Source organism: Pseudophryne corroboree, chromosome 1 (assembly GCF_028390025.1).
Source record: "Pseudophryne corroboree isolate aPseCor3 chromosome 1, aPseCor3.hap2, whole genome shotgun sequence".
In the NCBI taxonomy this organism is placed as follows: Eukaryota; Metazoa; Chordata; class Amphibia; order Anura; family Myobatrachidae; genus Pseudophryne; species Pseudophryne corroboree.
In genome coordinates, this window is record NC_086444.1 from 264,481,237 (window position 1) to 264,553,325 (window position 72,089).

Here is a 72,089-nt window from a genome sequence, read left to right on the forward strand (position 1 = left end):
AAGGCAGTAGTCAGGGAGGACAGATAGGAGAAGATAACAGAAATCCAATCTGGAGATGACCAGTGAGTGTGTGAGAGTCTTAGCAGTGGTGAGAAATGGTCTGATACTGGAAATATTTTTGTGATGGAAACAGCAGGCCTTTGAGAGGTACTGAATGTGTGCTCTGAAGGAGAGGGCATACCTAGGGGCTAGAGGAGATAGTTTTGCCATCAATAGATAATGAAATTGTTAGTTGGTGAGGTTATGCAGGAGGGTGGGAAGATGATCAGCTCAGTCTATGACATATTAAGTTTAAGATAGTGCTGGGACATCCAAGAAGAGATAGCAGACAGAGAGTTGGAGATACACATGAGGAGAGAGTGGGAAAGGTAAGGCAGTTTTGAGTATCACCAGCATATAGATGATATTAGCTAATGAGCTCACCTAAAGAGGATGTATAGAGAGAGGAAAAAGGAGCGGTCCAAGATGAGAACTTTGGGGGACATCTACTGATAGAGGAAGTGCGGGGGAGGTAGAGTCATGAGAGGAGACAGAGAAGGAGAGGTCAGAGAGGTAGATGGACATCCAGGAGAGGGCAATACCAAGCTGACCAATGGAGTGAAGGATTTGCAGGAGGACAGTGTGGTACACAGTGTCAAAAGCAGCATAGAGGTCAAGGAGACTAAGCAAAGAATAGTGGCCATTGTATCTGGCAGCATGTAGGTCATTGCAGACTTTTGTGATGGCATTTTCAGTGGATTGAGTGGAGAGGATGGAAGCCAGACTGAAATCGGTCAAGCGTGAGTAAAGAGAGGCAGCATGGTGGTTGTAGACCGTGTTGTTGAGGGTCTGGTTGGATGTGATGTCCTGACGTATGGAGTCAATTTTGGATGTTAAGTCCAGTAGGTGGCAAAGTCAAGGGCAGAGAGTAAAGAGAGGAGTCTAGGCGGGGGGGTGCAAAGAAGGGAGTTGACAGTGGAAAACAGACACCAGGGGTTTGAAGACTGGGAGGAGATGATTTATAACTTTGGATTAAAGAGGAAGTATCCTACAGTGTTGTTAGACATAAGTGTTATTGTGGGTTGGAACATACATAGGAACTGTTACTTTGTACCATTATATAGAAACCAATAGCTTTGAAGTGTTGCCATTGAAACCAACACGTGATTACAAGTAGGTGCACCACATAAACTGTATAAAACGGAGGAAGATCAATTGGTGGATACTTTACATTTGTATTAATGATATTGGAGATGATCAAACTCCCAACATTGGGACTGGTTCAAAGATAAATGCAAATATTCATGTATTCAGATTTGATGAATGTGAAAGTAGCTGTCACCTCCATCAATACGGCTTGCACAGCCCTACACCTGGTGCAAAACATCAGTCTGAGATCAAATGGAAATGGATATCTGCGTACCACAACTCTGAATAGCCTGCATTTCCATGCCCATGAGACATTTATCCTACGTGTGACTGCCCAATTTCACCCACCCAGTCGCAAGTAGAAATGGCATGAATCTATGTCTCCTCTACTCAAAGTTGTGCATCCAAGCCCTGACGCATGTACGGTTACTAAGAATAGCAGGATTCATCATCCATAGAGTTGACTTAGGTGCAACGTCCTAATTACCTGGGCATGATGGAGGGGCTCGGCATGGTCCGTCACACTCCCCCACCCTTTCCCTATTTACTGAGCTGCAGCAGCATGAGCTCTCAACTTGTCAGAACAGCACATGCTGCAATGTGCTGGGCTGCAGTGAGGCAGAGAGGCTGCTAGTGTTGCTGAGCCTCTGCCTGTTGCTGTGCAGGTGGGGGGGGGGGAGGGGAGCAATCACACTGATCATGTTCCCCCCACTTGAATAGCTCCTGGCTGAAGGCAACCCCATTCTTGGCTCTACAAAGAAAAATTTTCCCCCAAGAAGGCGTGGTCACACCTCCTGCAATTAGGACACACCCCAAAGTTTTACTTGGGCCCGGCAGACCTCTCAGCAGCACTGGGAATATCACCCTGCATCCAGTAGCACTGCTGCAGAACTGCTTAGAACATCCAAAGGACACTCCGGGCAGGCACTATTCAGCTTGTGGAGCTGCCCAGAGTATCATTAGGATGCTCCAAATAGAGCTGACAACCCCGTCTCCTAGGGGTGACATCATGATACATGTATGTCACAGGTCCTGTGGGTATATTTACTAAAATTTGATTTCAGGAAGCACTCTTCAAAATTATTGAAATCGATTCCTTTTGAGTTTCTAACTTTTTTAAAATGTTCTTATTTACTAAAAATCGATTTTGCATTTGATTTTCAAATTGAATTTGATGTGAATTCATGTTTGGAAGGGACTTTGAGTTGATTTTATGAAATCCCTTACCAAATCGAACATCAAATCCCCATTAAAATCCCCAGCAAAATCAAATGGATAATCGAACAGAACTTCCTCATTGCTTCCTATTGGTCCAAATGTATCACATGCACACTAATTAAAGGGGAAGCACTCTCTTTATGCTGTTTTATACATGAAAGTAATAATAAAACCTTTTTTTATTATTATTTTTACAATACTTAAGGCTGAAATAGTTGACAATAAGTTTACCCTAATCTGCTTTCCTGTCTACCTTCCACTTTCTGTGCACACACAGGCGTATATGGAATTGCGGTCGAATTCCTGAAAATGTCGAAAAACGGGACATTTTCGCCAAAAAAAAAATTGACAATGCAATACAGTACTTTTCGCCAAAAAAACGGCCATTTCAAATTCGACTTTTTGAAATTCGACATTTGTCAAATTCGACATTTCTGCAATGGTACAAATGCGGCATTTCGACAAAAGTATATTCAATTGAAGATTGTAAATTCGACATCAGTGCTTTTAGACAGTAAATTCGTCATTTTCTATCCGCCACACTTTGCTGGTGGAATCTAATAAAAAAATTTAAAAACATGTTTTTTTTGTGTGTTTTTTATTGGTAATAGCATATCTATTTAAATTAAAAGGGATTAGGTACTTGGTTTGTCTATTTAGGAGGCACAAGTATTATTTATATATTTTTAAAAATATTATTTAAAAAAATTTTTTTTATGGAATGGTGTAAAAATCAGAAAAAAAATGCGTGGGGTCCCCCCTCCTAAGCATAACCAGCCTCGGGCTCTTTGAGCCGGTCCTGGTTGCCAAAATACGGGGGGAAAAATGACAGGGGATCCCCCGTTTTTAACAACCAACACCGGGCTCTGCGCCTGGTCCTGGTGCAAAAAATACGGGGGACAAAAAGAGTAGGGGTCCCCCGTATTTTTTGTACCAGCACCGGGCTCCACTAGCTGGACAGATAATGCCACAGCCGGGGGTCACTTTTATACAGCGCCCTGCGGCCGTGGCATTAAATTCCCAACTAGTCACCCCTGGCCGGGGTACCCTGGAGGAGTGGGGACCCCTTCAATCAAGGGGTCCCCCCCCAGCCACCCAAGGGCCAGGGGTGAAGCCCGAGGCTGCCCCCCCCCCCCCCATCCAAGGTGCTGATTGATCCTCCAGGGTTATCTCAGTCAGGTGGAGATTTGCATTGTGCAGATGGGTGCACAACATACCATAACCTTGGGCATCCATTATTGCTATTTCCACACTGCCCTACATGCTTTTGGGTACTTAAAAAGCCATCACTAAAACCCAAATCGAATGGAAATCGAAATTTAAATCAAATTGAATCAGAATGCCAAATCCCTTGATTTACCAAAATCAGTCTTTTGCCCCTGGTGCCTTGCATGCAAGTAGCCCAGCCTACTACTTTATAGGGATGGAAATAATCAATGATAGCATAGTATTCTTTATTCTCGGGTCCTAAAAGAACAAGGGATTTGATTCATTTAACAGGGCCAACGTACACTTTCCTGATTTCTGAAATAAGGCCACAGACATATATATTGCAAATACAGCATATGTTATTACACAGAAAGATCTAAACAGACATTCCTAAATCCTCTATATCATGTGGTGATGAACTGGTAATGGGAGGGATTAATGGATTACAGCCTATTGGGATTAAGGTATTTAAACACCACAGTATAATTTATTGATCTTTAATCAATCTGTTCCCAAATTATACGACATTGAGAAGCTCAAGCATTGGCTGAAACATACTTTACTATTTGTATATACTTCTTTCTATTATGTAACAATGAAAGTATCAAAGTGAAAGTTCACAAATAGAAGCACCTGCTTCAGTGTCACTAGTCTCTGAATTTCTCTGTGTCTGTGCTTTTCTTGGTGCTACTCTGCTGCCCACCCTATGGTTACCTTACCTGAGGTTAGAGTTTGATGCTGTATTATTTTATATACAGGGCTCTCCAGTGATTGTACAGTGTTCTATGAAATGTAATGCACCACTGCTTCTCAGCTCTAAAATATAACCTGTGACAAGCTAAGACTGCTGAATTCAGCATACAGTTGTCCTGACACACTGAGATTAGTAATACCTATAAATGTCACTGACATTTAGGCGCACATTTACTAAGCAGTAACTTCTTCAGATATATCTATGTCCATTCACAATGAAGATACTTGTAGAATTACATTACATAGCAAATCTAAATATTAATTACTAAACAATGCCATGCACATTTTTATATGTTTGAAATACATGTAATATTAGTATATGGGGGAATTCAATTAGGCACAATATTTTTGGGGGCATATTTTGCTATTATCCCCCCCCCCCATTATATTCAATTAGCCCCCATTATTTGTGCTAATAGGCTATTTATTTGGGAATGTTTTTCAGAGCCTACTGAGGTCCTGTAAAAACATTCTAGATAATAGTGCCATTGGCAGAGGTTCGAGGCTATTTGTATAGCCCTGGGGGGTCAATTAGTGCAGCTAATTGATTTCCCCCTATGAGAACATGCTATATTTGCAGAGTTCAATAGAAAGAGGTACATGTAATAAAGACAAATCTAACAAAATAAAAATAGTTTTAATGAAAATCTGTAGGTATATCCATTTGAAGAAAACGCAAGGGAATAATAACAACAGTGCAGCAGTTAAAAAGGAACTATGCCAGTGATGTATCTATAAGAGATGTAGAGTGTCCACAGCCCATCATGCACCCATTCCAGCTACATTGTCTTCTGCCACCAGTACCATTCTTCCGACAATTTCTTTGGAAACATGGTGCCATAGTTCCAAAGTAATCACCAGAAAAATTGTGCTGCTGTTCATTTTGAGCTGTTGTCCATATTCCTGGTCTACGAGAACATACATAGCACTACGATACCACGCACTACAAAGAACAGTGCCAGTCAACTGGTACTTGGTTTCATACTTTGATAACATGTGGTAATCGAATATCACACTGGACCTGCTCTCTGCTTCATCTAGTCACAGTCAGTGTTCACAGATTTCACATCCTAAACCAGAGGTGCACAATCTTTTCCAGCCTGATGGCTGCTTAGGTAGAATGCACTCATCAAAGAGGACACAAAGGGGGAGTGACCTATATATAAGGGGGCTTGGCTTAGCGACAGTGCTGCTATCGCATGCCACGCCCCCATTTTCCATCATTGAGGGGGCATGCCCGGTACTCTGTGAGCTGCTGGCATGCCCCCTGTCCCTCTGTCTACACTGAATAGACTGCGCACAGCGTCTATTCACCGAGTGACAGGAGCCTTCCAACTCCCCCCCCCCCCCCTTCCCATAGGACACTGCAGCCTGTGGATGGGACAGCAGGACAGTCCCAAAAAAGTGACTGTCCCATGAAAATAGGGACAGTTGGGAGGTATGGAAGTGTTTGCCTATGGAAACAGAAGTGTATGCATAAGGAAACAGAAATGTATGCCTAAGGAAACAGAAGTTTATGTCTATGGAAACAGAAGTGTATGCCAAAATCAGGAAGTGTTACCCCGGAAGTGTGGCCATCCCATGCATCAATACATTACCCTTTTTCCCTGTTTAAACACATTTCCTCCACTCTGCAGCCACACCATCACAACCCAATAGCAGCACATCCTTCTGCACTGTCACTATAGTCTCTTGATTTAGATTCCACTACTACAGGGACTGGTATAGTGTTGTCAACAAACAGATGCAATCCTGAGGCTCTCAGAGAATAATGCACTCCCTTTGACATTAGATTTAGGAAAATTTTTAGTTTGTTTTTTTTGCTTCAGACATGTATATAAATCACTAATGTCCCTAGCTAGTTGTACAGGCAAATGTAAAGAACTATAAGTCCTATTGGGAGAAAAGTGCTATATAAATAACCTTACATTATTATTATTATTATTATTATTATTATTATTATTACAGGTTGAGTATCCCATATCCAAATATTCCGAAATACGGAATATTCAGAAATACGGAATTTATTGAGTGAGACTGAGATAGTGAAACCTTTGTTTTCTGATGTCTCAATGTACACAGACTTTGTTTAATACACAAGGTTGTTAAACATATTGGCTAAAATGACCTTCAGGCTGTGTGTATAAGGTGTATATGTAACATAAATGCATTCTGTGGTTAGACTTGGGTCCCATCACCATGATATCTCATAATGTTATGCAATTATTCCAAAATACAGACAAATCCGATATCCAGAATACTTCTGGTCCCAAGCATTTTGGATAAGGGATACTCAACCTGTATTATTATTATTATTATTATTATTATTATTATTATTGTTATTAATAATAATAATAATAATAATAATAATAATAATAATAATAATAATAATAATAATAAATGTGAATTTGTGTTCTTTGCATGCAAAAGTTTGCTTTAAAGTACCAGCCTGTATGTATATATATATATATTTATTTATTAAATACCACTGATGCATCACAAAATCTCCTGAAACATATGGACTGGGAACTTGCTTTTGGGGAGCAAGCACCATCTCAAACCACTGTGTTTGGCTGGTTTACAGAATTTCGGTGTGGAACACAGTCCTTGGAAGATGAGGAGTGCTGTGGCTGACCTGTGTCCGCCATCACCGAGGACAGTGTTGCTACTGTGCGAGCACTAGTGTAGATGGATATCAGAGTGACTGTGGCCCAGTTAGAAAAAGAGATAGGCATCTCATTGGAATCCATCTGCTTGATACTTCAAGAAAAACTTGGCCTAAGCAAGGTATCTACATGCTGGGTGCCACATCAGCTGACTCGATAGCAGAGGAAGGCTCGGGTGACTTGGTGCTGCAACCTGCTGGCCTGGTTTGATGGCAGTTTGAGTAACTCTGTCTGGGAGATCATCAGTGGCAATGAATCCTGGATCTACAGTTTCAACCCTGAGACCAAACAACAGTAGGCCCAGTGGACCCCAGTTAGAGGTGTGCCACCACAGGAGTTCCGACGAGCGTGCAGCATGGCCAAGGAGATGGTGGCTGTTTTTGTGGCCAAGACTGGTCATGTAGCTACCGTACCACTTGTAAAGCAGTGCACCATTACTGGGGACTGGTTCGCAGCCAATGCCTGCAGGAAGCCATTTCCAGGCACCATCCATGAACTTGCACTCATAGTGCCCTTCTTCAGCATGACAATGCACCTGCCCACAAGTCCAGGAAAATGGTGGATTTTCTGGCCCATGAGTGCATCAAGGAGCTTGGTCATCAACCATACTGTCCAGACCTATTACCATGCGACTTCTTTGTATTCCCACAAATCAAAATGCATGGGATTCGTTATGAAGCTGCAGTGGAATCCTTGATCAAACACGTAGAAGAAATAGATACTAACAAGTGGTATCCAGAATTGCACCACAAATGTGGTTAGAGGTTGGAGGCAAATAGTTATCTGAAGTCCATCTGGGATTAACACATACACCATTGCAACACCCTGAGGTAATATTTTATGATGAAACGTATTGGTGACAAGATATGAAGATACAAAGTGGAACAAAAGAGATTTGGAGTGTCAGGCAGTGCACAATTAAGGCTGCTAATCACACAGTATACCACCAGAGGCTTTTCCCACCTCTAATACAAAATACAATAAAAAGAAGATACGTGGAATACCGCTCGACCAGCGCCTCACTCTACATCAGTAGAGCTTTAATCACGTCCAGCTCTCAGATCCATACCATCCTTCAGACGTAGTATACAGGAACATACTCTCAATATTGGTCACAGGAGGTTTTACCGGAAAGAGAGATAATGAGCAACCATAGTGTGATACTGTTTAAAAATGTAATACATCACACAAACAATTAAAACAAATCTTAAAATACATAAACCACACAATAGTGGTACAGACATTCACTAATAGGGCTGACACCCTGGGCAACAATAGTAGAAATGGCTGATTACCGGCTAGAAGTAAGAACTGGCTCACGTCAGTTCTAAAAGCATGAATGACACGGAGTAAATCACCAGGCTGCAGCAAGGGATTCCCCAGTCCCAGGACTCCTTCAGGCACCGGCTCAGTGCACACTCGTCACTCCCATTCAGGTAGTCAGTCCAAAGAGCACCTACGCGTTACGACCCTCCTCGGGTCTTTCTCAAGGTCAGCTCAGATGTGGATGTCTTACAAGTGCTGTTCCTCATCTTAAATCCCTGCTACCTCATTCCTATTGGTCCCAGCGCAGCTGATCTTTATACATAATTTATCTATTAGTCCATGGACATGTGCGCTAGGACCGCCCCTAACTACCATAGGAGTTTCCTAGCAACCCCAATCACACGGACGCTCCGATCACCATATTGGTAATCGAACAACAAACAGTGTCTTGCCATATGCGCTGGGAACACAGAGGCTATGAGGATGACGGACTGTGTACGATTACCAATATGGGAAACCCGTTCTGTCTATGTAAACGCTAATTATAATTACGGCTGCACCTCTGGGAGGATCACGTGAGCGGAGACCCCGAGAGGAGGAGTGCGGGACGTTGCCTGATGCGTCACGATGTGGCCGCTGACAGTTCGAACGATCACGTGATCGGAGCGTCTAGGGGGAAGGAGCGAGTGACGTCACGTATCATCACGTGATCGCAAATACAGCGGAAGCGGGAGAGTGTTACACTCGAGATGGGCAGTGTGATTGGGGTTGCTAGGAAACTCCTATGGTAGTTAGGGGCGGTCCTAGCGCACATGTCCATGGACTAATAGATAAATTATGTATAAGGATCAGCTGCGCTGGGACCAATAGGAATGAGGTAGCAGGGATTTAAGGAGAGGAACAGCACTTGTAAGACATCCACATCTGAGCTGACCTTGAGAAAGACCCGAGGAGGGTCGTAACGCGTAGGTGCTCTTTGGACTGACTACCTGAATGGGAGCGACGAGTGTGGACTGAGCCGGTGCCTGAAGGAGTCCTGGGACTGGGGAATCCCTTGCTGCAGCCTGGTGATTTACTCCGTGTCATTCATGCTTTTAGAACTGACGTGAGCCAGTTCTTACTTCTAGCCGGTAATCAGCCATTTCTACTATTGTTGCCCAGGGTGTCAGCCCTATTAGTGAATGTCTGTACCACTATTGTGTGGTTTATGTATTTTATGATTTGTTTTAATTGTTTGTGTGATATATTAAATTTTTAAACAGTATCACACTATGGTTGCTCATTATCTCTCTTTCCGGTAAAACCTCCTGTGACCAATATTGAGAGTATGTTCCTGTATACTACGTCTGAAGGATGGTATGGATCTGAGAGCCGGACGTGATTAAAGCTCTACTGACGTAGAGTGAGGCGCTGGTCGAGCGGCATTCCACGTATCTTCTTTTTAAGATACAAAGTGGGCCTAACAGGCTGTTAAAGAGCTCGACCCTTCAAAGGAAGATAGCAAGAATTATTAACATCCGTATCACAATGGTCAAGATATCTATGTATATTTGAGAATAAGCTAAATGTTATTTTATGTTTTAAAAAATTAAAATGAAATTGTGTATCAAAATGAAAGAAGGGTATTAGCTGTATTTGGGTGAACTCAGGTTGAAAATGTCTCATAGTAGGCCAGATAGGAGGAATAAAAACTCCACCCTTATCACCTCACAACATTTTCTATAATAGGGACAAAAAAACTATACTATAAGAAAGGAGAATTGGATCCCATACAGAGACGCGCCCCATAAACCATTGTAGATTCTGTGGGTCCTTTCTGGCAAAGGATCTTCTTGGGGACTGGTTATACCATCTGACAATATGTAATCAAGCTCAATATAGATATTTGTATACACACACACATATATGCTTTTTTGCTATATATATGAAATCCCGGTGCATGGGATCCCAACGTTTTTAAATACCAATGCCGAGAATCCTGTTGGTGAAAAACCCGACAAGGGTAAGGGGTATTCTCTCCTCTCCCCAGCCCCCTAACCTCCCTACCCGCAGCCTAACTCTATCCTCCCCACTTGGTGCTTAACCCTAACCGCACCCCGGAGGTGCCTAAACCTAATCCCCCGGGACACAGCCTAACCCTAACCCCCCGGTATGCAACCTAAACCTAACCTCCCCACCCTCCCTGGTAGGCGTATCTGTCTATCTGTTGGGGTTAATCTCGAGAACCGCTGGCCAGATTTTTATACTGTTTTCACAGTTTTATAGAGCATTTGGCGAGGAAGGTTTAGGTGTAACAGACATTAATATATGACAGAAGGGAGCTGAGCAGTGGCGATTTTAGTAAAAGCGACATTTACAGTAAGAGAAGAATGGTAGTGCTCTACACTGCACACAGTGGCCAAGAAAGGTAGTGCAGTAGCTGTGCTGCATGGATGATCAGCATCGGCTTTCCTGACCATCTTACCTCTCAAAGAAGGCTTCTATCTATTAGTATACTCTCTCTCACTCTCAAAGCTATCTATCTATCTAAATGTACATGCAGCTGCTGTCTGGCAGGGGGCATTAATAAGTCCTTTCCGCTGGGCACCATGCATTGTCCATGTAATAACCCCCTCTTGGGGTACCCCTTCTGCTAGTTAAACCAGCTGCAGACAGACACTGTGAGGATTAAAACCCTTTTCATCTGGTTGCTAAGCAACCATGGCACCCAGGAGAGAAATATGTATAGCACTAGGACCCTGGGCTTTCCATCAGGATCTCTGCAGAGCGGGAAGCTGGGAGTGCTCTGATTGGTTGTAGTGGAGTGTGAGGAGAAGCAGGAAGGAGAGCAGAGAGCAGCATGGCAGTGAAAGAGGATGCAGTGTGTGTGTGTGAGGAGCTGTGTGCGGAAGTCCGGAGGCACACCGTGCTGGGAGAGACTGGGCACTGAGAGAAGGCTGTCACCTTGCAAAGCAGCAGTGAGAAGTGACCGGCAGGAGCTGGCAACAGCAGCAGATAATACAGGTATTCTTCCTCACCCCAGACAGCCCCCACCTCTGGGCACCCAGGCCAACTGTGATCACCCTGCCAGCTCTCAACGTCACAGCCCCCCTTGGGAAAGATCGCAGCAGGACTCTATGGAGAGGGACACGTGTGATTTATTTGGGGCTGCCTGCCACTTTACCAGAGAGCCATAAGGGATAGGGTTGTGTGAAACCCCCCCTGCTTCCCTTTACCACTTCAGTTGCAAGGAAAACACAAAGTGACATTTATCCCTAGACTGTTTGAACTGCAGCACCATGTGTGTGCCAGGATTGGGTCATTTGCTCTGTGTCCCACTGTATGCTGACATCAGTTCAACTCCCTCTATTAGAAGCTCATTGCTACACCGTGCTGTTAATTACTCCACAGCGCCCTCTATTGGAAGCTTATTGCTACACTGTGCTATTACCGGCTCTATAGCACCCTCTGTTGTAAACTGGTTCTATACATTACAAGTAGCTGCTCCACGGCACCACCCATTGGATTACAAATACTGTGCACAGTGCAAACTCATTCTACAGCACCCCCTGTAGGACATTGATATAGCTGGAACATTTTGTCATCAGCATAAACTGAACATATTCAATCTAGCGCCATCTGGCAGACACTTTAGTGAATACGGAGTTGATAGAAAAGCCAGCCCACTCTTATGTTGTACTTTTGTTTGGGTAAATGCCTAATTGTATTGCAGCATTATTACCGACTAATGCAGTTGATTGTCAAAGTCCTTCTTGTGTTCTAATTGCAACATTACACATTTATACCTGATGTTACAGGTTGCTTCAACATACAGGTCGTATTGATATGTGATTGTACTTGGCTGGTAATACCCACATTTCATTTGCAGTGGCGACTAGTGAAACCAACAATAATAAATTGTTGTCACTACGATTCTGTGTTCTATCTATATGTGTGGGGCTCTCTTGGGGTGTCCATCCTCCTGCCACAGGCTTCCGTATTGGAGAGGGCTCTAGAGTTGTCGAGTTCACCCGTCCGCTGGAAGATACAGGTACGACACTACACCATCACAGGGGCTGATATTATATCCATCTTCTTGCTGTACAGAGCACATACCGAAACATTAATATCTATACAATGGATGAGTACAGTAAGTGGAGCTGAAAATATAAGATGTCTGTCTGGTCGGAGTGCTGTGCTGAGCAAGGCACGGTGGCTCTAATTACTCCGTTTGCGCATCTTAGATGCGTACATGCCCCATTCACACAAGCATGCCTAGCCGCGCTGGGAGTGCACATTCTGGCAGGATGTAGCCACGATGAGCATGACTACATCTGTATCTGTCCCTGCCCCTGTATCTGATCATATAAGCAACAGTGCTAAAGTAGTATAAGTATGCTGCTGGGCTGCCCTTTGGCAGAGCATAGGAAGGCTGACCCTGCAGCCCGGCTGTCTGATCTCTACTCATGGAACTGATCTGGCAGTCAGTTCCTTCGGGGACAGGACAATGTAACGTGTCTGCTCTGAGGTTCCACGGGGGAATCTGTCACTTAGGCCCAGATTTATCAAGCCTTGGAAGGTGATAAATTGCACGGTGATAAACTGCCAACCAATCAGCTCCTAACTGTAATTTTTCAAACACAGCCTGTAACATGACAGTTAGGAACTGATTGGCTGGAACGTTTTCACCGTGCAATTTATCACTCTCCAAGGCTTGATAAATCTGGGCCTTAGTTGGAAAAAAATCCTGGAGAGACAGGAGGGGAATAAAGATCCTGAGTGGGAGGTGTAACGCCCTGACCTAGCTGCACTTATCTGGGACATGACTACTTCCATCCAGCCTGACCTACAGTATACATCTATCTCCATCCTCTATCACCAGCCATCATTGCCAGGCACTGTGCAAATGCATATCCTGCATGGTGCTGATGAGGTTAAATCACATTCCGCTCTATTCTTGGAACGTATTAACTTCTACTCAATGGTGCATCTCATTTACTAATAAATTATGTAATGATGTCTCCAAGATGCAAAGGAAGGTCTAGGCTATTTTCCACACTGGACAATGCTGCAGTGGCGATTTTAGGGAAGCAAGTAAAAGAAAAAATGACCCTTCAGAGCGCTGGGACGATCAAAGGCATTCCCGGCTGGTGTGAGAGTATACACGGGGCTCGCCTATACTAAATGCGTATGTTGTGGCCTCAACACATCTTACCATTACGCAGAGACAGAAAGCGAATATAGGCTGTAGTACATGTAAATTCAAAATTGCTCAACTGCAAAGCTGAGGTCGTTAGTATATACATATGTTTTGTTTTTTAATTACTTCTCCAAAAACATAATTTAAATCAAAGTCACAATTAAATCCCACATGACAAATTTATCTTATGTCAATGTCCCATTCATTGAAATTCCTTATTAATTTTTACTAAACTAAATTTAAATAATTTGACCGTTGACATTAATGGGGAAAATACATCACAACACTGATTAAAGTTCTTGTGTTACCCACAAGTAGGTTTGTACAGAGCGGGTCATTCCGAGTTGTTTGCTCGTTGCCGATTTTCGCAACGGAGCGTTTAAGGCAAAAATGCGCATGCGCATGGTACGCAGTGCGCATGCGCTAAGTATTTTAGCACAAAACTTAGTAGATTTACTCACATCCGAACGAAGAATTTTCATCGTTGAAGTGATCGGAGTGTGATTGACAGGAAGTGGGTGCTTCTGGGCGGAAACTGACCGTTTTCTGGAAGTGTGCGGAAAAACGCAGGTGTGCCAGGATAAAACGCAGGAGTGACTGGAGAAACGGGGGAGTGGCTGGCCGAACGCAGGGCGTGTTTGTGACGTCAAACCAGGAACGAAACGGGCTGAGCTTATCGCAATGTAGGAGTAAGTCTCGAGCTACTCAGAAACTGCTAAGAAATTTCTATTCGCAATTCTGCTAATCTTTCGTTCGCAATTCTGCTATGCTAAGATACACTCCCAGAGGGCGGCGGCCTAGCCTGTGTAATGCTGCTAAAATCTGCTAGCGAGCGAACAACTCGGAATGAGGGCCAGAATCCTTTTCCATAGAAATAGATGTTTTTTTCAAGTGTGGTGACGCTGGGCCTAATTCTGGCCTGATCGCTGTTGTGCAAAATCGCACAATGGCCTATTACCTAATGCTGCGCACAGGGCCGTAACTAGGTGTGGGCGGATGGTGCTTAGCACACAACGCACTTGTGCTGTGGGCGCACCATCCGCATACACCAAGAATGGCCGCCGCCAGCACCGTAGCGTTGCACCTGGCTCCCTCTCTGCCGGATGCTAGCTGGCAGCGCTGGGCAGCAGTGTCAGTCTCCCCCATGTGCTCTGCCCAGAGCCCCCCTCCCTAACTGCTGTAGCTTGGTATGTGGTCAGTCAGGACCCTCATGACACTCACCATTCAGACAGGAGGAGCTGTGGCTGAGCAGCGATGGACAGGTGGTGGAGTTGGAGTGCGGTGATCTGAGGCAGCAGTTGAGCAGCTGCGGGCTGGCGGGAGGTGACGGGACACGGCTGTGGAGCACGGCTGATGCGCAGGCTCGGGGAGGGGGTGCAGTACGAGAGCGGCCGGCGTGCTCACTCAGGTGAGGGAGGGTGACGGCGTCATGTGTCTCGTAGGCCGGGACCGGGCTGCATGGTGACCTGTCTGCATGGTGACCTGTCCTAGCCAGAACGTGGCCGGTCACAGCTCCCCCTGCCTGTGCAGGCACCTGATCCTCTCTTGTTCCCTCTCTGCTCCAGCATCCCCACACCCATATTTGCAGCACCCCCCGGGCCCCTCCCCTGCACAAGGTTCTTCTTTTGTTCCCTCACTACTCCCGCCTCTCACCTGCGCCCCCCCCCCCCCCGGCCCACCCTCCCCCACACAGGCACCTCTCGTTTCCTCACTGCTCTAGCATCCCCCTCACCCCCATTTGTGGCAACCCCTAGCCCCCCCTCCCACGCACAGGCTCCTCTCTCGTTTCCTCACTGCTCCAGCATCCCCCTTACCCCCATTCGTGGCACCCCCCAGCCGCCCCTTCCCCGCACAGGATCCTCTCTCATTTCCTCACTCCTCCAACATCCCCCTCACCCCCATTCACGGCACCCCCCAGCCACCCATCCCCTGCACAGGCACCTCTCTTGTTCCCTTACTGCTCCAGTATCTCCCACACCCACAACCGCAGCACTCCTCGGCCCACCATACCCGGCAAAGGCTCCTATCTTGTCCCCTTACTGCTCCAGCCACCCCCATGCGTGCCCACCCTCCCCCACACAGGCTACTCTCTCCACTCTGTTATTCCCTCACTGCTCCAGCACCCCCCCTCCTGCAGTCCTCTCTTCCCTCACTGATCTAGCACCCCCCTATCCGCACCTCCTCTCCCCCCCAGCCCACCCCTTCCCCGCACAGGCTCCTCTCTTTCCTCACTGCTCCAGCCTCCACCATCTGCGGCACCCCCCAATTTCACCCTCTTTCACATAGGCACGTCTCTCCAGTCCTCTGTTCCATCACTGCTCTCTCTCCCTGACACCCTCTATCTCCCTGTCACCCAGTGTCTCCCTGTCACCCACTATCTCAGTCACCCACTATCTTCCGGTCACCCTCACCATGTCACCCACTATCTCTGTCACCATCACCATGTCACCCACTATCTCTGTCAGCCACTATCTCCCTGTCACCCCCGCCTCACTGGTTTCCCACTATCTCCCTGTCACCCCTGCCTCCTCAGTTACCCACTATCTCCCTGACACCCGCTATCTCCTTGTCACCCTTCCCATTCACTCACTATCTCCAGGGGGGCACCAGACAGAATATTGCCTGGGTCCCTAGGGCATCAAAATAGTCTGGGCTCGCTCTGGCTCTGCCCCGCTTCACCTCCCTCCTCATCCATTCGTGCAGCAGCCCAGTGTCCTTCCAGCATATGCACTGGTCCGGAGATGTGCCTCCTCTTGGAAAAGAGCAGCCCAGGGGATGCCGGGAGGACGAGTTTGAACAGGGACATCCCCCACTGCAGATACCGCCATGGCTGTCCGCAGGAAGAGGTACCTCCGCCACTGCCGGGTGAGTGCACTGCCTGCCACCATTACATGGGTACCTGTGGCTCTCCCCCATGTGCTCAGGCTAGGTTCGAGTACTGGAGCATAGCTGCTGCTGCCTCCTGCTGCTCATCTCAATCCCTCTTTCACCTCTCTCCCCCTTCCATCCCTCTGTCTCCTTCCCGCCACACTCTCTGTGTCTCTCTACCTGCCACCTTTCTTTCTCTCTTTCTCCCTCCCTCTCTTTCTCGTGACTCCTCCTGCCATACTGTGTAAAAGGAGGCTCTACCTGCTGTACTGTGTGCAAGGGGACTACGTGCCGTAATGTGTAAAAGGGGACTCTACATTATGTAATATGTAATAATGGGCTCTACCTGGAGTAATGTGTGATAGGGGCTCTACATGGCGTAATATGTGACAGGGCTCTGCCTGGCGTAATATGTGACAGGGGATCTACCTGGAGTAATGTGTGAGAGGGGCTCTACGTGGCGTAATATGTGACAGGGGTTCTACCTGGCATACTATGTGACAGGGGTACTACCTGGCTCGGTCCTCTTCTCTATGTAGAATCCATTGTAGCCAATGGTGGGAACTTTGCGGTCAGCGGTGAGGTTAGTTTCGGTCAACCTCTGACCGCAAAGTTCCCACCATTGGCTACAATGGAGCGCATAGGCGCTACATTGTATCTGTGCCGTGTGCTGCCTGACAGACACTACAGGAGCACACAGCCAATCAGTAGAGTGCCACGACGTGGCGTTCCCTGATTGGCTGAAGGGACCCTCTTTGACAGGAGTCAGGGGGGGTCCTGGCAGTCGGGGAAAGGGGTCCCATGTGTAAACATGGGACCCCTTTCAGTGCGTGGTCGGGTTTCCGTTTTATTTTTTTGCCAAGTACGTGGATTATTCAAAGGTCGGATTCTACACTGGATTATGTGAGTATAATTCTTTTCACAGGTACCCCAAGGATTCTACATGGAAAAGAGGACCGAGCCTCGTGGGAACATAGGTAAGTATGTATGTATGGAGGTGTGCATGTATGTAATAAACTTATACTTTCACGGTGTGTGTGTCCTGTTTTTTTGGGGGTATTTTTTTTAGTAGTAGTACTACAGGTACCAGCGGGCCCGGTTCTCCACCGCATGCTGGTACTTGTGCTTCTCCAAGTACCAGCTTGCGGGGGAGGCTTGCTGGGACTTGTAGTACTTCTACTAAAAACAATATTCACATTTTTTCACAATGCTATCAGCCCCCCATCCGCCGCCCTTGGATGGGGGGGGCAGCCTCGGGCTTCACCCCTGGCCCTTGGGTGGCTGGAGGGGGGGACCCCTTGATTTAAGGGGTTCCCACTCCTCCAGGGTACCCCGGCCAGGGGTGAAAAGTTGGGTATGTAATGCCAAGGCCGCAGGGACCAGTATAAAAGTGTCCCCCGGCTGTGGCATTATGTACCTGGCTAGTGGAGCCAGGTGCTGGTTTCAAAAATACGGGGGACCCCCATGCTTTTTGTCCCCCATATTTTTGGAACCAGGACCAGGCGCATAGCCCGGTGCTGGTTGATTAAGTATGGGGGAACCCCTGTCATTTTCCCCCCCAGATTTTTTCAACCAGGACAGGCTCAAAGAGCCCGAGGCTGGTTATGCTTAGGAGGGGGGACCCCACGCAATTTTTTTTTCAGTTTCTACACTAAACAGACCCTTTCCCATAGATAACCATGCACAGATCTCACTGATCCATGCATGGTTATCCAAACTCGACTGGAAAAAGCAGGTCTATTTTTTTGCTGCTTTTTTTAACGATTCGAAAAAAAACAAACCCGCACTTGAGCACTCAGAAACTAACACCCAAATACGAATGAATAGTGAATGCCCATATTGTATGAAATATCAGCCGCGTTTGACCGATGGTCTATTCATTCGCATTTCGGAACTTTGCAAATCAAACCATTTCAAATAGTCCAAACACTGCCGAGATTGCTGCTTAATGAATTCCCCGATTGGGACTTAGAAAAAAAAACACAAATCGGACAAACTCGAATTCTTAGTAAATATTGGCCAAGATCTATGGGGTAAATTTACTAAGATTCGTATTTTCCCGTTTCAGGTCAAAGTTCAATCACGAATGACATCGAAAGTGTAAAACTGCAACTTTTTGAATTTATTACGACTAATTTACTAAGCTGTCGTATTCGGATTTTTCTTTTGTTCCGATGTCGATGTCATTCGTGTTTTATTTTTTATTTTTACGGCAGTGATTAGCAAAACACTGCCGACTTTTTAAAAATGAATCTCGGCCGGATCTGTGTGATCCGTGCTGGGGTTCATTTTTTTTTTTTAATTTAAATTAAACCCTGTAAAATCACAAAAAAAAAAATGCGTGGGGTCCCCCCTCCTAAGCATAACCAATGGTGGGAACTTTCTGCCCTGCGGTTGACCTAAAGTGACGTCACCGCTGAGCAGAAAGTTCCCACCATTGGTTACAATGGAGCGCATAGGCGCTACATTGTAACACTGCCGTGTGCCGCCTGTCACTCAGTACAGGAGCACACAGCCGATCAGGAGAGTGCTACAACGTGGCGCTCCCTGATTGGCTGAAGAAACCCACTTAGACAGAATTCAGAGTGGGTTTCTGGCATTCGGGGAAAGGAGTCCCATGTGAAAACATGGGGCCCCTTTCAGTTCGTGTCTCGGGTCTCCGTTTTGTTATTTTATTCAAGTACGTGGATTACAAAAGGATGCTACGAGGAGCCTGGGACCCTGGATCTGGTGAGTAGAATTTTTTCAACAGGTACCCCTTGGATTCTACTGGAGAAGAGGATCGACCTGCGTGTGAACATAAGGTAAGTATGTGTATATGTTTGTGTGGATGTATGTAATAAATCTTTACTTTCAAGGTGTGTGTGTCTTGTGTTTATTTGGGTATTTTTTTAGTAGTAGTACTACAGGTACCAGCGGGCCCGTTTTTCCGCCGCATGCTGGTACTTGTGGTTCTCCAAGTACCAGCATGCGGGGGAGGCTTGCTGGGCCTTGTAGTACTGCTACTAAAAACAATATCTTTTCACTTTCACAAAAGGCTATCAGCCCCCCATCCGCAGCCAATTGGATGGGGGGGACAGCCTCGGGCTTCACCCCTGGCCCTTGGGTGGCTGGGGGGGGGAACCCTTGATTGAAGGGGTCCCCACTCCCCCAGGGTACCCCGGCCAGGGGTGACTAGTTGGATATTTGATGCCACGGCCGCAGGGCACTATATAAAAGTGACCCCCGGCTGTGGCATTATCTGTCCAGCTAGTGGAGCCCGGTGCTGGTTTTAGAAATACGGGGGTCCCCTACTCTTTTTGTCCCCCGTATTTTTGGAACCAGGACCAGGCGCAGAGCCCGATGCTGGTTGCTTAAATATGGGGGAACCCCTGTCAATTTTCCCCCCATATTTCTGCAACCAGGATCGGCTCAAAGAGCCCGAGGCTGGTTATGCTTAGGAGGGGGGACCCCACGCAATTTTTTTTAAGAAAATAACCACTTTCCCACCCCTTCCCACTGATATACATGCACGGATCTCATGGATCCCTGCATGCCTATACAATCACGGATTAAAAAAGCAGGTCTGTTTTTTTTAAGCACTTTTTTACGAGTTGTAATTTTTCACGGCAGTGTTTTTTTTTTTTTTGCTTTGCACTTCTTAGTAAATGACCGAGATTCATACTTAAACAGCCGCGTTTTGACCGATGGTGTATTCATTCGTAATTATTTTCATGGACTACCCAAAAAATACGAATGCCCTCATCACTGCCGTGATTTGAGTTTAGTAAATTACCGAGATGACACTTTGATGAAAAAACGGCATCTCGGTCAAAATCGGGACCTTAGTAAATTTACCCCCTATGTCTGTGTTTGAAATAAAATTAATATGCTAATTAACAATCTTAGTGCCTTATTCATGTTTGTTAGCAAACAAAAAAAGTTAGCAATTGGGAAAAACCATGTTGCACTGCAGGTGGGGCAGATGTAACATGTGCAGAGAGAGTTAGATTTGTGTGGGGGGTGTTCAAACTGAAATCTAAATTGCAGTGTAGAAATTAACCAGTATTTACTATGCACAGAAACAATATAACCCACCCAAATCTAAGTCTCTCTGCACATGTTACATTTGGCTAGCGAATATTAGTCTTTCACAACCACTTATGCCTTTTAGTATCTGAGTATAGGGGTGTTTTAAACTGGTAGCAAACCTAGAAGAGAAAAGTCAATCCTCATGAGTAGTCACATGGACCACACATGTATCCCCAATTCAAATTATGAGGCACAGTCAGGGGCGGATCCAGAAGATAATGAAAGGGGGGGCACCATGATAGGGGAACGGTAATAGTTATATTTACATGCACCTAAGGCAGCGTGCTCCCATATAAGGGGTGTGGTATCACAGGGTTATGATTGGCTGTAGGAACGCATCCTGGTTTATTGCCAATGTTTCACCCTGATTAAAAGGCTGATTGGGCCTTGAAATGTTGGTCACCTGTTCCATTAGTTATGGGAGCCTGGAAGGCACCCCAGCACAATATAATGTTGAATTCTCTTGGATTAACTAAATTAACCATCTTGTTGCTGTTTGGGTTGTTAGGTAAAAGAATGAATTGAAAATGGATTTATAAAAATCAATTATTATTTATTCAAAGGGCCACGCCCGTATACAGGGGAGAGGTAGCATTCTCTCGTCCTGTGTCAAATCATTTAACAACAACCCGATACACGTATCAACAATGAGTTTTATATAATACACAGTTACGCCCCTTTTGTATGTCCCTCCCATATGATTTCATACCTCAGGAATACAGTGTTAGGCAATATTGTTATGTAATATTATTATGCAATATTAGGACCATTGTCAAGAATACTCAAAGATACTCGTGAGCTTCAACTGTGTCCATATTAGGAATTACATCTGGTCTCTATGAGCTTTTAGAAAGTGCGTAGTTGGAAACAATACTCAGCCAACAAAGTTGTTTTTCTCGTCTCTCAGTGTGTAAAAAGTTCAAGATGAATTTGCTATATCATCTAGCTAGAATCAAGATGGATTCTCTTATGCTTCTACACTATACTAGTGAATATGAGAACCATTTGCTGCTGTGATTATTGGATGTATACATAATATACGTACTATCCAGTAGTGCACACACATAACTGTTAGGCCTTCAGCAGGTTGCCTCAGTCACAGTATTCGACAGCTCCACCCTTTGATCAGGGACATTATCCATGTGCCCTGTCATCTCAGGAGAATTTCTGGGAACGTATAGTTCGCTAATAATCATTTCATGTAGTATTGCTATTCTGCATTTGACAGTAGCCTTCTAAATACAACATAGGCCGCACCTGTAGGCGGTGAACATCAGATGAATGGCTATAATCACATCGGGGTCACCAAAGAATAAACCTCATCACAGAATACATCATCACATACAATCACCTACAATATACTTAAAAAACATTTTCCTAATCCTGAAAATTGAATACTAGGATTTAAACATTTATCTTTTCCAGTCCATATCATAATGCCTTGGTTAAAGTTCTTTTATATCATGGACCTCCTTTATATACTTGGCATTACACGTATCAGGATCCGTAATGTCTTTGGTCAAATAAGCACAGCAGTGAGCTCAAAGTGCTGTTTCCGGAAATCAACAATATCCTCCAATTTGTGGTATTAAAAAAAATGTAGAACAATATGGTATCGTAATAGTTCATGTCCAATGTCCTGGAATCATCACAAATGTCCACAGTTCTGGAATATCCTATCATAAAGTTCAATCATGTTATCAATAATTTAATTAAAATAAAACGTCAACTTCCAGTTGATTAATCATACGACTTCATTAGCCATAGGAGAACTTATTAGCCACCTTTACCACTTCGAGGTTTTATTGATACTCTGGTGGCAGGAACATGTTTCCTGATTACTGAGTCAATTACTCTTTTTAGGAATAGTTCATCCTGCAAGAAAACTTTTCTCAAGTTATTATGTGTTTTTGTATAAAATTGCTAAATCAATCTTCTTAAATAACAAACATTTTTAGAATTAATAGGTAAACAATTATATATCATATCCTAAGGACATGGTGACAACTACCATTCCCCGTTATGTATGATATCTTCTTTTAACCTTTGAATCTACTCCTAGTAAAATACATATTACATCATAAACCTTAATGAACATAATATGTAACCATTACTATATATATATCGAACTCATTATATCTAGCACATCTAGAAACCTTAGGTTAGTATATTGTAACAATCCTTTCACATTCCCTTAAATCAACCTTTTCTATCTACATAAGATCATTTTTTTTCCTGTATTATTGACCTATTTTATTTCCACTAACTGAAATACACCCGATATGTGTAGCTAATATTATCACCAGTGGTTCTTTCTTGAGATACTGTTGTATCTATACACATGTACCGTGTTTCACTATTATCACGAGTCACGACTCTATAAAGTTTTGGTAATCACATCAAATGTAAATTGCATAGAGAACTTTGGCCTGCTAGTGTCTATGTATACATATCTAACAATTATAATAGTCTTAAATAATGATTAGCAATACAATTTATATAGCTGCAGTACTTAAAATCTTTCCAACAATTAATGGTATTGCTGGACTGGATACTCCTCAGAATAATATCCTAAATTATTTAAATTATCCATGCATTAATCTATACATCTGTCTTCAAGTGGAGTATAATACTCACAACCACGTTTTTCAAAGTGTGTGTTCGTTACACCAGTCATAAATCCCTCTGGATTTCCTGCTTAGAAAAGAAAAGAGGAAGGAAGGGTCTTATTGAAATAATTCCCATCCACAATAATGGATGAGTACTCATACCTACACCACACGTTTGCTCGCTCTCTCTTCAAAGAAAAATAAATAAATTAAGTCCTAATGCTGTTATAAATAACGTCGCTCCCGTATACTTTCAGAAATGTAAGTCTCTTTAGTGATTGTCCTGTGCCGGACTGTGTGTTTTCGTGTTGGTTAAATATCTTTCCAAGGTTCTTGCAGCTTTTGATATTCTTGTAACTGTTTAAATAATTTGTGTGACACATTTGAATCGTCAAATCATTTTGTAGTTTTGAATCAGTCTCTGGATAATATATCTTTGCTGGATAACATATCTTTGCTGGATTCCAAAAAGAATAACAAAAAATGATATAGAAGAGAGACAAAGCAGAGGCTTAGGTGTAATTCTACCACTATTGAACCAACGATTGGACCATGCCATGATTCAAATTCTGCCTTTCCTGTCTCTTTTGTAGATTAATAATGCTTAATTCTTTAACAACATTACACATATTAAACACAAAATATTCTTCAAACTCCTATAAACTCTATCAGTAAAGAAACTTTACTGTCTTTGAAACAATAGCTCACACCTCTGGCCTTATTATTCATTTCTCAAATTACCCCTTAACACCTGTTACACATACTATAGTTCCTTTTTTGCATTAAACTATGTTGTATTAAAACAATGTTGTTTTTAATCAACCCAACCATCTGCAGTAAACATGCTATAGCTTTCTTTATCACCATCACGATCCCTCTTATTATCACATAATTTGTTATTTTGGTCTCATGCCAAAACACAATGTACACTTCTCCATTAAACTTCATCCCACTATAGAAAGCTTGTGAATCTATTTCATGTTAGTTACCCTTAGATTTGCATAACTCATGACATTTCCCCTTAATGAAAATTGGCAACAACACTTTATTATTAATAATACTAATTCACTAATTCACCATCCCATTATCCCCTATGGATGCTCGAGAAATTTTTCTCCTGTTAATCAGTTTTTTTCAATTCCTTTAAATGCAATGAAAAATGCGATGTAATCATTATAATTGTCTTACTCATCCACATTATATTCCTTATACTCCCCACTTTTGGGGGTGAGGAAGACAAGTATGCAGCTGTATCTAAGTTGTGGTGGATCCTGTGAATCATCAGCAGGAAACACTCTGAGCTGGGCATCACTGTGCCACCAGAGGAAACCCTACCAGGATAGGTTCTTGGACAGGGGAATCGGGTGACGAGGGTCAGTGAAGCAAGTAAAAGGACTGATACGCTGAATAAACCATCTGTGGTGGTGCCTAGGCTATTTTCAGCCTTGGACCCATGTTGCTTCTTTAAGCTAGCCCAACGCAATCCCATTATATGGTGAGAGATTTACATCTATCACACGGTCACTTTAACTGGTCCAGATTCACCCATGCACTTTATGTATGTAGTATGTCAATGAGTTTATGTGTCCTAATAAACACATTTTTCATGGAACAAATCATTTGTCACAATTTCCCTGTTGGTTCATATATCCCCTATTGAATGAAGGGATATATCTTTAAATCTGAAATCCTTCTGTAAGCTACACTATTGCTATATTATATCTAAGTTGTATACTGTCAGAGGTAAAATGTACACATCATATAAAATCTACTGCTTAACCTCAGTATTAAACCTATATACTCAGTATTAAACATATATGTTCTTGCTTATGCATAAGTGGATGGTTTGGCTCTGACTGTGTATCTATAATGTTTTATTCATGATAAAGTGTAATATTGTATTACCTTCTATAATTTCTTTGGTTATGAACTTAAATGTATGCATATAGCATTTCCAAAAAAAAAAATTACTGTATCTAGAGATTTATCATCTGGTCATACATATCTATCTATCAATAAATGTATACCAAGGCTCCACCCTCTAAGGGTTTTAACTATCTTTGGCCTAGCGCCAAATAATGTTCTAGGTAATTAACTATGTCAGCACACCGTTGACTTTTGTCTTGCGACACCTTGTGTCCTTTTTCTGCAAGAAAACACAACTGTTTAGTATCTGACACCAATACTTCAAATAATTTATAGCACAAAGGTATATCATCCACATACTGGTTACATTTCTTTACTTATCTCAACATATCATTCAGACTGGCCAGTCCACACAAACAATACGTTTTTTCATGCACACCAATTATGTGCTTCCAAGCAAACTTTTCTTGGACTGTGTCCATCCTATGGAATGCCTTGGCACATATACATATTCACAGAAAACTTACAAACTTAACAACGCTCCTGCTCACATTTCTATCTGTATAACTATTCTATACAATCATATCCCCACACTTCCTGGCTACGGAACCTGGTTCATCACTGCATATTGTGCAGTCCACTAAGAACTTTTGCAATGTATTATATCGATGCCTATACAATGAGATGGATTTTAGCAAGCATATTTTTTTTACCTCACGAACCCAGGGTAAGTGATATATAGATATGCTATGCATCCAACTTAATCTGTTCCTACTTTATTCTTCCTGGAATCTTTAGAAATACCTCATCCGTGATGTAGTATATTTTACACTGTAACTTTTACATTAGGTTTCTTCCAAATAACTTTGAAGAATTGTCTAAAAGTATGTTAATACTGGAATCGTAGTGATTAATTGCTTGTCGCAATCTTTGATTTACAGCATTTTACTATACAGAATGCGTATTCCTTTATCTTTCCCTATGATTTTAGCTTATACTTTTACTACTTTGAAAACTCTTTTCCCCGTATAGTACACCAGAGTTAGGGCGTTGTCTTCTTGACTGTCTGCCAGATGCAGATCTGTTAGCTTTAACGCTGTTAGCGTATCTCTAGCCCATATCTTTTGCTGGGATTTGTATTTTTATTTTTTTCTGATTACAGTTATGCTGTAGAAAGAAATTGGCAGCATTTTCTACAGGTTATCTGGTAAAGATATTAATTTTTATATTAAAACTGGAGTAGATAGTTTGTATAACAAACATTTCTAGAGTATTGCTTATACAGAGGTTCCCAAACTGTGTGCCGTAGCTCCCCGGGGTGCCTCGGACACTTGCAGGGGTTCCATGGGTTGGTGGTCCAGGACCAATTCAAATTATTCAGTGCTGGTGGCTGCCAGTCACAAAATATGTGGCCAAACAGAAGCAAATATCCCTCACCACACAACTGACTCTAAGGATGACATATAAACGCCATCTACTTAATGTAATATCTATTTTTACATTTCTCAATAATACATTTTTTCCTAGGGGTGCTGTGAAAAAAATTCTGATATTCTAGGGCCACATGATTAAAAAAAATTTGGAAACCACTGACTTATGCTTATTATGATCCATCTTATTAGATGAAAAAAATCAAAGCTCACTGAACACTTTTTTTTTTTTTTCTTTACTGCGTCATGGCTTACACTGCTGCTGGAAAGGAGGGGGCACGTTTCTGCGCTAGCCCCCTAGCTCTCTGTGCTTTTACACAGCATTGGAAACTGAAGGGGTTTTCTTTTCTTTTTTTTTTCTTTTCTACTGGCAGACCTTCTCACAATATATTGCATTAAAGAATATTTGCGTATTAAACAATACCATATGGAAACTTCACTTCATAGTTAGATAGTAACATTAGATAAACACATATTTTTAACTACAGATCTGCCAAAAGCCATTTTAACACGGACATCAATTTTTGTTTCCTCCGTTCACAAATATATATATATATATAAACTTTATTTCAAAACTTGTAACCATGCCAATCACAGACAGAAGGTTTCCATTAGACACAGATCTGAGAATATACTTAACTGAACATTATGTTCCACACACAAAACACCATAACACAAAAATTTAAATACAGTTTGCAAACTTCAATTTCTTGCAGATTTCAACAGTTTTGCCGATTTCAAAATACGCTTAGTATTGGTTGATCAGGCCAATATTATACAGCATGATTGAAATGCAAAACATAGACTGTACCCTTTGTCACAGTACTATACAAAATTTGTGCTTCTATGGAATATTTCTTCCATACATGATATGCACACTTAGGGTTAATCCTCCCTGCCCTTCCCATACGCTGGAAAAATTTGCAATCCCTGCAATTTTTCACACACGCGACACGTCTGTCAACTGGGAAGCTGCAGTAGATCCTCTTATCACAACTACAATCACAAAGCAACATGCTTAGGTTGTGCTTAAAACAACCAGCAGCTCTTAGCAGCTCAGTATTGCAATATATAGTTACACTCAAATACATATAATCCCTATAACCTCGGGTTGTTCACTCTATTTATTTAAAGTACTCTTCATACACACGTGTAGCTGACTAACAAGGGAGGTGGTCTATGTGCTTTATACTTTATTTTGGCTCTTATCTTATCTGGCACTTACAGCGTTAACGAGGGCACGTAATACTGTAAATGCAGATTGAAACACAATCAGACCTCGTGAAGATGGTCCACAGCACTTATACACGCAATCATTCATAGAGTGAAAAACACAGGTCACTGTTTCTTTGCTCAAATCTTTGAATTAATTTTGGTATTCTTATTTACATGCAACAGCATCTGTTAATCATTATTTCCGAGTTACTTGGTCCTTCAACCGATTTGGACATAATTTTGGTATTAATTTTACAAACAAGCAACAACAAACAGGTCCCTGAGTTATTTTACTAGTTTGTCAATCTCTCCACTTCTCATTCTCATATTATAAAAAATACAATCACACAGACAGCTGGCAGGTATAGAAACAGCATGTACTGGAATACAGCACATACCATGGTATTCTATACTTACCAGTGCTGTAATGACTTGGGATGTTCCTTCCATCATCAGCTGCTGGCTGGCTGGCACACCCCTTTGAGAATTTGATGAAGAGATCGAAATCTATAGTTCCAAGGATTGCGAGCCCCCATCTGTTGAATTCTCTTGGATTAACTAAATTAACCATCTTGTTGCTGTTTGGGTTGTTAGGTAAAAGAATGAATTGAAAATGGATTTATAAAAATCAATTATTATTTATTCAAAGGGCCACGCCCGTATACAGGGGAGAGGTAGCATTCTCTCATCCTGTGTCAAATCATTTAACAACAACCCGATACACGTATCAACAATGAGTTTTATATAATACACAGTTACGCCCCTTTTGTATGTCCCTCCCATATGATTTCATACCTCAGGAATACAGTGTTAGGCAATATTGTTATGTAATATTATTATGCAATATTAGGACCATTGTCAAGAATACTCAAAGATACTCGTGAGCTTCAACTGTGTCCATATTAGGAATTACATCTGGTCTCTATGAGCTTTTAGAAAGTGCGCAGTTGGAAACAATACTCAGCCAACAAAGTTGTTTTTCTCGTCTCTCAGTGTGTAAAAAGTTCAAGATGAATTTGCTATATCATCTAGCTAGAATCAAGATGGATTCTCTTATGCTTCTACACTATACTAGTGAATATGAGAACCATTTGCTGCTGTGATTATTGGATGTATACATAAAATACGTACTATCCCGTAGTGCACACACATAACTGTTAGGCTTTCAGCAGGTTGCCTCAGTCCCAGTATTCGACAATAATTATTATAGTTTTTAGTTGGTGGTGGCAGGTGCAACATATCTTGTTTTGGGCACTGCACTGAGACTCAGACTGCAGGACACGAACTGCCCATCTTTGATTAGCAGAAGCAGCCAGCTAGATCTCCAACAAGCAGCATAAGACATCTGCAGGACAGCCCTGTCACAATCACACGGGCCACCTTCTCAAAGCTGAGGCTGAGTGTGACTGCACCTAGCATGGTGGAGAAGGAAGCGCAGGGATTATTGTGCGGTGCAGTGAAGGCTGATGAAGCCTTCTGTGCCATCATAAGTAACAGTCTTACTCGATGTTGGCATTTGAACCCCACGCCTGGGCTGGACTCTGGCTGGCTGGCAGTGGCGGAGGTAGGGTGCGGTGTGAGCAGGGGGAGGCTGGAGCTGTAGTTCCAGCCTCCCCATTGGTTACCACATGGACTTGCTGTTAGAGGCACGGCGGGTCCTAGTGCCTGATGGCTCTTTTATCAAATCTGACTGACGGAAATAGCAGTAGTGCTGCTGCTGCTGTTCTCCTTTTGAAAAAAAAAAAAATTCAGTAATGACCGGGGGGGGGGGCACGGGCCCGGATGCCCCCCCCCCTGGATCCGCCTATGGGCACAGTAACATAATCTTATTCACATTACACCACAAACTAGCATCCCTTATTCATATAAAGGATGCCCTCATTAGAATTGCCCCCAGTAATAATCCCCCCTGTATTAGTGCCCCCGTGTAGTATTGCCCCCAGTAGTAGTGCCCCAAATAGTATTGCCCCATGTAGTATTGCCCCAAGTAGTATTGCCCCAGTAGTATTGCCCCAGTAGTATTGCCCCTGTGTAGTATTGCCCCATGTAGTAGTTCCCCCATTAGCAATGTCCCTGTATAGCATTGTCCACTTGTAGTAGTGCCCTCTGTAGTATTGCCCTCTTGTAGAATTGCCCCTGTGTAGTAGTGCCCCCTGTAGTATTGCTTTTTGTGGTATTTATTGCCCCCTTGTAGTAGTGCCCCCTGTAGTACCACTTTGACACACTCAAACACCTCCAAAAAAAACACAATACTTACCTTAAGGCCTGCTCCTGTGTCCGAACACTGCAGTCCGTCCGCCCGCCTTGCCCGCTCATTCCTCGGCACTATGGGAGAGACGTCATGATAGTGCACACAGGGAGAGCTGTCTGGAAGCCGGAGTCTGGCAGTGAACTTCTGCCTCCGGCTGTGGGAAAGGAGCCAGGCACCTCTTGGTAACATAATCTCAGTTGGCGTCCGGCATCCTTCTGAGGTTGGGCTGACATCGGGTTAGGTGGGCCGGAGGAGGCGGAACTGGCTCCGTCTCTAAATAGAACTGGCGGAATGCAATTGCACCCCATTCTGGCTCACTTTAAGCCCTGGATGGGACCCTTAACTTAATATATTGTTGCACAACCTTTTGAGGCAATCACTGCACTTAAGCAATTTCTGTAGCTCTCAATGAGGCTCTTCACTTGTCAACAGGCAGTTTGGCCCACTTTTCCTGAGTGCTCCATCTCTCTCAGTTCCATAAATGATGGAACTGGGGGATAAGGAGGCGGTTTGGACACCCAAAAATTTTTTGGAGAATAATTTATCAATGTACTGGGTCTCGGGGCCCAGTGCGGCTGTCATGTAGACATACCACCGGCAGTGTCAGGATGAAGATAATCCCCTTAACGTCTGCTCCAACTCCTCACTCCATGGCCCTCCTCCCCCCTGCACTCGACTCTAGCCCCTACAGTGTGTGGAAATTTACTGTGGACTGACCCCTTCACTGGGACTAGCCCTGCGCCCTTCACACCTTTGCCCACTCCTGAGATAGATAGATAGATAGATAGATAGATAGATAGATAGATAGAAAGAAATATCTATATACATATAGAGACATTTTTATCTCTGTCAAGTTGGTGATGGTCGGGTAAGGCCAGCTGCCCTTGAGGGGGCAACTTTCAGCAATTTAGGGGTGCAAAAATGAATTCAGATTTTGTGTCCCCAACCTAAAAATGTTGTGGTGTTCCTGCTCAAGTCTGATGGGTGCCTTCTCCAGACTGTATGTTTCAGCTCCATAGGTGTTTGATAGGATTTAGATCAATGCTCATAGATGGCTACTTCAGAATAGTCAGATGTTCTGTTCTTATCCATCCTTGGGTGCTTGTCACTGTGTGTGTTTTGGGTCATTATCCTGTTGGAGGACGCATAACCTGCAACTGAGACAGAGCTTTCTGACACTGGACAGTATGTATTGCTCCAGAACAGAATACATTGATAGTCTTGAGATTTCATTGTGGCCTGCACAGATTCAAGGCACCCAGTGCCAGATGGAGCATAGCAGCCCCAAAACATAACCCAGCCTCCTGCATGTTTTACAGTAGGTATGTTGTTCTTTTCTTTTGAAAGCGTCATTTGTTTATCTGTGAACATTGGGGGTAATTCTGAGTTGATCGCAGCAGGATTTTTGTTAGCAATTGGGCAAAACCATGTGCACTGCAGGAGAGGCAGATATAACATGTGCAGAGAGAGTTAGATTTGGGCGGGTTATTTTGTTTCTGTGCAGGGTAAATACTGGCTGCTTTATATTTTACACTGCAATTTAGATTGCAGATTGAACACACCACACCCAAATCTAACTCTCTCTGCACATGTTATATCTGCCTCCCATGCAGTGCACATGGTTTTGCCCAACTGCTAACCAAATTCCTGTTGCGATCAACTTGGAATTACCCCCATAGAGCTGATGTGACTTGCCAAAAAGCTTCAGTTTAAATGCACCTGTCCAAAGGACATTCTCCCAGATGCACTGTGGGGTATTAATACGTATTCAGTGTTTTTTTTTTTTTTAAATGGTGTCCTCCTGGTTCTTGTTTCTTGGAATTCACTGTTGCTCAAGAGATACTTCTTACAGTATATATTAATCATTGGGGGTCTATCACTACCTTGACCCTAAAGTTTTTGTCACTAACATCTTACATTTAAGTCAGTGGTCTCAGAACTTTCAATAATCACAGCACTCCATTTTTTCACTTCACCCCTAGGCCAAACATTTGTTGAGAAATTCAGAAATAATTATTAAATTTACTGTGCTTACCTGGCATCCCGAGGTTTAGTCATGTGGTGGTGGGCAGGATTGCGCTATTGTTTGTCCACATATTTAATGATTGACACTGCCAGCACAGGTCTTGCCTATAACACTGACCAGAAATTATTTGATTTGGTCCTGGTTCACAAACCTGTGACACCACTGTACATGGCCAGGAGCACCCATGGCGCCAGGGCATCCAGTTTGGGAACCATTGACTTCAGGTTTATAACAATCAGTGTTTCTCTGTGTATGCCCAAAACTTGAAAGTAATTGGAATCTAACATTAAAATAATAAAAAAATAACAATAATATTGTGATAACTGTTTTTTCAGTCCATATTTTAACTGCAAACCTGTTCATTGTAAATAGAATTCTGCCACCCGCAGCCATTTTAAATTGAAATTGTCCTTGATTCACGTGTAAGAGGTTATTCTTTTAAGATTTCCACCAATTTCACGTCAGTCACAGCGACTATCTTAAATACAAATCAAGATTGTTTAAAAATTCATTAATCTGATAGTGAGCCTGGTGTTTTCATTCAGTTTGGCTGCATTCAGTGTATTTGGCTCACGCTGAACAAGCATTGACATGTTCTGCAGCATATCAATGCTTTTCTAGACGTCATAAGAACTGGAGCTAATGTACGGAGGCAGATAACAAGACAAAAGGTCATTCTGAATTAGATATATTCTAGCAACTGTTAATTGATTTCAGATTTTGGACCATATATTTTACTTGCCAAATAACTAAAATGGTATAAAATTCTGTCATAATGCCATTGGTTACCATGGGCAACTGCCAGTCACACGTACAGGCCCATAGAATATAGAACACAACTCCTCTAGGCATAGGCTCTAGGCATAAACAAAATTGTTAAATGAAAAATCAATAAATACAGAATGGACGTCACAGGCACAGCCCCCAGAAGAACTTCAGCATAACAATCAACTAGTTTATAGGCATGCCAGATAATATGGAGATTCTATAATTTAATATCCGTTATTTATGTAGCATTTATATATATTTAGATATTTTGCAGCGCTTTACAGAGAATATTTGTCCATTCCCATCAGTCCCTGCCCCAGTTGAGTTTATAATCTATATTCCCTATCAGAGGCGACCCTAGGCATAGGCAAATGCCGCCTAAGGGCATCTGGAAAAGACTATGGGCATCTTGGCAGGCCTGACATCTAAGCTCCGCTGCGCGGCTCCAGATTTCAGAAGTCCCGACAGACAGTGGCTATCCCCCAGTGGTGCAAGTAGAAAAAATGTCTTACAGGTACGTGCCGAAAAATGGCCGTGGCCATATGCCATATGTGTCCAATGGAAATGTGGGCGTGATACACATATGGGGGAGGGGCAGATACACATATGACCCCCACAGTGCCAGATACACGTTGCCCCACAGTGCCAAATACACATTGCCCCACAGTGCCAGATACACGAATGCCCCACAGTGCCAGATACACGAATGCCCCACAGTGCCAGATACACGAATGCCCCACAGTGCCAGATACACGAATGCCCCACAGTGCCAGATATACATTGCCCCCACAGTGCCAGATATACATTGCCCACAACAGTGCCAGATATACATTGCCCACAACAGTGCCAGATATACATTGCCCCCCACAGTGCCAGATATACATTGCCCACAACAGTGCCAGATATACATTGCCCACAACAGTGCCAGATATACATTGCCCCCCACAGTGCCAGATATACATTGCCCGCCACAGTGCCAGATATACATTGCCCCCCACAGTGCCAGGTATTCCTGAAGCAGCAGAATCCCCCCTCCCCTTCCCCTGCTCACCGCTGCTGCTGACTTGTGTGAGGGGAGGAGAGTGCCAACCTATACTATACACACACACATACAGATATCCTGTATATATGTAATGGGCAGAACCGCCTCTAGGCAGGGCCGTAACTAACTATGTGTGTGCCAAGTGGGCTTGGCACACAGCGCAGTTGCCCTGAGGGCGCACGGCTAGCGGCATGTAATGAGTCAAATTGACTCATTACATGCCGCCTCTGCTGTGTGCGCCGTGCGCCGCGCTGGAGGGAGAAGAGACCAGCGCCGGGCAGCGGACAAGGAGGAGGAGGGAGGGGGAGCAGGGAGCCGCAGCAGCGCTATTTCATTGGTAGTGAGCGCTGCTGCAGCATCCCCCTCTCCTTCTGTATTGGCTGCCCGGCGCTGCTATGGATGCTGAGATGCGGTTCCTTCATCCCAGCATCCACAGCAGCGCCAGGCAGCCAATACGGAAGGATAGGGGGATGCTGCAGCGGCGCTTACTACCAATGAAATAGCGCTGCTGCGGCTCCCTGCTCCCCCTCCCTCCTCCTCCTTCTCATCTCACTGCCTGCACCGAGAGGGAGATGCCAGCACGAGGAGCCTGTCAGCGGGGAGAAGGTAAGTATATCCCCCTCTCTCTCTCTCTCTCTCTCTCAGGGGGACACCGTCTGCCGCAATGTGTAAAAAGGGGGCCTGGCTGCCGCAATGTGTAAAAAGGGGGACTGGCTGCCGCAATGTGTAAAAAGGGGGCCTGGCTGCCGCAATGTGTAAAAAGGGGGCCTGGCTGCCGCAATGTGTAAAAAGGGGGCCTGGCTGCCGCAATGTGTAAAAAGGGGTCCTGGCTGCCGCAATGTGTAAAAAGGGGGACTGGCTGCCGCAATGTGTAAAGAGGGGGCCTGGCTGCCGCAATGTGTAAAAAGGGGGACTGGCTGCCGCAATGTGTAAAGAGGGGGCCTGGCTGTCGCAATGTGTAAAAAGGGGGACTGGCTGCCGCAATGTGTAAAGAGGGGGCCTGGCTGCCGCAATGTGTAAAAAGGGGGACTGGCTGCCGCAATGTGTAAAAAGGGGGCCTGGCTGCCGCAATGTGTAAAAAGGGGGACTGGCTGCCGCAATGTGTAAAAAGGGGGACTGTCTGCTGTAATGTGTAAAAAGGGGGACGCTCTCTGCTGTAATGTATAAAAGGGGCTCTACCTGGTGTAGTGGCGCTACTGTGCAGCGTAATTTGAATAATGTAGACTACTGTGGACCGTAGTATGAATTGCTATTATTTTGTGGCCATGCCCCTTCCCCGTGAAGCCACGCCCCTATAAATTTTTCACGTGCCTACGGCGCGCACTGCCCCTGTCTTACATGGTGGGGGCGCCACTGTCGTTTCTTGCACACAGCGCTAAAATGCCTAGTTACGGCTAGAGATGTGCACCGGAAATTTTTCGGGTTTTGTGTTTTGGTTTTGGGTTCGGTTCCGCGGCCGTGTTTTGGGTTCGAACGCGTTTTGGCAAAACCTCACCGAATTTTTTTTGTCGGATTCGGGTGTGTTTTGGATTCGGGTGTTTTTTTCAAAAAACCCTAAAAAACAGCTTAAATCATAGAATTTGGGGGTCATTTTGATCCCAAAGTATTATTAACCTCAATAACCATAATTTCCACTCATTTTCAGTCTATTCTGAACACCTCACACCTCACAATATTATTTTTAGTCCTAAAATTTGCACCGAGGTCGCTGGATGGCTAAGCTAAGCGACCCAAGTGGCCTACACAAACACCTGGCCCATCTAGGAGTGGCACTGCAGTGTCACGCAGGATGGCCCTTCCAAAAAACACTCCCCAAACAGCACATGACGCAAAGAAGAAAAAAAAGCGGCGCAATGAGGTAGCTGTGTGACTAAGCTCAGCGACCCAAGTGGCCGACACAAACACCTGGCACATCTAGGAGTGGCACTGCAGTGTCACGCAGGATGGCCCTTCCAAAAAACACTCCCCAAACAGCACATGACGCAAAGAAGAAAAAAAAGAGGCGCAATGAGGTAGCTGTGTGAGTAAGCTAAGCGACCCTAGTGGCCGACACAAACACCTGGCCCATCTAGGAGTGGCACTGCAGTGTCACGCAGGATGGCCCTTCCAAAAAACAGTCCCCAAACAGCACATGACGCAAAGAAGAAAAAAAAGAGGCGCAATGAGGTAGCTGTGTGACTAAGCTCAGCGACCCAAGTGGCCGACACAAACACCTGGCCCATCTAGGAGTGGCACTGCAGTGTCACGCAGGATGGCCCTTCCAAAAAATACTCCCCAAACAGCACATGACGCAAAGAAGAAAAAAAAGAGGCGCAATGAGGTAGCTGTGTGAGTAAGCTAAGCGACCCTAGTGGCCGACACAAACACCTGGCCCATCTAGGAGTGGCACTGCAGTGTCACGCTGGATGGCCCTTCCAAAAAACACTCCCCAAACAGCACATGACGCAAAGAAGAAAAAAAAGAGGCGCAATGAGGTAGCTGTGTGACTAAGCTCAGCGACCCAAGTGGCCGACACAAACACCTGGCCCATCTAGGAGTGGCACTGCAGTGTCACGCAGGATGGCCCTTCCAAAAAACACTCCCCAAACAGCACATGACGCAAAGAAGAAAAAAAGAGGCGCAATGAGGTAGCTGTGTAAGTAAGCTAAGCGACCCTAGTGGCCGACACAAACACCTGGCCCATCTAGGAGTGGCACTGCAGTGTCACGCAGGATGGCCCTTCCAAAAAACACTCCCCAAACAGCACATGACGCAAAGAAAAATTAAAGTAAAAAGAGGTGCAAGATGGAATTATCCTTGGGCCCTCCCACCCACCCTTATGTTGTATAAACAGGACATGCACACTTTAACCAACCCATATTTCAGTGACAGGGTCTGCCACACGACTGTGACTGAAATGACGGGTTGGTTTGGACCCCCACCAAAAAAGAAGCAATTAATCTCTCCTTGCACAAACTGGCTCTACAGAGGCAAGATGTCCACCTCATCATCATCCTCCGATTCATCACCGTGTACATCCCCCTCCTCACAGATTATCAATTCGTCCCCACTGGAATCCACCATCTCAGCTCCCTGTGTACTTTGTGGAGGCAATTGCTGCTGGTCAATGTCTCCACGGAGGAATTGATTATAATTAATTTTAATGAACATCATCTTCTCCACATTTTCTGGAAGTAACCTCGTACGCCGATTGCTGACAAGGTGAGCGGCGGCACTAAACACTCTTTCGGAGTACACACTTGTGGGAGGGCAACTTAGGTAGAATAAAGCCAGTTTGTGCAAGGGCCTCCAAATTGCCTCTTTTTCCTGCCAGTATACGTACGGACTGTCTGACGTGCCTACTTGGATGCGGTCACTCATATAATCCTCCACCATTCTTTCAATGGAGAGAGAATCATATGCAGTGCCAGTAGACGACATGTCCGTAATCGTTGGCAGGTCCTTCAGTCCGGACCAGATGTCAGCATCAGCAGTCGCTCCAGACTGCCCTGCATCACCGCCAGCGGGTAGGCTCGGAATTCTGAGCATTTTCCTCGCACCCCCAATTGCGGGAGAATGTGAAGGAGGAGCTGTTGACCGATCAAGTTCCACTTGACTTGATAATTTTCCCACCAGCAGGTCTTTGAACCCCTGCAGACTTGTGTCTGCCGGAAAGAGAGATCCAACGTAGGTTTTAAATCTAGGATCGAGCACGGTGGCCAAAATGTAGTGCTCTGATTTCAACAGATTGACCACCCGTGAATTCTGGTTAAGCGAATAAAGGGCTCCATCCACAAGTCCCACATGCCTAGCGGAATCGCTATGTCTTAGCTCCTCCTTCAATGTCTCCAGCTTCTTCTGCAAAAGCCTGATGAGGGGAATGACCTGACTCAGGCTGGCAGTGTCTGAACTGACTTCACGTGTGGCAAGTTCAAAAGGTTGCAGAACCTTGCACAACGTTGAAATCATTCTCCACTGTGCTTGAGACAGGTGCATTCCACCTCCTTTGCCTATATCGTTGCCAGATGTATAGGCTTGAATGGCCTTTTGCTGCTCCTCCATCCTCTGAAGCATATAGAGGGTTGAATTCCACCTCGTTACCACTTCTTGCTTCAGATGATGGCAGGGCAGGTTCAGGCGTTTTTGGTGTTGCTCCAGTCTTCTGTACGTGGTGCCTGTACGCCTTAAGTGTCCCGCAATTCTTCTGGCCACCGACAGCATCTCTTGCACGCCCCTCTCGTTTTTTAAATAATTCTGCACCACCAAATTCAAGGTATGTGCAAAACATGGGACGTGCTGGAATTTGCCCAGATATAATGCACGCACAATATTGCTGGCGTTGTCCGATGCCACAAATCCACAGAAGAGTCCAATTGGGGTAAGCCATTCTGCGATGATCTTCCTCAGTTGCCGTAAGAGGTTTTCAGCTGTGTGCGTATTCTGGAAAGCGGTGATACAAAGCGTAGCCTGCCTAGGAAAGAGTTGGCGTTTGCGAGATGCTGCTACTGGTGCCGCCGCTGCTGTTCTTGCAGGCGGGAGTCAGTACATCTACCAAGTGGGCTGTCACAGTCATATAGTCCTGAGTCTGCCCTGCTCCACTTGTCCACATGTCCGTGGTTAAGTGGACATTGGGTACAACTGCATTTTTTAGGACACTGGTGAGTATTTTTCTGAGGTCTGTGTACATTTTCGGTATCACCTGCCTAGAGAAATGGAACCTAGATGGTATTTGGTACCTGGGACACAGTACCTCAATCAAGTCTATAGTTGGCTCTGAAGTAATGATGGATACCGGAACCACGTTTCTCACCGCCCAGGATGCCAAGGCCTCAGTTATCCGCTTTGCAGCAGGATGACTGCTGTGATATTTCATCTTCCTCGCAAAGGACTGTTGGACAGTCAATTGCTTGGTGGAAGTAGTAAAAGTGGTCTTACGACTTCCCCTCTGGGATGACCATCGACTCCCAGCAGCAACAACAGCAGCGCCAGCAGCAGTAGGCGTTACACTCAAGGATGCATCGGAGGAATCCCAGGCAGGAGAGGACTCGTCAGAATTGCCAGTGACATGGCCTGCAGGACTATTGGCATTCCTGGGGAAGGAGGAAATTGACACTGAGGGAGTTGGTGGGGTGGTTTGCGTGAGCTTGGTTACAAGAGGGAGGGATTTACTGGTCAGTGGACTGCTTCCGCTGTCGCCCAAAGTTTTTGAAATTGTCACTGACTTATGATGAATGCGCTGCAGGTGACGTATAAGGGAGGATGTTCCGAGGTGGTTAACATCCTTACCCCTACTTATTACAGCTTGACAAAGGCAACACATGGCTTGACACCTGTTGTCCGCATTTCTGTTGAAATACTTCCACACCGAAGAGCTGATTTTTTTGGTATTTTCACCAGGCATGTCAATGGCCATATTCCTCCCACGGACAACAGGTGTCTCCCCGGGTGCCTGACTTAAACAAACCACCTCACCATCAGAATCCTCCTTGTCAATTTCCTCCCCAGCGCCAGCAACACCCATATCCTCCTCATCCTGGTGTACTTCAACACTGACATCTTCAATCTGACTATCAGGAACTGAACTGCGGCTGCTCCTTCCAGCACTTGCAGGGGGCGTGCAAATGGTGGAAGGCGCATGCTCTTCACGTCCAGTGTTGGGAAGGTCAGGCATCGCAACCGACACAATTGGACTCTCCTTGTGGATTTGTGATTTCGAAGAACGCACAGTTCTTTGCTGTGCTTTTGCCAGCTTAAGTCTTTTCATTTTTCTAGCGAGAGGCTGAGTGCTTCCATCCTCATGTGAAGCTGAACCACTAGCCATGAACATAAGCCAGGGCCTCAGCCGTTCCTTGCCACTCCGTGTGGTAAATGGCATATTGGCAAGTTTACGCTTCTCCTCCGACGATTTTAATTTAGATTTTTGAGTCCTTTTTTTACTGATCTTTTGTGTTTTGGATTTTACATGCTCTGTACTATGACATTGGACATCGGCCTTGGCAGACGACGTTGATGGAATTTCATCGTCTCGGCCATGACTAGTGGCAGCAGCTTCAGCACGAGGTGGAAGTGGATCTTGATCTTTCCCTATTTTTGGAACCTCAACATTTTTGTTCTCCATATTTTAATAGGCACAACTAAAAGGCACCTCAGGTAAACAATGGAGATGGATGGATACTAGTATACTTATGGATGACGAGTGACTGACGACACAGAGGTAGCTACAGCCGTGGACTACCGTACTGCGTCTGCTAGTATAGAGATGATAATTAATTATATAAAAAATATATATATATAACTACTGTAGGTATATATAATATAATGACGGACCTGGTGGACACTGTCTGCAGACTCCTAAACTACTAGTATGAAGAAGATAGAAAAAAAAACCCCACCACAGGTAGGTAGGTATACAATTATGGACGAGCACTGACGACACAGAGATAGCCACAGCCGTGGACTACCGTACTGCGTCTGCTAGTATAGATAATATACTAAATATATTACTACTGTAGGATTATAATGACGGACCTGGTGGACACTGTCAGCAGACTCCTAAACTACTAGTATGAAGAAGATAAAAAAAAAAACCACCACAGGTAGGTAGGTATACAATTATGGACGAGCACTGACGACACAGAGATAGCCACAGCCATGGACTACCGTACTGCGTCTGCTAGTATAGATAATATACTAAATATATTACTACTGTAGGTATATAATATAATGACGGACCTGGTGGACACTGTCAGCAGACTCCTAAACTACTAGTATGAAGAAGATAGAAAAAAAAACCCCACCACAGGTAGGTAGGTATACAATTATGGACGAGCACTGACGACACAGAGATAGCCACAGCCGCGGACTACCGTACTGCGTCTGCTAATATAGAGATGATAAAGATGATAGAGATGAAAAAAAAAAATATAACACTACTGTAGGTAAATATTTATATAATATAATGAATGACGGACCTGCTGGACACTGTCAGGAGAATGCGTTTATACTATAGAATAAAAAAAAAAAAACACCACAGGAGTGTTTAACTTTTTCAGGCAGACAATATACTGGTGGTCACTGGCAGCAAAAGTGTGCATTGTACTCCTGCTATAACTGCACCCCAGTCTCCCCCACAATTCAGCTGTGTGAGCAGTGAGCACTCAGCACAGTCAGATATACATAGATGATATATCATGCAGCACACTGAGGCTGAGCACAGATATGGTATGTGACTGTGTATCGTTTTTTTTCAGGCAGAGAACGGATTATAAATAAAACTGGTGGTCACTATCAGCAAAACTCTGCACTGTACCGAGTACTCCTAATGCTCCCCAAAATTAGTAAATCAAGTGTCTCTCTAATCTATTCTAAACGGAGAGGACGCCAGCCACGTCCTCTCCCTATCAATCTCAATGCACGTGTGAAAATGGCGGCGACGCGCGGCTCCTTATATAGAATCCGAGTCTCGCGAGAATCTGACAGCGGGATGATGACGTTCGGGCGCGCTCGGGTTAACCGAGCAAGGCGGGAGGATCCGAGTCTGCTCGGACCCGTGCAAAAAAGGCTGAAGTTCGGGCGGGTTCGGATTCCGAGGAACCGAACCCGCTCATCTCTAGTTACGGCACTGCCTCTAGGCACAGGCAAACTAGGCAAATGCCTAGGGGCATCAGCAGCTTCTGCTGATTAAAATTACATGCGGCATGCCTATATTCTGTGTGTAGCATTTCATATACAGATACATCCACAGTCTCACACAGTATATAGGCATGCTGCAAATCATTTTAATCAGCAGAAGCTGCTTGTGAATCCTAGCCACATAGCAATGCAAAAAAGATTCATTTTCATTAAAAAAAAAAGGTGCCCGACGTTAGCATTGAGGCAAGATTTATGAGGACACATCTGTATCCAAGCAGAGGCAGAGGTCACAGTGTTAGAGGCAATTGTGAGTGCTGTGCGTGTGAGAGTGGGTTGGTAATGCAGTAGTGTTTGGCATATGTGTAAGGAGCATTATGTGTGTCATGTGTAAAAATGCATTAATAATGTGCAACATACTGTATGCGTAAGGGGCAATGGGGGTCATTCCGAGTTGTTCGCTCACTAGCAGATTTTAGCAGCATTGCACACGCTAGGCCGCCACCCTCTGGGAGTGTATCTTAGCTTAGCAGAATTACGAATGAAAGATTAGCAGAATTGCGAATAGAAAATTCTTAGCAGTTTCTGAGTAGCTCGAGACTTACTCCTACATTGCGATCAGCTCATCCCGTTTTGTTCCTGGTTTGACGTCACAAACACGCCCTGCGTTCGGCCAGCCACTCCCCCTTTTCTCCAGACACTCCTGCGTTTTATCCTGGCACGCCTGCGTTTTTCCGCACACTCCCAGAAAACGGTCAGTTTCCACCCAGAAACACCCACTTCCTGTTAATCACACTCCGATCACTTCAACGATGAAAATTCTTCGTTCGGACGTGAGTATAAGGGCATAAATAATGTGCGGCATATGTGTAAGGGGTACTATGTGTGTAATTATGTGTATAGGGGCACTAATAATGTGCAGCATATGTGTAAGGGACATTATGTGTGTCATTAGGTGTATAAGGGCATTAATAATGTGTGGCATATGTGTAAGGGACATTATGTGTATAAGGGCATTAATAAAGGTTGTCATAATGTGTCCCATATGTGTATAGGGCATTACTGTGTGGTATTATGTGTATAAATGCATTACTAATGTGTGGCATTATGTGTATAAGGTGCTCTACTATGTGGTGTTGCGTTTAGAAAGGGCACAACTGTGTCGTCTAATGTGAATAAAGAGAAATAGGGTGTGGTGTAATGTGAATAAGGAGCAATTCAGTGTGATGTAATGTGAATAAGGGGCTCTACTATGAGGAGTAACGTTTATAACGTAAAGTGTTAATACTGTGATGTAACATGAATTAGGGACACTATTGCATGATAAAATGTAAATAAAGTTGCACTACTGTGTGGCGTAATTTGAATTGGGGTACTATTGTGTGGCCATGCCCCTTGCCAGCAAAAACACACCCCTTTTTGGGCTGTGCACCAAATGTGCGCACTGTTCCTATTTAATATATATGGGGTAGAAACACCAAAAAGAGATTTATGGTAAGAACGTACCATTGTTAAATCTCTTTCTGCGAGGTACACTGGGCTCCACAGGGAATGACATTGGGGTGTAGAGTAAGATTTTGATCCGAGGCACCAACAGGCTAAAAGCTTTGACTGTTCCCAGAATGCATAGTGCCGCCTCCTCTATAACCCCGCCTCTGTGCACAGGAGCTCAGTTTTTGTTAACCAGTCCAAAGCAGTAGAAGGCAAAAGAGACGACAACCGTTAGTAGCCACATACACCACATTCTCACGAAAGGAGAAAGTGTCAGCGGCTAATGCCATACCAACCCAAAGAAGCTAAGTGCATCAGGGTGGGCGCCCTGTGGAGCCCTGTGTTCCTCGCAGAAAGAAATTTAACATCGGTAAGTTCTTACCATAAATCTCGTTATCTGCTGCGGAGTACACTGGGCTCCACAGGGAATGACAATGGGGATGTCCTAAAGCAGTTCCTTATGGGAGGAGATGCAATGTAGCGGGCATGAGAACCCGGCATCCAAAGGAAGCATCCTGGGAGGCGGAAGTATCGAAGGCATAGAACCTTATGAACATGTTCACTGAGGACCACGTAGCCGCCTTGCACAATTGTTCAAGGGTCGCACCTTGACGGGCTGCCCAAGAAGGTCGAACAAACCGAGTAGAATGGGCCTTGATGGTAGCAGGAGCCGGAAGGCCAGCCTGTACATAAGCTTGTGCAATCACCATTCTAATCCATCTGGCCAGGGTCTGCTTGTGAGCAGGCCAGCCACGTTTGTGAAAACCAAACAATACAAAGAGAGAATCAGACTTCCAAAGGGATGCAGTTCTCTTCACATAGATACGGAGAGCCCGTACCACATCCAAAGACCGCTCTTTGGAAGACAAGTCAGGAGAGACAAAGGCCTGAACCACGATCTCCTGATTAAGGTGGAAAGAAGACACCACCTTAGGTAAGTACCTGGGATGCGCTCTAAGAACCGCCCGTCACGGTGAAAAATCAGATATGGGGAGCTACAAGACAAGGCATTCAGATCCGATGCCTGTCTAGCAGAGGCAATAGCCAGCAGAAACAATATCTTAAGAGAAAGCCACTTAAGGTCCGCCGATTCAAGAGGCTCAAATGGAGACCCTTGCAATGCCTCCAGAACCACCAAGTCCCAAGGAGCCACAGGCGGGACATAAGGAGGTTCAATCCGCAACACAATCTGAGTGAATGTATGAACATCAGGTAAAGTCGCAATTTTTCTCTGAAACCAAACCGACAAGGCAGAAATATGAACCTTGATGGAGGCCAGACGAAGGCCCAAGTGCAGGCCTTGTTGTAGAAAGGCCAAAAGTTTGTCCTTACTAAACTTGTAAGCGTCATGATTATTAGCGGTGCACCAAACAAAGTAAGAATTCCAGACCCTATGATAAATCCGAGCAGTAGCCGGTTTCCGGGCCTTCAACATGGTTTGAATGACCGCCTCAGAAAATCCTTTGGCCCTCAAGACGGAAGCTTCAAGAGCCACGCCGTCAAAGCCAACCGGGCTAAATCCTGATATGCACAGGGGCCCTGAACGAGAAGATCTGGGCGCTGCAGAAGTAGAAGGGGACGCTCTATCGAGAGACCCTGAAGGTCAGAGAACCAATGCCGTCTGGGCCACGTGGGAGCGATCAGAAGTAGGATTCCTCCTTCTTGCTTGAACTTCCTTATTACTCTGGGCAGGAGTGACACCGGAGGGAACACGTATGGCAGCTGAAAGTTCCATGGAATTGCCAGTGCGTCCATGAACGCAGCTTGAGGATCCCTTGTCCTTGCTCCGAAGACCGGAACCTTGTGATTGTGTCGAGATGCCATCAGGTCCACATCTGGAAGGCCCCACTTGTCCACGAGGAGTTGAAACACTTCTGGATGGAGGCTCCACTCTCTGGCGTGTACGTCCTGATGACTGAGAAAGTACGCTTCCCAGTTTAGGACCCCCGGAATGAATACTGCCGATATGGCTGGCAGATGGCGTTCTGCCCATTGAAGAATCCTTGATACTTCCATCAATGCCATGTGGCTTTGAGTGCCGCCTTGATGATTTATGTACGCCACTGTGGTGGCGTTGTCCGACTGTACTTGAACAGGTCTGTTCTGTATTAAATGCTGGGCCAAGTTCAGCGAGTTGAACACTGCCCACAATTCCAGAATGTTTATTGGAAGGAGAGCCTCCTCCCTGGTCCACCAACCCTGAAGGGAGTGTTGCTCCAACACCACGGTCCAACCTCTCCGTCGTCAGAAGGACCCAGTTGGAGATCCAGAAGAGATGACCACTGCTCAATCGATGGCCCTGCAGCCACCAGTGTAGTGACAGACGGACCTCCGGAGACAAGGAGATCATTTGCGACCTGATCCGGTGAGGCAGGCCGTCCCACTTGGCAAGAATCAGTTTCTGCAGAGGGCGAGAATGGAATTGAGCGTACTCCACTTGCATTACCGAATGTATCGACACTTGCGGACGAGATAGGAAGCATCAAATCCTATCCTGAGGCTTCAGGACTTTCTCCTGAGACAAGAACAACCGCTGGCTGTGAGTGTCCACCAATGCCCCCAGGTGCACCATGCTCTGAGCAGGGACCAGGGAAGATTTCTTCCAGTTGATGAGCCACCCGTGGGCATGCAGAAACCGGATAGTCAGATCCAGATGGTGTAGGAGAATTTCTGGGGAATTTGCCAGGATCATGTTGTCCAAATACGGCAGGATCCTGACCCCTTGACGACGGAGTACAGCCGACATTACCGCCATGACATTGATGAAGACTCGCAGAGCCATGGTCAAACCAAAAAAATAACACCCAAAATTGGTAATGGAGGTTGCCAACCGCAAACCTCAGGTACTGCTGATGCGACATTGCAATGGGAATATGCAGGTAAGCATCCTGTATATTCAGGGAGACCATATAATCCCCAGGTTCCAAGGCCAGAATAATAGAGCAAAGAGTTTCCATACAAAACTTGGAGACCCTCACAAATTTGTTCAAGGACATGAGGTTGAGAATGGGCTGAGAGGACCCATTCAGTTTCGGGACTAGGAACAGTGGTGAATAGTACCCCCTGCCCCTCTGAGCCAGAGGCACCTGTACTACCACTCCTGTGTCCAGGAGGGACTGTACCACAGAATGAAGAGTTTTGCCTTCACTGGATCCGAAGGGACATCTTTCAGGCAAAATCGATAAGGGGGATGATTTTTGAAGGATACGGCGTACCCTCGAGTGACGACTTCCCGTACCCAGGCATCTGAAGTGGTCTTCAACCATTCCTGGGTAAACCCTAAAAGTCGGCCCCCCACCCTGGGATCCCCCAGAGGGAGGCCCACCCCGTCATGCAGCAGGCTTGTCAGTTTTGGAAGCAGGCTGACGGTAGCCCAGGCCCGTTTAGGTTTGGGCTTATTGGGTTTGGAAGTGCGAGCCTGTTTCGGGTACGCCTGACCCTTTGCTTTCCCTGAAGGACGAAAGGAGCGAAAGGAAGCATTCTTAGCCTTCGGTACCGAAGGAGCAGTACTAGGTAGACATGCTGCTTTAGCAGAAGCTAAGTCAGCCACTATCTTGTTGAGGTCTTATCAGAAAAGAATGTCTTCCTTAAAAGGGAGCACCTACAGGGTTTTCTTGGAGTCCAGATCCACAGACCAGGACCGCAACCAGAGACTCCGGCGAGCCAAAATGGATGTAGTAGAAGCCTTGGCAGCCAGAATACCGGCATCAGAAGCCGCCTCTTTAATGTAATGAGAAGCTGTGACAATATACGACATTGTCTGGCATGATCAGAAGCGTTGGAAGGCAGCTCAACTTCCAACTCCTGGGCCCACACTTCAATAGCCTCTGCAGCCCAAGTCGCTGCAATGGTGGGCCTATGCGCAGCACCAGCTAAGATGTAAATCGCCTTTAAACAACCCTCCACGTGATTATCCGTCGGTTCTTTCAGAGACGTGATGGTAGTTACAGGCAGAGCTGACGATACCACCAGCCGCGTCACTTGCGAATCCATTGGCGGGGGTGTCTCCCAATTTTTGCTTAGCTCCGCCATGAGAGGATAGCGAGCTAGCATCTTCTTGTGAGGCGTGAATTTCTTTCCTGGATTTTCCCAGGATTCCTGACATATGTCAACCAAATGGTCAGAGTGAGGTAAAACTTGTTTAACCACTTTCTGACATTTAAATCTGTCCGGTTTCTTAGGGGCAGTATCAGGCTCTGGGTCATCAGTAATTTGAAGAATTAACCTGACAGCCTCCAACAAGTCAGGAACATCCACCTGTGAAACAGTTTCCCCATCAGAAGCATCAGAATCAGTGTCTGCGGGGTCAGTATATATGCCATCCTCATCAGACGAGGTGTCTGGGATGTTAGTGGATTGTGAGGAAGTAATGGCCCGCTTAGAGGACCCCTAGGTCTTAGGCGGGCAAGGGTTAAACTTCTTTTTAGTCAGTGATTGGTTCAATTGCTGTAACTGAGTGGACAGTTGATCTGCCCATAGCGGATTAACCACAGGGACCATAAGCGGTTGTACCGGTACAGGAGGTCCCATAGGGGGCGCAAGTCTAGTTACCAGCGTATTCAATAACGTGGAGAAAGTAGCCCAAGGTGGGTCATTTTGAACCCCAGTTGCTACGGTACTACTGAGGGGTAAGGAACCCCCAGAACTTGAACCCTCAGCTGCTGAGTCCACTACTATATTCATTATTTACCCACGACTGTGAGTCTACATCAGATTCTGTAAAAATTGTTAAGTTTGCGGATGATACCGCTATTGTGGGTTTAATACGCAATGAGAATGAGCCTGCATATAGAAAAGAGGTCGTTAGTTTATTAGAGTGGAGCAGGGTGAATGGTTTAATTTTAAATACATCTAAAACCAAGGAGATGATTATTGATTTTAGGAAACAAAATAGTGCCCCAAAGTCTCCTGTTCTTTTGGATGGAATAGGTATTGAGCAGGTGGAGTCTTTTAAATTTTTAGGCATTTTTATTTCAAATTCTCTGTCTTGGTCATTTAACTCAAATTTTTTGATAAAGAGGGTGCAGCAACGTCTTTTCTTTTTGAGGAAATTAAAATCTGCTAGTGTGAGTAAAGGGACCTTGGTAAATTTTTATCGTAGTGTTGTGGAGGGTGTACTGACCTACGGGATTGTCGTATGGTTCGGAAATTGTACTGTTGCAGAACGAAAGGCCCTGGATCGGGTGGTTAGGACAGCGGGTAGAGCAATTGGTGTCAGGTTGCCCAGTGTTTATGAGATATATGAAAAGAGGATCCTTAAGAAATCTATGGCCATTTTGGGGGACCCTAGTCATCCAAACTACCCAATCTTTTCAAGATTGCCATCAAATAGATGCTTTAGGGCTGTCTACTCACGCACAAAGAGGCTGCATAATAGCTTCTTTCCGAGCGCAGTACGCATGCTAAATTGTTAAAATGTTTCAATCTTAGGCCTTGTAATGTAACTTGCTGCACGTTTATGTTATGTGATATGGTTTTGCTTGATTTTTTTCATTGACATCCCTTGGTGTTTGTTAATGACAATAAAGATATATATATATATATATATATATATATATTCTCCTCAAACGTGTCTGCAGCGTCACCACCACGCAATGTTGTATCAGCCCCAGCTCTGTCACCCCTTGTAGCTGACATATCTGAAAGCTCAATTCAATTCAAGACAACAGTACAATATCAGCAGCACAACACCTGACAAGAACCCCTTGAGTAGTTTACCAGCACAGAGAGTTCCAGAGGTATATGGTGACTAAAAATCACAGAGAAAAATACACAATAAGTATATCTTGTGAAACACTTATATTAATAATAACCCTGACGCACTTAGCACCCTCAGGTTACAGAATATAGGGATAGCAATCTGAGTGGAGATACACGAAATGGAGGTCACACAGCAGCTATATGCACACACACATAGTCACATTGGCCCTCATTCCGAGTTGATCGGTCGCAAGGCGAATTTAGCAGAGTTACACACGCTAAGCCGCCGCCTACTGGGAGTGAATCTTAGCTTCTTAAAATTGCGACCGATGTATTCGCAATAATGCGATTACTAACTACTTAGCAGTTTCAGAGTAGCTCCAGACTTACTCTGCCTGTGCGATCATTTCAGTGCTTGTCGTTCCTGGTTGACGTCACAAACACACCCAGCGTTCGCCCAGGCACTCCCACCGTTTCTCCGGCCACTCCTGCGTTTTTTCCGGAAACGGTAGCGTTTTCAGCCACACGCCCCTGAAACGCCGTGTTTCCGCCCAGTAACACCCATTTCCTGTCAATCACATTACGTTCGCCGGAGCGAAGAAAAAGCCGTGAGTAAAAATACTTTCTTCATAGTAAAGTTACTTGGCGCAGTCGCAGTGCGAACATTGCGCATGCGTACTAAGCGGATTTTCACTGCGATGCGATGAAAAATACCGAGCGAACAACTCGGAATGAGGGCCATTGTACAATGCAGAAATTATGACATGCAATAAAACTACACTGGACTAGCAATACATAGTAATACTAAGTATAGCTATACACTTAATAGATATATCAATGCACAGTAAAGACTGGATGTATATCACAGGGTACTTGTACTAAATAACCCTGACTAAATGCACTGTTTCTTAACTAACACTGTCAGCAGACATGTAGAATACTTAAGTGTCCTGTAAAATGCACAGCGCTGACATGCAGGTGGCTTTACAGAGGAGGATTTGCCCAAACAGTCCCAAGAGCAGCTCAGCTTGTCCTAATGGCGCCTAAACGCTTACAGGGAGTGAGGGAGAGAGAGATATGCAGCTCCAGGGTGGGAACATTTACTCTAAATGGTGCCCTCGGGCTGGGGGAGGGGCTACAGGTCAAAGTCTGGACTTCACCACCGGGTACTGTGGGCTTCCAGTGGCAAACGCAGGATTTGCATGGGGGGGGTTTCCAGAACTGGGTGGAGCCAATCACGGGGGTGGGGACTGAGGTGAGCCAGTATATGCTGGGTCCGTAAAACTAGTGTGTCTGTGTGTGTATATATATATATATATATATATACATATACATACCGTGTATATACACATATACATAGCATATTAAACATGCATATATATATATATATATATATACATACAGTACACGTATATATACACATATAGCTGTGTGTGTGTGTGTGTGTGTGTGTTTATATGTACAGTATGTATGTATATACATGTGTATCTATGTATGCACATGGATATACTGTATATGTACTATAATTAAAATAAAGTAAACTTTTATTAAGCACTTGCAAGTGCCACCAGGAAGACATCAGGCTGCAGAGGATTCTAGACAGCCATTAATAATACTCATGCTCTCATAAAAAAAAAAAAAAAAAATTAGTGGAGGGGGGGGGGGTTTCTGGGTGCTCGGAAACCCCCCCTGGGTGCGCCACTGGCTTCATAGCAAACGGTTTTTAGTAAAACCGACCTGTGCCCTTGCCCTGGTGGTCTAGTGGGGTCCCTGTACTGCCACAGTGTCCAAGCCAGTGCACGTGGCCCGCCTCCCACCGGCCGCGCCAGATCGTGATTTCCAGCGGGTCCCACCTGGGGGACCCTCTTACCTCCTCCCTGAGTGCGGCCATGCGATCCTGGAGAGCTGCGGTGGGGTGTGTGACTGACAGGAGCAAACCGGAGTCTCCGCTGTAAGTACCCGGCAACCAGGGCGCGGGAGTATACAGCGCTGCCGGGGGAGGTGATGAAGCTGCAGCAGGAGATGTCTGACTGACATCTAACACTCACAGTGTCTCTGCTGCAGCCCTTGAAGTCTTCATTTTTCACTTTAAAAAAGCTCTTCTGAGGGCTGCTGGAGCAGCCCAACTGTTGTATGCCTGCACTGCATGGCACCAACTACAAAACTGAGCTCCTGTGCACGGAGGCGGGGTTATAGAGGAGGCGGCGCTATGCATTCTGGGAACAGTCAAAGCTTTTAGCCTGTTGGTGCCTTGGATCAAGATCCTACTCTACACCCCAATGTCATTCCCTGTGGAGCCCAGAGTAGCCCGCAGCAGAATTAAGAACTGCTATGGGTGAGGGGTGATGGTGCTGGGAAAGAGGTGCAGGGTCAGAGGTGGAACTAGTGGTGGTGCTAGAGTGCCCAAGCCAAAATCTTGCCTACTGCATCATATTGGTTAGTGCCGGCTCTGGTAATGGGCAGACTATAATGCAGTTTGGGGGTAGAGGAGGCCAGTAGCCGTCAGCAGCTGGCTGGAGGGGTCTGGGCATGCAGAGCCGGCCATAGCTATAGGCAAACTAGGCAATTGCCTAGGGCATTTGATATGCCTAGGGGCATCTGCAGCTTCTGCTGATTAAAATGATATGCGGCATGCCTATATTCTGTATAGCATTTCATATGCAGATACAGCCACAGTCTCACACAGTATATAGGCATGCTGCATATCATTTTAATCAGCAGAATCTGCTTGTGCATCCTAGCCACATAGCAATGCAAATAAGATGCATTTATATAAAAAAGGTGCCCGACGTTAGCATTGAGGCAAGATTTATGAGGACACATCTGTATCCAAGCAGAGGCAGAGGTCACAGTGTTAGTGGAAGTGTGAGTGCTCTGTGCATGTGAGTGGGTTGGTTGTGCAGTAGTGTTCGGAATATGTGTAAGGAGCATTATGTGTGTCATGTAAAAATGCATTAATAATGTGCAACACATGTGTAAGGGGCACTATGTGTGTCATTATGTGTATAAGGGCATTAATAATGTGTGGCATATGTGTAACAGGGTACTACTGTATGTGTGTCATTATGTGTATAGGGGCACTAATAATGTGCAGCAAATGTGTAGGGGGCACTATGTGTCATTATGTGTATAAGGGCATTAATAATGTGTGGCATATATGTAAGGGACATTATGTGTAAAAGGGCATTAATAAAGGTTGTCATAATGTGTAAGGCACATTATGTTTATAAGGACATTAATAATGTTTAAGGGGCATTACTGTGTGGAATTATGTGTATAAATGTATTACTAATGTGTGGCATTATGTGTATAGGGTGCTCTACTATGTGGCGTTGCGTATAGAAAGGGCACTACTGTGTCATCTAATATGAATAAAGAGCAATAGGGTGTGGTGTAATGTGAATAAGGAGCAATTCAATGTGATGTTATGTGAATAAGGGGCTCTACTGTGAGGAGTAATGTTTATAAGGTAAAGTAATACTACTGTGGGATGTAATATGAATTATGGACACTATCGCATGATCAAATGTGAATAAAGTTGCAGTACTGTGTGGCGTAATTGGAATTGGGGTTACTATTGTGTGGCCATGCCCCTTGCCAGCCAAAACACACCCTTTTTGGGCTGTGCGCCAAATGTGCGAACTGTTCCTATTTAAAATATAGGAGGGTACAAACACCAAAATAAGGACTGCTATGGGTGAGGGTGATGGTGCTGGGAAAGAGGTGCAACCAGTGGTGGTGCTAGGGGGCACCAGCCAAAATCTTGCCTATGGCATCATATTGGTTAGGGCCGGCCATGTGGGCATGGCCTGTGCGGGGTGTGGAAAGAGCGATCCCACACGGAATCTCGCCCCTTCCTGCTGGACTGATTAACTTTCTCCCCCTTTGGTAAGCGGCCACACGTGTCCCTGGTGCCTCTGCTCTTAGCGCTGCAGGACCGCCTGGTGGTTCCTGCATCTGTTTCCTGGTTACTGCTGTTACTTGTTGCTGAGTCCCTTGATGTCAAGTAATCTGGGATTGCAGCATAGTATATGGAGGAGGGGATGCACAGTATGCAGTATATGGCAGGAGCAGTATATGGAGGAGGGAGGTACCCTGTATATATGGAGGGGTATGGAAGTGCAGTGTGTATATAGGAGCAGTATATGGAAGAGGATGGGGGCGCAGTGTATATCGGGGAAGTATATGGTGGGAGGTGCAGAGTACATAAGGGTGTGTGTGTCATGAATGGAGATCCATCAGGTGCCCTCCAGTGGCCGTCGGCGGCACCACAGAGGTGAGGAGCAGCATTAGCTATATACATATACATGTGTACGTCAGAGGTTCCAAACGCGGTCCTCAAGGCACCCCAACCATCCAGGTTTTAAATGTATCCATGCTTTGCCACAGGTGACTTACTTAGCACCTAAGTCAATTTGATTTAACCATCTGTGCTGAGCCATGGATACAGGGCTGGATTAAGGCTGGTGGGGGCCCCCACCACTAAAAATTGCGGCCAAAGAACACCCCCATGCGCAGGCGGGTCGGCGGGCACTCGCACACACACTCAGATACGTACACACTCACTCACACACACATACTCACCCACATATGGAGCAGCAGCTTTACAGCAGTGCACGCCAGCGGCTCAGTCAGTGTCTCACGGGGTAGTGAAGTGAAATCCTGCGAGACACTGAGCCGTTGACGTACATTACTGAGTCACACGTTAGGGGCCCCCACAGACTGCGTTTTAAATCGGAGCAGTCTCTGTCAGCAGCCGCCAAGGAGCTCCGTGTACACTCTGTACACTGAGCTCCTCGGCGGCTGCTGAGGGAGACTGCTCCAATTTATAAAGCATTCCGTGGGGGCCCCTAAAGTGTGGGAGCCCCGGGATGGCCGCCCTTGTCGCCCCTAGAATAATCCGGCTCTGCATGGATATACCTAAATCCTGGACTGTTGGGGTGCCTTGAGGACCGCATTTGGGAACCTCCGGTGTACGTATATGTGTGTGTGTGTGTGTGTGTGTGTGTGTGTGTATATATGTATATATATATATATATGGATACAACCACACCATGAGGCTCCAGCTGGGGTTATGTTGTAGATGAGACCAGCACTCCAAGTATAATCAATCGTTTTTATGCCATTTTATGATACATCACAAAGGGTTTTCTGTGCAAATTCAGCAATTTGTAAACATGACATTTTTATCAGGTACCTCACAGGTCCTGTGTATACTGGGGATATACATCCTACCCAGCCGAATCTCCCAACAGCCGTTTCGGCTCAGCCGAATCTCCCAACAGCCGTTTCGGCTACCGCCGTCTTCAAGGGAGCACCCCTGACGACGGCGGTAGCCGAAACGGCTGTTGGGAGATTCGGCTGGGTAGGATGTATATCCCCAGTATACACAGGACGTGTGAGATACCTGATAAAAATGTCATGTTTACAAATTGCTGAATTTGCACAGAAAACCCTTTGTGATGTATCATAAAATGGCATAAAAACGATTGATTATACTTGGAGTGCTGGTCTCATCTACAACATAACCCCAGCTGGAGCCTCATGGTGTGGTTGTATCCATATTGAAAAGTTTTTGACCTGGCACCCTTTTGTGGATTTCTATAGTGTTGTGCGGCTCACATTTTCTACTATATATATATATATATATATATATATATATGCCGATTTTCGCAGTGCAGCGATCAAGTGAAAAAACTGCAAAAATGCGCATGCACATGGTACGCAGTGCGCATGCGATAAGTACTTTCACACAAAACTTTGTAGATTTACACAAGCACGAGCGACGATTTTTCATCGCTCGAGTGATCGAAGTGTGATTGAGAGGAAGTGGGTGTTTCTGGGCGGAAACTGGCCATTTTCAGGGAGTGTGCTAAAAAACGCAGGCGTGCCAGGTAAAAACGCAGGAGTGGCTGGAGAAACGGGGGGAGTGGCTGGCCGAACGCAGGGCGTGTTTGTGACATCAAACCAGGAACTAAACTGACTGAGGTGATCGCAGTCTGAGGGGTATATTTACTAACATTCGTAATTTTCGGAAAAAGGTCAAAGTTCAATCACGAATGACATCGAAAGTGTAAAACTGCAACTTTTTGAATTTATTACGACTAATTTACTAAGCTGTCGTATTCGGATTTTTCATTTGTTCCGATGTCGATGTCATTCGTGTTTTTTTTACCTTTTTTACGGCAGTGATTAGCAAAACACTGCCGACTTTTTCAAAATGAATCTCGGCCGGATCTGTGTGATCCGTGCTGGGGTTCATTTTTTTTTTTTTTTTAAATAAACACTGTAAAACGGAGAAAAAAAAATGCGTGGGGTCCCCCCTCCTAAGCATAACCAGCCTCGGGCTCTTTGTGCCGACCCTGGTTGCAGAAATATGGGGAAAAAAATGACAGGGGTTCCCCCATATTTAAGCAACCAGCATCGGGCTCTGCGCCTGGTCCTGGTTCCAAAAATACGGGGGACAAAAAGAGTAGGGGTCCCCCGTATTTCTAAAACCAGCACCGGGCTCCACTAGCTGGACAGATAATGCCACAGCCGGGGGTCACTTTTATATAGTGCCCTGCGGCCGTGGCATCAAAAATCCAACTAGTCACCCCTGGCCGGGGTACCCTGGGGGAGTGGGGACCCCTTCAATCAAGGGGTCCCCCCCCCAGCCACCCAAGGGCCAGGGGTGAAGCCCGAGGCTGTCCCCCCCATCCAATTGGCTGCGGATGGGGGGCTGATAGCCTTTTGTGAAAATGAAAAGATATTGTTTTTAGTAGCAGTACTACAAGGCCCAGCAAGCCTCCCCCGCATGCTGGTACTTGGAGAACCACAAGTACCAGCATGCGGCGGAAAAACGGGCCCGCTGGTACCTGTAGTACTACTACTAAAAAAATACCCAAAAAAAGACAAGACACACACACCTTGAAAGTAAAGATTTATTACATACATCCACACAAACATACAAACATACTTACCTATGGCCCCACGCAGGTCGGTCCTCTTCTCCAGTAGAATCCAAGGGGTACCTGTTGAATAAATTATACTCACCAGCTCCAGGGTCCCAGGCTCCTCGTAGCATCCATTTGTAATCCACGTACTTGAATAAAATAAAAAAACGGACACCCGAGCCACGCACTGAAAGGGGACCCATGTTTGCACATGGGTCCCCTTTCCCTGACTGCCAGAAACCCACTGTGACTTCTGTCTAAGTGGGTTTCTTCAGCCAATCAGGGAGCGCCACGTTGTAGCACCCTCCTGATCGGCTGTGTGCTCCTGTACTGACTGACAAACATGGGTCCCCTTTCAGTGCGTGGCTCGGGTGTCTTTTTATTTTATTCAAGTACATAGGTAAGTATGTTTGTATGTTTGTGTGGATGTATGTAATAAATCTTTATTTTCAAGGTGTGTGTGTCTTGTCTTTTTTTGGGTATTTTTTTAGTAGTAGTACTACAGGTACCAGCGGGCCCGTTTTTCCGCCGCATGCTGGTACTTGTGGTTCTCCAAGTACCAGCATGCGGGGGAGGCTTGCTGGGCCTTGTAGTACTGCTACTAAAAACAATATCTTTTCATTTTCACAAAAGGCTATCAGCCCCCCATCCGCAGCCAATTGGATGGGGGGGACAGCCTCGGGCTTCACCCCTGGCCCTTGGGTGGCTGGGGGGGGGGGACCCCTTGATTGAAGGGGTCCCCACTCCCCCAGGGTACCCCGGCCAGGGGTGACTAGTTGGATTTTTGATGCCACGGCCGCAGGGCACTATATAAAAGTGACCCCCGGCTGTGGCATTATCTGTCCAGCTAGTGGAGCCCGGTGCTGGTTTTAGAAATACGGGGGACCCCTACTCTTTTTGTCCCCCGTATTTTTGGAACCAGGACCAGGCGCAGAGCCCGATGCTGGTTGCTTAAATATGGGGGAACCCCTGTCATTTTTCCCCCCATATTTCTGCAACCAGGGTCGGCTCAAAGAGCCCGAGGCTGGTTATGCTTAGGAGGGGGGACCCCACGCATTTTTTTTCCCGAAAATAACCACTTTCCCACCCCTTCCCACTGATATACATGCACGGATCTCATTGATCCGTGCATGCCTATCCAATCACGGGGAAAAAAAGCAGGTCTGGTTTTTTTTAGCACTTTTTTACGAGTTGTAATTTTTCACGGCAGTGTTTTTTTTTTTTTTTGCTTTGCACTTCTTAGTAAATGACAGAGATTCATACTTAAACAGCCGCGTTTTGACCGATGGTGTATTCATTCGTAATTTTTTTCTTGGACTTCCAAAAAATTACGAATGCCCTCATCACTGCCGTGATTTGAGTTTAGTAAATTACCGAGATGACACTTTGAAGAAAAAACGGCATCTCGGTCAAAATCGGGACCTTAGTAAATATACCCCTAGGAGTAGGTCTGGAGCTACTCAGAAACTGCAGCAAATTATTTAGTAGCAGTTCTGCTAATCTTTCGTTCGCTATTTTGCTAAACTAAGATACACTCCCAGAGAATGGCGGCTTAGCGTTTGCAATGCTCCTAAAAGCAGCTAGCGAGCGAACAACTCGGAATGAGGGCCCACGTGCACTGCAGGTGTGGCAGATATAACATGTGCAGAGAGTTAGATTTGTGTGGGTTATTATTAGAGATGTGCACCGGACATTTTTTGGGTTTGTGTTTTGGTTTTGGATTCGGATCAGCGGCCGTGTTTTGGATTCGGACGCGTTTTGGCAAAACCTCCCTGAAAATTTTTTGTCGGATTCGGGTGTGTTTTGGAATCGGGTGTTTTTTTAACAAAACCGCTCAAAAACAGCTTAAATCATAGAATTTGGGGGTAATTTTGATCCTATAGTATTATTAACCACAATAACCACAATTTCCACTCATTTCCAGTCTATTCTGAACACCTCACACCTCACAATTAGTGTTGAGCGGGTTCGGTTCCTCGGAATCCGAACCCCCCCGAACTTCAGCCTTTTTACACAGATCCGAGGCAGACTCGGATTTTCCCGCCTTGCTCGGCTAACCCGAGCGCGCCCGAACGTCATCATCCCGCTGTCGGATTCTCGCGAGGCTCGGATTCTATCGCGAGACTCGGATTCTATATAAGGAGCCGCGCGTCGCCGCCATTTTCACACGTGCATTGAGATTCATAGGGAGATGACGTGGCTGGCGTCCTCTCCATTTAGATTAGAAGAGAGAGAGAGAGAGTGAGAGTGAGACACTTGATTTACTGGAGCTTAGGAGTACTCAGAGAGTGCAGAGTTTACTAGTGACTGACCAGTGACCACCAGTGCAGTTTTATTATATTATTATTTAATATAATCCGTTCTCTGCCTGAAAAAAAACGATACACAGTGACACAGTAACAGTATACCATATCTGTGCTCAGCCTCAGTGTGCTGCATCATCTATGTATATCTGACTGTGCTGAGTGCTCAGTGCTCACACAGCTTAATTGTGGGGGAGACTGGGGAGCAGTAGCAGGAGTACATATTATTTAACAGTGCACACTTTTGCTGCCAGAGTGCCACTGCCAGTGTGACTGACCAGTGACCACTGTCTGACCACCAGTATATTGTGATTGTCTGCCTGAAAAAGTTAAACACTCGTCGTGTGGTGTTTTTATTCTAGAAACGCATTCTGCTGACAGTGTCCAGCAGGTCCGTCATTAATTATATAATATATACCTGTCCGGCTGCAGTAGTGATATATATATATATATTTTTTATATCATTATCATCCAGTCTATATTAGCAGCAGACGCAGTACGGTAGTCCACGGCTGTAGCTACCTCTGTGTCGGCAGTCGCTCGTCCATCCATAATTGTATACCACCTACCTGTGGTGTTTTTTTTTTCCCTATCTTCTTGATACTAGTAGCTTACTTTAGGAGTCTGCAGTGCTGACAGTGTCCAGCAGGTCCGTTATTATAATATATACCTGTCCGGCTGCAGTAGTGATATATATATATTTTTTATATCATTATCATCCAGTCTATATTAGCAGCAGACGCAGTACGGTAGTCCACGGCTGTAGCTACCTCTGTGTCGGCAGTCGCTCGTCCATCCATAATTGTATACCACCTACCTGTGGTGTTTTTTTTTTCTATCTTCTTGATACTACTAGTAGCTTACTTTAGGAGTCTGCAGTGCTGCTGACAGTGTCCAGCAGGTCCGTCATTATATAATATATACCTGTCCGGCTGCAGTAGTGATATATATATATATATATATTTTATATCATTATCATCCAGTCTATATTAGCAGCAGACGCAGTACGGTAGTCCACGGCTGTAGCTACCTCTGTGTCGGCAGTCGCTCGTCCATCCATAATTGTATACCACCTACCTGTGGTGTTTTTTTTTTCTATCTTCTTGATACTACTAGTAGCTTACTTTAGGAGTCTGCAGTGCTGCTGACAGTGTCCAGCAGGTCCGTCATTATATAATATATACCTGTCCGGCTGCAGTAGTGATATATATATATTTTTTATATCATTATCATCCAGTCTATATTAGCAGCAGACGCAGTACGGTAGTCCACGGCTGTAGCTACCTCTGTGTCGGCAGTCGCTCGTCCATCCATAATTGTATACCACCTACCTGTTGTGTTTTTTTTTCTATCTTCTTGATACTAGTAGCTTACTTTAGGAGTCTGCAGTGCTGCTGACAGTGTCCAGCAGGTCCGTCATTATATAATATATACCTGTCCGGCTGCAGTAGTGATATATATATATATTTTTTTATATCATTATCATCCAGTCTATATTAGCAGCAGGCGCAGTACGGTAGTCCACGGCTGTAGCTACCTCTGTGTCGGCAGTCGCTCGTCCATCCATAATTGTATACCACCTACCTGTGGTGTTTTTTTTTTTTCTATCTTCTTGATACTAGTAGCTTACTTTAGGAGTCTGCAGTGCTGACAGTGTCCAGCAGGTCCGTCATTATATAATATATACCTGTCCGGCTGCAGTAGTGATATATATATATATTTTATATCATTATCATCCAGTCTATATTAGCAGCAGACGCAGTACGGTAGTCCACGGCTGTAGCTACCTCTGTGTCGGCAGTCGCTCGTCCATCCATAATTGTATACCACCTACCTGTGGTGTTTTTTTTTCTATCTTCTTGATACTAATAGCTTACTTTAGGAGTCTGCAGTGCTGACAGTGTCCAGCAGGTCCGTCATTATATAATATATACCTGTCCGGCTGCAGTAGTGATATATATATATTTTTTATATCATTATCATCCAGTCTATATTAGCAGCAGACGCAGTACGGTAGTCCACGGCTGTAGCTACCTCTGTGTCGGCAGTCGCTCGTCCATCCATAATTGTATACCACCTACCTGTGGTGTTTTTTTTTTTCTATCTTCTTGATACTAGTAGCTTACTTTAGGAGTCTGCAGTGCTGACAGTGTCCAGCAGGTCCGTCATTATATAATATATACCTGTCCTGCAGTAGTGATATATATATATATTTTATATCATTATCATCCAGTCTATACTAGCAGACGCAGTACGGTAGTCCACGGCTGTAGCTACCTCTGTGTCGGCAGTCACTCGTCATCCATAAGTATACTAGTATCCATCCATCTCCATTGTTTACCTGAGGTGCCTTTTAGTTGTGCCTATTAAAATATGGAGAACAAAAATGTTGAGGTTCCAAAAATAGGGAAAGATCAAGATCGACTTCCACCTCGTGCTGAAGCTCTGCCACTAGTCATGGCCGAGACGATGAAATGCCATCAACGTCGTCTGCCAAGGCCGATGCCCAATGTCATAGTACAGAGCATGTAAAATCCAAAACACCAAATATCAGTAAAAAAAGGACTCAAAAATCTAAAATAAAATCGTCGGAGGAGAAGCGTAAACTTGCCAATATGCCATTTACCACACGGAGTGGCAAGGAACGGCTGAGGCCCTGGCCTATGTTCATGGCTAGTGGTTCAGCTTCACATGAGGATGGAAGCACTCAGCCTCTCGCTAGAAAAATGAAAAGACTTAAGCTGGCAAAAGCACAGCAAAGAACTGTGCGTTCTTCGAAATCACAAATCCACAAGGAGAGTCCAATTGTGTCGGTTGCGATGCCTGACCTTCCCAACACTGGACGTGAAGAGCATGCGCCTTCCACCATTTGCACGCCCCCTGCAAGTGCTGGAAGGAGCACCCGCAGTCCAGTTCCTGATAGTCAGATTGAAGATGTCAGTGTTGAAGTACACCAGGATGAGGAGGATATGGGTGTTGCTGGCGCTGGGGAGGAAATTGACCAGGAGGATTCTGATGGTGAGGTGGTTTGTTTAAGTCAGGCACCCGGGGAGACACCTGTTGTCCGTGGGAGGAATATGGCCATTGACATGCCTGGTGAAAATACCAAAAAAATCAGCTCTTCGGTGTGGAAGTATTTCAACAGAAATGCGGACAACATTTGTCAAGCCGTGTGTTGCCTTTGTCAAGCTGTAATAAGGAGGGGTAAGGACGTTAACCACCTCGGAACATCCTCCCTTATACGTCACCTGCAGCGCATTCATCATAAGTCAGTGACAAGTTCAAAAACTTTGGGCGACAGCGGAAGCAGTCCACTGACCAGTAAATCCCTTCCTCTTGTAACCAAGCTCACGCAAACCACCCCACCAACTCCCTCAGTGTCAATTTCCTCCTTCCCCAGGAATGCCAATAGTCCTGCAGGCCATGTCACTGGCAATTCTGACGAGTCCTCTCCTGCCTGGGATTCCTCCGATGCATCCTTGCGTGTAACGCCTACTGCTGCTGGCGCTGCTGTTGTTGCTGCTGGGAGTCGATGGTCATCCCAGAGGGGAAGTCGTAAGACCACTTTTACTACTTCCACCAAGCAATTGACTGTCCAACAGTCCTTTGCGAGGAAGATGAAATATCACAGCAGTCATCCTGCTGCAAAGCGGATAACTGAGGCCTTGGCATCCTGGGCGGTGAGAAACGTGGTTCCGGTATCCATCATTACTGCAGAGCCAACTATAGACTTGATTGAGGTACTGTGTCCCCGGTACCAAATACCATCTAGGTTCCATTTCTCTAGGCAGGCGATACCGAAAATGTACACAGACCTCAGAAAAAGACTCACCAGTGTCCTAAAAAATGCAGTTGTACCCAATGTCCACTTAACCACGGACATGTGGACAAGTGGAGCAGGGCAGACTCAGGACTATATGACTGTGACAGCCCACTGGGTAGATGTATGGACTCCTGCCGCAAGAACAGCAGCGGCGGTACCAGTAGCAGCATCTCGCAAACGCCAACTCTTTCCTAGGCAGGCTACGCTTTGTATCACCGCTTTCCAGAATACGCACACAGCTAAAAACCTCTTACGGCAACTGAGGAAGATCATCGCAGAATGGCTTACCCCAATTGGACTCTCCTGTGGATTTGTGGCATCGGACAACGCCAGCAATATTGTGTGTGCATTAAATATGGGCAAATTCCAGCACGTCCCATGTTTTGCACATACCTTGAATTTGGTGGTGCAGAATTATTTAAAAAACGAGAGGGGCGTGCAAGAGATGCTGTCGGTGGCCAGAAGAATTGCGGGACACTTTCGGCGTACAGGCACCACGTACAGAAGACTGGAGCACCACCAAAAACGCCTGAACCTGCCCTGCCATCATCTGAAGCAAGAAGTGGTAACGAGGTGGAATTCAACCCTCTATATGCTTCAGAGGTTGGAGGAGCAGCAAAAGGCCATTCAAGCCTATACAACTGAGCACGATATAGGAGGTGGAATGCACCTGTCTCAAGCGCAGTGGAGAATGATTTCAACGTTGTGCAAGGTTCTGCAACCTTTTGAACTTGCCACACGTGAAGTCAGTTCAGACACTACCAGCCTGAGTCAGGTCATTCCCCTCATCAGGCTTTTGCAGAAGAAGCTGGAGACATTGAAGGAGGAGCTAACACTGAGCGATTCCGCTAGGCATGTGGGACTTGTGGATGGAGCCCTTAATTCGCTTAACCAGGATTCACGGGTGGTCAATCTGTTGAAATCAGAGCACTACATTTTGGCCACCGTGCTCGATCCTAGATTTAAAACATACGTTGTATCTCTCTTTCCGGCAGACACAAGTCTGCAGGGGTTCAAAGAACTGCTGGTGACAAAATTGTCAAGTCAAGCGGAACGCGACCTGTCAACATCTCCTTCACATTCTCCCGCAACTGGGGGTGCGAGGAAAAGGCTCAGAATTCCGAGCCCACCCGCTGGCGGTGATGCAGGGCAGTCAGGAGCGACTGCTGATGCTGACATCTGGTCCGGACTGAAGGACCTGACAACAATTACGGACATGTCGTCTACTGTCACTGCATATGATTCTCTCCCCATTGAAAGAATGGTGGAGGATTATATGAGTGACCGCATCCAAGTAGGCACGTCAGACAGTCCGTACTTATACTGGCAGGAAAAAGAGGCAATTTGGAGGCCCTTGCACAAACTGGCTTTATTCTACCTAAGTTGCCCTCCCACAAGTGTGTACTCCGAAAGAGTGTTTAGTGCCGCCGCTCACCTTGTCAGCAATCGGCGTACGAGGTTACTTCCAGAAAATGTGGAGAAGATGATGTTCATTAAAATGAATTATAATCAATTCCTCCGTGGAGACATTCACCAGCAGCAATTGCCTCCACAAAGTACACAGGGAGCTGAGATGGTGGATTCCAGTGGGGACGAATTGATAATCTGTGAGGAGGGGGATGTACACGGTGATATATCGGAGGATGATGATGAGGTAGACATCTTGCCTCTGTAGAGCCAGTTTGTGCAAGGAGAGATTAATTGCTTCTTTTTTGGTGGGGGTCCAAACCAACCCGTCATTTCAGTCACAGTCGTGTGGCAGACCCTGTCACTGAAATGATGGGTTGGTTAAAGTGTGCATGTCCTGTTTATACAACATAAGGGTGGGTGGGAGGAGGGCCCAAGGACAATTCCATCTTGCACCTCTTTTTTCTTTCATTTTTCTTTGCGTCATGTGCTGTTTGGGGGGTGTTTTTTGGAAGGGCCATCCTGCGTGACACTGCAGTGCCACTCCTAGATGGGCCAGGTGTTTGTGTCGGCCACTTGGGTCGCTTATCTTAGTCACACAGCTACCTCATTGCGCCTCTTTTTTTTCTTCTTTGCGTCATGTGCTGTTTGGGGACTAGTTTTTTGAAGGGCCATCCTGCGTGACACTGCAGTGCCACTCCTAGATGGGCCCGGTGTTTGTGTCGGCCACTTGGGTCGCTTATCTTAGTCACACAGCTACCTCATTGCGCCTCTTTTTATTCTTCTTTGCGTCATGTGCTGTTTGGGGAGTGTTTTTTGGAAGGGCCATCCTGCGTGACACTGCAGTGCCACTCCTAGATGGGCCAGGTGTTTGTGTCGGCCACTTGGGTCGCTTATCTTACTCACACAGCTACCTAATTGCGCCTCTTTTTTTCTTTGCGTCATGTGCTGTTTGGGGAGTGTTTTTTGGAAGGGCCATCCTGCGTGACACTGCAGTGCCACTCCTAGATGGGCTAGGTGTTTGTGTCGGCCACTTGGGTCGCTTATCTTACTCACACAGCTACCTAATTGCGCCTCTTTTTTTCTTTGCGTCATGTGCTGTTTGGGGAGTGTTTTTTGGAAGGGCCATCCTGCGTGACACTGCAGTGCCACTCCTAGATGGGCCAGGTGTTTGTGTCGGCCACTTGGGTCGCTTATCTTAGTCACACAGCTACCTCATTGCGCCTCTTTTTTTTCTTCTTTGCGTCATGTGCTGTTTGGGGAGTGTTTTTTGGAAGGGCCATCCTGCGTGACACTGCAGTGCCACTCCTATATGGGCCAGGTGTTTGTGTCGGCCACTTGGGTCGCTTATCTTAGTCACACAGCTACCTCATTGCGCCTCTTTTTTTTCTTCTTTGCGTCATGTGCTGTTTGGGGAGTGTTTTTTGGAAGGGCCATCCTGCGTGACACTGCAGTGCCACTCCTAGATGGGCCAGGTGTTTGTGTCGGCCACTTGGGTCGCTTATCTTACTCACACAGCTACCTAATTGCGCCTCTTTTTTTCTTTGCGTCATGTGCTGTTTGGGGAGTGTTTTTTGGAAGGGCCATCCTGCGTGACACTGCAGTGCCACTCCTAGATGGGCCAGGTGTTTGTGTCGGCCACTTGGGTCGCTTATCTTACTCACACAGCTACCTAATTGCGCCTCTTTTTTTCTTTGCGTCATGTGCTGTTTGGGGAGTGTTTTTTGGAAGGGCCATCCTGCATGACACTGCAGTGCCACTCCTAGATGGGCCAGGTGTTTGTGTCGGCCACTTGGGTTGCTTATCTTACTCACACAGCTACCTCATTGCGCCTCTTTTTTTCTTTGCGTCATGTGCTGTTTGGGGGGTGTTTTTTGGAAGGGCCATCCTGCGTGACACTGCAGTGCCACTCCTAGATGGGCCAGGTGTTTGTGTCGGCCACTTGGGTCGCTGAGCTTAGTCATCCAGCGACCTCGGTGCAAATTTTAGGACTAAAAATAATATTGTGAGGTGTGAGGTGTTCAGAATAGACTGAAAATGAGTGGAAATTATGGTTATTGAGGTTAATAATACTTTGGGATCAAAATGACCCCCAAATTCTATGATTTAAGCTGTTTTTTAGGGTTTATTGAAAAAAACACCCGAATCCAAAACACACCCGAATCCGACAAAAAAATTCGGTGAGGTTTTGCCAAAACGCGTTCGAACCCAAAACACGGCCGCGGAACCGAACCCAAAACCAAAACACAAAACCCGAAAAATTTCCGGTGCACATCTCTAGACAGGACGGCACTTAAAAAAATTGGCCCCAAACAGCACATGATGCAAAGAATAGAGAAAAAGAGGTGCACTGTGGTCGCTGGACGGCTAAGCTAAGCGACACAAACACCTCAATATCACAGGAATTATTTGTTCTAATCAATGGTATTATTGGTCCAAACCACTGGAAGAAAATTACAAAATCACTGGAATTATTCGTTCTAATCAATGGTATTATTGGTCCAAATCACTGGAATTATTCGTTCTAATCAATGGTATTATTGGTCCAAATCGCTGGAATTATTCGTTCTAATCAATGGTATTATTGGTCCAAATCACTGGAAGAAAATGACAAAATCACTGGAATTATTCATTCTAATGAATGGTGTTATTGGTCCAAATCACTGGAAGAAAATGACAAAATCACTGGAATTATTCGTTCTAATCAATGGTGTTATTGGTCCAAATCACTGGAAGAAAATGACAAAATCACTGGAATTATTTGTTCTAATCAATGGTATTATTGGTCCAAATCACTGGAATTATTTGTTCTAATCAATGGTATTATTGGTCCAAATCACTGGAAGAAAATGACAAAATCACTGGAATTATTAATTCTAATCAATGGTGTTATTGGTCCAAATCACTGGAAGAAAATGACAAAATCACTGGAATTATTCGTTCTAATGAATGGTGTTATTGGTCCAAATCACTGGAAGAAAATGACAAAATCACTGGAATTATTCGTTCTAATCAGTGGTATTATTGGTCCAAATCACTGGTAGAAAATGGATTGGATGGATACATGCAGTGACACAGAGCTGCAAGATACAGCAATGGCCTACTGTACAACTATATACTGTTAGTCACCAAAATGCTGCACTGTAATACTATATATATACTGCTCACAAAAATGCCGCACAGATATGGAATGGATACTTGCAGTGACACAGAGCTGCAAGATACAGCAATGGCCTACTGTACTGTACTACTATAATTATTATATAGGTGACAGATATAAAGTTACATTGTGAGGGAATCCAGTATACGTTCTGTCACCAGGTACCAGTGAATGACCACATCATGTTTATAGGTGACAGATATAAAGTTACATTGTGGGGGAATCCAGTATACGTTCTGTCACCAGGTACCAGTCAATGACCATATCATGTATATAGATGACAGATATAAAGTTACATTGTGGGGGAATCCAGTATACGTTCTGTCACCAGGTACCAATGAATGGCCACATCATGTATATAGATGACAGATATAAAGTTACATTGTGGGGGAATCCAGTATATGTTCTATCACCAGGTACCAGTGAATGGCCACATCATGTATATAGATAACAGATATAAAGTTACATTGTGGGGGAATCCAGTATACGTTCTGTCACCAGGTACCAGTGAATGACCACATCATGTATATAGATGACAGATATAAAGTTACATTGTGGGGGAATCCAGTATACGTTCTGTCACCAGGTACCAGTCAATGACCACATCATGTATATAGATGACAGATATAAAGTTACATTGTGGGGGAATCCAGTATACGTTCTGTCACCAGGTACCAGTGAATGGCCACATCATGTATATACTGATGACAGATATAAAGTTACATTGTGGGGGAATCCAGTATACGTCCTGTCACCAGGTACCAGTGAATGACCACATCATGTATATAGGTGACAGATATAACGTTACATTGTGGGGGAATCAGTATACGTTCTGTCACCAGGTACCAGTGAATGACCACGTCATGTATATAGGTGACAGATATAAAGTTACATTGTGGGGGAATCCAGTATACATTCTGTCACCAGGTACCAGTGAATGACCACATTATGTATATATAGGTGACAGATATAAAGTTACATTGTGGGGGAATCCAGTATACGTTCTGTCACCAGGTACCAGTGAATGACCACATCATGTATATAGGTGACAGATATAAAGTTACATTGTGGGGGAATCCAGTATACGTTCTGTCACCAGGTACCAGTGAATGACCACATCATGTATATAGGTGACAGATATAAAGTTACATTGTGGGGGAATCCAGTATACGTTCTGTCACCAGGTACCAGTGAATGACCACATCATGTTTATAGGTGACAGATATAAAGTTACATTGTGGGGGAATCCAGTATACGTTCTGTCACCAGGTACCAGTCAATGACCATATCATGTATATAGATGACAGATATAAAGTTACATTGTGGGGGAATCCAGTATACGTTCTGTCACCAGGTACCAGTGAATGGCCACATCATGTATATACTTATACTGGTGGTCCCCAGTCCCCACAATGCAGCACACTGATCAGATATTTGCAGCACACTGAGCACAGATATGGAGCGTTTTCAGGCAGAGAACGTAGATATTTTCAGCACACTGAGCACAGATATTTGCAAGCACACTGAGCACAGATATTTACAGCACACTGAGCACAGATTACGGAGCTTTTCAGGGAGAGAACGCTGCCACGTCCTCTCCGTTCAATCTCCAATGCACAAGTGAAAATGGCGGTGACGCGCGGCTCCTTATATAGAATACGAATCTCGCGAGAATCCGACAGTGGGATGATGACGTTCGGGCGCTTTCTGGTTAACTGAGCAAGGTGGGAAGATTCGAGTCTGCCTCGGAACCGTGTAAAATGGGTGAAGTTCGGGGGGGTTCGGATCCCGAGGAACCGAACCCGCTCATCTCTAGTTATTATGTTTCTGTGCAGGGTAAAATACTGGCTGCTTTATTTTTACACTGCAATTTAGATTTCAGTTTGAACACCCCCCACCCAAATCTAACTCTCTCTGCGCATATTATATCTGCCCCCCCCCCCACCCCCCGCAGTGCACATGGTTTTGCCCAACTGCTAACAAATTTGCTGTTATGATAAGGTCTGAATTACCTCCTCAGTCCCTATCTGCCCCTCCCCCCCACTCCCTATCTGCCCCTACAACACTCTATTCACCCCCTAGTCACTATCAATCACTGAGAAGCGTGTGGGAGCACTGTCGGACTGGGGCATGAAGGGCCCACCAGGGAAATGCAGCCACAGGGGCCCACTAAGGGGCATTGCCATATGCTGGAAGGGGTGTGGCTACGTGACCAGAGAGGTGTGGCCAGGCATTATAGGCGCACCTAGCATAGTATATAAAGAAAGAAAGCTCTACCTTGCTGACCACTTCAAGCTGTTGTGTATGTGCCTGGGTTACACCTGGAGAGAACGGTAGTGTAAACACCTGGGTTACAACTGGAGAGAACAGTAGTATAAACACCTGGGTTACACCTGGAGAGAACAGTAGTATAAATACGATTTTAAACCTACCAGTAAATCTTTTTCTCGTAGTCCGTAGAGGATGCTGGGGACTCCGTAAGGACCATGGGGAATAGACGGGCTCCACAGGAGACATGGACACTAAAAAGAACTTTAGGTATGGGTGTGCACTGGCTCCTCCCTCTATGCCCCTCCTCCAGACCTCAGTTAGAGAAACTGTGCCCAGAGGAGACGGACAGTACGAGGAAAGGATTTTGTAAATCCAAGGGCAAGATTCATTCATACCAGCCACACCATTCACACCGTATAACATGGGATATACGAACCAGTCAACAGTATGAAACAAAACCAGTATCAGTCCAAAACTGATCCAACTGAAACATAACCCTTATGTAAGCAACAACTATATACAAGTCCTGCAGGATGTTGTCCGCACTGGGACGGGCGCCCAGCATCCTCTACGGACTACGAGAAAAAGATTTAATGGTAGGTTTAAAATCTTATTTTCTCTTACGTCCTAGAGGATGCTGGGGACTCCGTAAGGACCATGGGGTTTATAACTAAGCTCCAGACCAGGCGGGAGAATGCGGACGACTCTGCAGCACCGACTGAGCAAACGCAAGGTCCTCATCAGCCAGGGTATCAAACTTATAGAACTTTGCAAAAGTGTTTGAACCCGACCAAGTCACGGCTCGGCAAAGTTGTAATGCCGAGATGCCCCGGGCAGCCGCCCAAGAAGAGCCCACCTTCCTAGTGGAATGGGCCTTAACCGAATTTGGTAACGGCAATCCAGCCGTAGAATGAGCCTGCTGAATCGTGTTACAGATCCAGCGAGCAATAGTCTGTTTAGACGCAGGAGCACCAACCTTGTTGGCTGTATACAGGATAAACAGAGCCTCTGTTTTCCTAACCCGAGACGTTCTGGCCACATACATTTTCAATGCCCTGACCACATCTAGGGACTCGGAATCCTCCACGTCCCTTGTAGCCACAGGCACCACAATAGGTTGGTTCATATGAAAAGAAGAAACCACCTTAAGCAAAAATTGGGGACGAGTCCGCAACTCAGCTCTATCCACATGGAAAATCAGATAAGGGCTTTTGTGAGACAAAGCCGCCAACTCTGACACTCGCCGTGCCGAAGCCAAGGCCAATAACATGACCACTTTCCAAGTAAGATACTTCAATTCAACTGTTTGAAGCGGTTCAAACCAGTGAGACTTAAGGAACCGTAACACCACGTTAAGGTCCCATGGTGCCACTGGAAGCACAAAAGGAGGCTGGATATGCAGCACCCCTTTCACGAAAGTCTGGACTTCTGGAAGAGAAGCCAATTCCTTTTGAAAGAAAATGGATAGGGCCGAAATCTGAACCTTAAAGGAGCCTAACTTTAGGCCCAAATTCACTCCAGTTTGCAGGAAGTGGAGAAAACGGCCCAGATGGAACTCTTCCGGAGGAGCCGTCTTGGCTTCGCACCAAGACACATACTTCCTCCAGATACGGTGATAATGTTTCGATGTCACCTCCTCCCTAGCCTTTATCAGAGTATGAAAGACCTCCTCCGGAATGCCCTTCTCCGCTAGGATCCTGCGTTCAACCGCCATGCCGTCAAACGCAGTCGCGGTAAGTCCTGGAACAGACAGGGCCCTTGTTGTAACAGGTCTTCCCTGAGAGGAAGAGGCCACAGATCTTCTGAGAGCATTTCCTGTAGATCCGGATACCAGGCCCTTCGAGGTCAATCTGGAACGATGAGAATCGCCTGAACCCCTCTTCGTCTTATGATTCTCAGTATCTTTGAGATGAGAGGAAGAGGAGGGAACACATAGACCGACTGAAACACCCACGGTGTCACCAGTGCGTCCACTGCAATCGCCCGAGGGTCCCTTGACCTGGCGCAATATCTCGGAAGTTTCTTGTTGAGGCGTGAAGCCATCATGTCTATCTGAGGCAGGCCTCACTGACTTGCAATCTCTGCGAAGACTTCCTGATGAAGTCCCCACTTTCCTGGATGCAGATCATGTCTGCTGAGGAAGTCTGCTTCTGAGTTGTCTACTCCCGGAATGAAGACTGCTGTCAGAGCGCTTACATGACTCTCCGCCCATCGAAGAATCTTTGAGGTTTCTGCCATTGCCACTCTGCTCCTTGTGCCACCTTGGCGGTTTACATGAGCCACTGCTGTGATGTTGTCTGACTGAATCAGAACCGGTAGACCTTGAAGTAAGGTCTGCGCTTGACGAAGGCCGTTGTATATGGCCCTTAATTCTAGAGATGAGCGGGTTCGGTTCCTCGGAATCCGAACCCGCCCGAACTTCATGTTTTTTTTCACGGGTCCGAGCGACTCGGATCTTCCCGCCTTGCTCGGTTAACCCGAGCGCGCCCGAACGTCATCATGACGCTGTCGGATTCTCGCGAGGCTCGGATTCTATCGCGAGACTCGGATTCTATATAAGGAGCCGCGCGTCGCCGCCATTTTCACTCGTGCATTGAGATTGATAGGGAGAGGACGTGTCTGGCGTCCTCTCCATTAGAATAGAGATAGATTAGATAGAGAGAGAGAGATTGTGCAGAGTCGCAGACAGAGTTAGTTTGCCACAGTCAGTGACCAGTGCAGTTGCTAGTTAACTTTTATTTAATATAATATATCCGTTCACTTCTCTCTGCTATATCCGTTCTCTGCCTGAAAAAAAAAACGATACACAGCACAGTCAGTCACACAGTGTGACTCAGTCTGTGTGCACTCAGCTCAGCCCAGTGTGCTGCACAGTCATCAATGTATAAATTAAAAGCTTATAATTAATTGTGGGGGAGACTGGGGAGCACTGCAGGTTGTTAGCAGGAGCCAGGAGTACAATTATATTAATTAACAGTGCACACTTTTGCTGCAGGAGTGGTGACCAGTGCCTGACCACCAGTATAGTATTGTTGTATACTACTAATATCTCTTTAAATATCAACCAGTCTATATTAGCAGCAGACACAGTACAGTGCGGTAGTTCACGGCTGTGGCTACCTCTGTGTCGGCACACGGCAGGCAGTCCGTCCGACCAGAATTGTATTATTTATTATTATATACCTACCACCTAACCGTGGTTTTTTTTTCATTCTTTATACCGTCATAGTGTCATCCTAATTGTTACGAGTATACTACTATCTCTTTATCAACCAGTGTACAGTGCGGTAGTTCACGGCTGTGGCTACCTCTGTGTCGGCACACGGCAGGCAGTCCGTCCGACCAGAATTGTATTATTTATTATTATATACCTACCACCTAACCGTGGTTTTTTTTTCATTCTTTATACCGTCATAGTGTCATCCTAATTGTTACGAGTATACTACTATCTCTTTATCAACCAGTGTACAGTGCGGTAGTTCACGGCTGTGGCTACCTCTGTGTCGGCACACGGCAGGCAGTCCGTCCGACCAGAATTGTATTATTTATTATTATATACCTACCACCTAACCGTGGTTTTTTTTTCATTCTTTATACCGTCATAGTGTCATCCTAATTGTTACGAGTATACTACTATCTCTTTATCAACCAGTGTACAGTGCGGTAGTTCACGGCTGTGGCTACCTCTGTGTCGGCACACGGCAGGCAGTCCGTCCGACCAGAATTGTATTATTTATTATTATATACCTACCACCTAACCGTGGTTTTTTTTTCATTCTTTATACCGTCATAGTGTCATCCTAATTGTTACGAGTATACTACTATC